A 72,089-nucleotide genomic window follows, 5' to 3' on the forward strand; every position below is an offset into this window, starting at 1 on the left:
CGGCCAGGGAGCAAACCCACATGGCGCAGCAGACCTCTCCTGTCTTGCCTGCTGCTCCCCTCAGCCGTGTACTTCAACCTGCCTGTTCTGTTCCCCACTCTGGTGAATCCTCTCAACTACCACACTTCTGGCCTGTACCCCAGTTCTTGTATGCATAAATAAGTAAACATAAATCTTTCAAAAAAATAATAATGCAATACTTTATTGTAAGCAATCACTTCTCCTGTGATTGCTTGTTGTATCTACTGGGATTCTGAGGCCTTCATAGCTTTTGCTAACTCTGTGGTCTGGTTATCTTGCACTGTCTCCTCATGTGACAAGTGTTCTACATTCATTATTTAATACATCAACCTCACAAGGTAGGTACTATCATTCCTATTTTAAAAAACAATCTAATTAAGGCACAGAGTTGACTTTCTCATGGCAACACAGCTAATAATTGGGCAGTGAACTTAGGTTGGTGGAGATTATCATTACAATTTAGTTAAAATGTACTGCAGAAGCAGCAGCCCTTTACGGCTCAATTACTGAAACATGCAGTTCTGCTGAGGAAGACTTTTATCCTTCCACTCAGATGGCCCACTGAGCACTGAAGACGTGACTGTTTAAGGAAAGCCTTTGAAAAAGATAAAGTTGGGGAGAATAAAGCTGGGGAAACGGTGGGAGACAGATGGGAGGATAAGCATTGTCACTCCAGGCCCTATTTAATTACACTCAGGCAACTGTTTTGAAAACCTGTGTAACATCCTGGCAATGCAGGAAACTGTCAACCAAAGAGGTGCAAAAGGGTTTCGCTAGAACATTCTCATAGCAGATGAGGGGGTCTACGGTTGGGCTGCCACTCTTTAAGGAATGTCTGTGATTTTTTTTGCTGAAGAAATATCTAATATTAGCATTTTAAAACTAGCATCTAGAAATTTTCTGCTGACCTTAATCTCATGCATTTATTTTCTTGGAAGGAAAAAAGTTCTCTACAAATCCTTCTTTGACCATGTCAATTCTGGTGAAGATGTTTATAGTGAATCATGGGAATTTCTTCTGTGGTCTCATGTTCTGCATAAAAACAGCCCAGTAGCTAAAAGCACTGATCCAATTTTTATGGGTCAGGCTCTACTTCTTCCTGGTTTCAACAAAGGTGAAGAAGTTGTACCAAAAGATTTTTTTCTGGGGTCTCCCTGGTGGCTCATGGGGTTAAGTCTCAGCACCATGAAGCTATCGGCAGTCACTGCAGCACGAGTTTGATCCCCAGCCAGGAAACTGACCCACATGGCACAGCAGACCTCTCCTGTCTTGCCCAAGCTCCCCTCAGCAGTGTATTTCAGTCAGTCTGCCTGTTCTGTTCCCCGCTCTGTCTCTGGTGAATCCTCTTATCCCCTCCCGCACCTCTGGTCTGCATCTCAGCTCTTGTATGCATAAATAAATAAAATACATCTTAAAAAAAAAAGATTTTCTCTGAATTTAAAAACCTTAAAACAGAATAAAACCTCATATTCAAATTCATCACATTTCCCCTCAGATATCAAAGTACAGACACCAAGCTAAATTTCTTTTAAATTATTTTATTTTTGTGTAAGCTAAAAGGAAATTTACACACTGAAATCTCAAAAGACCTTGGCATGCACATTAACCTTGTTAGAGGTTCTTCTACATGTCTCTCTTTTTTCCATAGGAATTTCCCCAAACATTTAAAACCCATAGTTTTTACTGTATATACAGCCTAAACCATAGCAATCTATGATTATGTCATTTTACACTGTGCAAAATCCTCAAAAACAGTGGTACAATAGAACAAAAAAATCAGTAACAAGTAAATTTCATTGTAAGACATTCATATAATTTGGTCCTTCTCCAAACCAAACTGATTAAAACAGACACAATCTCTTTAAACCCCTCCAATCAAGTTCCAACAATGATCATACCCTACACCAAAGAGCAATTGATGAAGTACCTTGCAAAAGGTCAAACAGCAATATGCCAGACTGAAAAGATTTAAAAAAGAGTGCAAAAACTGAAATAAACCCACCACACGAAAATTAAAAAAAAAAAAAAAATTAAATGGAGACTTTGGAATTTACTTATTATGATAGCAAAAGTATTTCAACATATGATATGAAAAATTAATAGCACAGTCAATGCAATCTGAAAAGACTGAAGGGGATTTCAGACAGTGGAGATTTGAGTTTTTAATTTTCTTTTTTTATTTCAAAAATTTTGTAAGAAGGACACCACCAGTGTATTTCACAAAGACATAAATGTATACACCCCAGCAACACAAAAAGAGTAAATCTTCAAAAATGTTCACCCCCAATTATTTACATTGTTTTCTAATATAAATTTAGGACTTCAGTATGTAAATAAATATACATTACTATGTATACCTTTCTAGTGAGGCTTACCAACAAATCAGCTCAACTTGAATTTTTTTAATTAGAGCAAGTATGCTTTTGATGGTAGGGAAGGGATGGAGGGAAGGAAAAGCAATTGAAACTGTCCAGTTCACATGGTATCAGTCTGCTTTCTCCTGGGAGCTCGTGGAAGGTGTCAATGTGGCGGGGAACATCAACACCTTGGCATGCATGAACGTTAAGTCGGGAAGGCTAGCAATCACCTTGATGGCTTCTTCACTCAGGTGCTCTTCTCTTTTCGGTTTCCTATTGACAAAAGGAAAAAGAGAAGTATGTTAATGTGACCTTACTGTTGGTGGAACAGGAGAAAATCTATTCTTAAAGGATACAGCCATCCATGGGGGCTTGAGTGTCTTTCTGTCTCCCGTTCCCAAACCTCACAATGCCTTTAAGCCTTTCTCCTGTGCCAGATGCCAAGTCTCCTATGACTATCATGCCCTATTTATGTATGTTCACATGGCTAGGGCACGCACGAACAAAGATTCATGGGAACCTGTATATTGTTCAGTTTTACACAAGGCAAAAAAAACATCTACATAGGCATACTTCAAAAATATTACCAAGTAAAAATACAATGCCATGGTCCTGATAACACTCCACCCAACTGGATTTCCCCCTGCCCCTCCTCTCCTCCCATGAAACTACCAAAAGTACCTCAACATAAAACAAAGTATGTTTGGCACAAGACCTTAATCATTTTAACCTCAGGCTTTCTTCATCCCCAATGGGGAATTCCAGGAGAGAAAGCCCTCAGTTCAAAAACACTGCACCTCAGTCCTGTGGGATACGGATGGTATGTCCAAAAGCAGCAGCACTAAGAGCAGCTGCTGATGTTAAGATGGACACAGGCAGGAAGAACTCGGGGAGAGGGGAAATCTTAGGGTCCTGTCAGGGCCCTGTGGATAAAGCGTATGTTACCACACTGGCCCCTGACATAAGAAGTGAGCAGTTTGGTGCCTGCCACAGATGGGCGGAATTCCTGGTGACCCAGGTCTTCCCAGCAGGTTAGCTACAGAAAATGCCAACTGAGCTTCAAATGTGGCTTAATCCAACCCTTTCCCCTTGTTAACTATATTGAAAGAAGAATTGGAGAATATAGATATTAATTGTAGATGAAAATTCATTTAAAATCGTCGACTGTAAAAAGTTCAATTATCTTTCATGGTAAAGGGTAGTTGGTACTTTACGAGGTGTGACACAAGTTCTTTCTTCCACCGAAATATTTACTTTGTCCTTGGAATGGGGAGCAGGAAGTCAGGAGATAAAGCGAGAAAGGAAAGTTAGATGTAGGCCTTTATTTTATACCTAGACTTTTCTGTTGTTACCATTTTTTATTTCAGGCTTAAATAAAAAGATTTCATAGAAGGACCAAAAAAATCAAACATCAGGTGTTTAGGATCAAAGTTCTTCAGCAGGAGGTCAATTTTAGGAACACTGAAATCATCAGCAGATCAACCAATGCTGAATTCAGTTCTTGGGGTTCTCAGAAGGATGAAATGTTAATATAAACTTTTGATTAAAATCTACAATTTGGATTGCATGCAAATGCTGGCAAAATGTGTAGGTGCATGTTTCATGGGGAGTTGGTTATTGGCATCATTCCAAAGTGAAACCAGATAGCTCACTTTTTAATCTAAAAGTGAAAAACTGGAAGAGTATAATGGAAAAAGGTCAACTTCTTCCCCAGGGTCAATCTCAGCATCATTAATGATGGCGTCGGCGTCCATCAGACATTACGTGGCTTTACGTGCAACATATGACATTACGTGCAACATATGATGCACTTTAGCCAAAATATTTTACCTGAGTCCATCAGACCCTTAGAATTTTCAGTATGCAGGAAGGAGAATATAAAAACATATTAAATATTGATTTCAAGGAAGCTACAGCTAAATCTACAGTTTGGGATAACTGGTAGTGACCAATTTATTTAAAAACATCTTTTAAACAAGCTAGCATTAGGTTGAAAAATCAAAAGGGATGGGGTAGATAACCTAGGTTATAGGAGACTTAAGAGTCTTAACAGTCAGGTACAGTAGTTGTAGAACGGATGTTGGTTTGGATAAAGCAGAAAGAACATTGTTGGGGAAAACTGAATACAGCCTGTGCATTAGATGAAATGAAACTTTACTGATATTAACAGATGGAGGTCACTGACTGAAAGAGTAGCTTGAATTCAATATGGTGTACAAAATCTCCTTTTTGGTAAAATACCACAAACATGTAGATTTGCATAGAAAAGGATCTGAAAGAATATGCACAAAGGAGCTATGGTGATCTGAGTGGTAAGAATATGATACTTTAACTTTTAATTTAACTTTCAACAATATATCTTACTGCTTCTGTAGTGATTAAAGATTATGTAAAACGTTGCAAATAAAACTGCACCCAAATGGATGCCCTCATTTGTTAAGTGCAGTCTGGAGTGTGCAAAAGGAGAGCTAGGAAGAAGCTTTCACCCAAGGAATGGTTGGTAAAGATTATTCTAAAGTTTCTAGCAATGGCCTTATTTCAGGGGAGGAAATATGAAGTTGTATTTTAAAATAAGAAAAAAATTTACACAGTTTGTGCATTTTTCTGTAGTCACAGCCAGTGATGTGATCTAGTTTTCTTAGAATATAAGAAAGAAGAAAATGCTGAGGATTATTTGACGAGATCGGGCGCGTTCAGGGTGGTATGGCCGTAGACATGCTGAGGATTATTTGAAAATAAAGTTATAGCATGACCTTTTCTCAAAGACAGGCAGTGACCTAATTTTAATTTATATTCTCTCTAGTTAATATCTGTCCCTTTTTTGAATAGAATGCAATCGTGAAACAGATGGAAACAACCTATTTATAGTTAATCAATTTTCAACTAGAGTGCCAAGACCATTCAATGGGGGAAGAAGAGTCTTTTCAACAATGTTGTTACAACTGTACATCCACATGCAAAAGAATGAAGTTGGGCTCCTATATCATATTTAAATACTAAATCAAAATGGGTCAAAGACCTAAAAGTAAGAGTTGAAGCTATACAATTCTTAGAAGAAAACCTACATGTAAATCTTCCCAACCTTGAAGTAGGCAATGGCTTCTTAGATACGACACTTAAAGCATAACAGCAACAAAAAGGTATATATAAAAATTGGATTTCCTCAAAATTAAAAAAAACTTTTGTATTTTTTATAGGACTTTATCATAAAAGTGAAAAATAAACCACAGATGAGAAAATGTTTGTAAATCATGTATGATAAAGGTCTAATATTCAAATGTGTAAAAAATTCCTAGAACAATTACCCAATGAAAATAGACAAAGAACACAAACAGATATTTCTCTGGAGAATATATACAAATGGTCAGTAAGCATCTGCAAAGATGCTCAACATCATTCACCATGAGGGAAATGCAAACCAATGAGATATTACTTCATAATCACTGGGATGGCTATAAAGAAAAAGTCAGACAAAGTTTTGGGGAGAATGTGGAAAAACTGGAATGCTCATACCTTTTGCACAGTTCCTCAAAGAGTGAAACAGAGAGAGTTACCATATGGCTAAGCAGTTTTACTTCCAAGAAAGCTGAAAACATTTGTCTATACGAAAACTTGTACTGAATGTTCATATCAACATAACTCATAATGATCAAAAAGTAGCAACAATCTACATATCCAGCACTGGATTAATAAACAAAATGTGAGATATCTATATAATGGAATATTACACAACCATAAATAGGAATGAAAAGTACTGATACATGTAACATGAAATTGAAAACATTATGCTAAGTTAAAGAAGCCACGAGGGGCTGAATATCACATGGTTCCATTTATGAAATAATCAGAATAGGCAAATCCACAGACACAAAGATTAGTGGTTGTCAGGGGCTGGAAAAAGTGACAGATAGGAAGCAAATGCTAGTGTGTATGGAGTTTTCTTTTGGGGTTGATAACATGTTTTGTAATCAGCGGTGAAGTTGTGCACCCTTATGAATATACTTTGGACTATACTGAAAATCATTATATTGTACATTGAGAAGAGTAAATTTTGCGGCACATCAACTATATCTCAATTAAAAGGTTAAAAAAAAACCTTTGCCTTGTATAAACTTCAGTTATACCTTTGTGGCAACTAGCTTGCTGGCCAACCGCCAATTAAGATTAGGAAGTAATTTCCCCCCTTTATTAAAAAAGACAAGCAAGAAGATAAAACTATTTTAAAACTAAGAATTTTGATTTCTTTGAAAAGTGAGAAGTCACTTTCACAACGGTCAAGTAAAGCATGAAAAGCACATGTAATTTCTTGACATATGCAACAGCACTTAGCAGTATGGGATGCTGTTTGTTACACGTCAAATTTTCTCTACCTAGATCACTGCTTCTTAACCTTTTCTTATTCAATAGTCCTTCAGTGTCTCCTCACTTGATCTTCTGTATATTGACAAGAGGCAAAGTTTTGCTAAGTTTTACTTTTTCATTTCATTCGAAATAAAAAAAGATGAAAGCAAAGACACTGACATTTTCTGACACTATGCCATTCCCCTTTCTCTTCCCTGCACAATTGAGAGTCACTCATGGTGACATTTTACAGCATTAACTAACTGTAAGACTTGTGAATGTTTTGTATTTCTCACGATTTTCAAATAATTCATCACACAAGAAAAAAAAATGTTGGCAACCAGTTTGTTTTCAATTTATTATGTTTTAAATCTGAAGCTGGAGAGCACTAGAGAGTAACTCAATGTAGGTACTACACAGACCCTGGGATACACACTGTAGTTTCAGTTCATTCCATTGCAGTAGAGATGAGGGGAAAAATGAAAATGACTTCTTAAAGTGATAGGAGTTGGCAAAGTTCCCTAGTTAGTGTACAGCACGTTTTTTAAGGATGAGCTAAAAAGTTAGGAGAACAAGCAAGTTAACAACGTGGTCTAGAGCTCCTCCTAATGGCACAAAGAATGAATTCTCAGCACTTAGACTTGAAAAGTATAGAGTGAGACTGCAGAGGGAAACAGGACTGTCCTTGGGGAAAAAAAATTTCTAAAAAATAACAAGGAAAGGCCAAACAATGAAAGCAATAGAGTTTTGGTTAACATATACAAAAAAAATGGATAAGAAACGTGTATGAGAATTTCAATTTGAAAATATGATTTGGCAAGAGAAAAAATTTAGAGAGCAAGGACAAAGCCCACAAAGGCTTCATTTACTAGTAGGTTCATCTAATAGAGGCTTTAGCGGTACCAGGTAGTGTCTCTACACAGAAAGCGGGCAATGAGAACAAAGGAGAGAATCTGTGGACAAACAAGAATGTACATGTTACAAATCCATTCCATGGAATAGTTAAGGGTAGCTGTAATTATAAAACAAATAATGCCTTTTCATAATTGTAAGTATTAATAGTACTACCTGTTGAATGAACACAAATGTAAATGTAGACATACAATACAATTTGAAAGGCAGTATGATAATTCAAGTTCAAGTTTGAAGTCAGGTAAGCACTTACTATTCACACACACACACACACACACACACACACACACACACACACACACACAAACTTTAAAAATGGATGTTCTCCTACAGAATTGATTTAAAAGAGAAATCTGAAGCTGACATGTGAGTGGAATGTATTTATTCAGGAGAAAGAGCTATAATACTTCTGCCAAAGTGGGCAATAGGTAAAAAATATTTCCACTTTGAAATGCTGATGAGTCATGAACTTGGGGCAGGAGAACTGGTATGCCAATCAAACAGTATTTGCTCTTACAACAGTGATTCCCTGGTTCATTATGATTACCTTATTAGGAAGGGGCTTAATCTCAGGGCTAAAATGACAAAGCCTAATTCCAGTGTCTAATTATGTAAAAACAAAGGTTTTCTGAATCTTCATAGCCCAAATCCTTGTGTCTGGTTCCAACACTGAAAAATGGAGATTTCTTCTAAAGGTTGTGCCTGTGAAGAAGCTCCCAGAAAGCCTGATAAAATAGGGCTTTACAAACCAATTCAGAGGGGCTGCACATTGGGGAAAATCCAGCAAATAAAATAATGGTCATCCCTACTGTAGCCTCAGTGACTCTGGGTGCGCGAAACTGTATTATCAGATAGTATCGGTAGTTATGAAGGGAAGGGGGTAGTTTCTACAACAGCTTTGTGCTATCAGTACTTATAACAGAATTTTTCTCCACAAAGTTGGGTGGGGGGAAGAAAAACCTATCTGTCAGTCTTCACTAGTCTTATGAAATAGCATTTCTCTAACAAAGTTCATAATGAAAAATAATTTGATACTGCTTTCTGGAATTAGTCATCCATTGGTTTTTACAAATATGAAGTGAATTTTCACAAATCTATTGAAACAGTGCCAACTCCTGTGCTTTACCATTTGGGTTATTTTAACACAGAATTCAAAATATGTGTGGAATGAGCACTAGGTGTTTACCTGGTAGATGTGCTTGTCTTCTCTACTGTGGACATGAGTCTTGCAAAAGCATCAGTTACTTTGAGGCTGGAGGTGGAGATTTCCATCTTAGAAGTAGTTAACTCATACAACTCTGGATCCACACCTTATAGTATAAAATGATAGTCAGTGATGGCAAAATGCAATGGGTTACTCAATTAGCCACAATCCAAGATGCAAAAGGCAATTATTCTGTAAACATCTGAGCCTTTTACAACACAACACATCTTTAGGTAACATTTTTTTTTTTTTAAATTATAACTTCCATTTTTCACAGTTCTCATAAAGTAGGAAATAACTTAAAAATTTTACTTTGGTATAAAAATTAATTAATTTAACATATATATTGCAATACCACCCAAATAATTCTAAAATTTCTATCTGCTGTAGAAAACTCCTGCAAATTTGGATTCGTTTGTTATATGAAAGTTACTGATGTTTTATAAATAGAATGCACATACCTTGTTATATAAATATGACATCTTAACTTTTAAATAGACTGATTAACCTTATTTTTGAATCTCCTTCTCTCCCTACCTCCCTGACCATTTTTTCTTCCATATCAAGGTTTAGAAGCTAAAATAAAGTCTCAAATATGGTATATGATTTGGTTTAACTATATTCTAATCATCTAAGCATGAAATATTATTCAAAGCACATTGTTGTTTCTTAAGGTAGTATGTGAGGAGGGTAAACTATTCTCAGAAAAAGTGAACAAAAACATTACTTTTGGACAAACTGAAAGTCATCTCAAGGGTTAACTATATTTCTATAGTCTCATATCTGAATCTAGTGGCTAATAGCTGAAATGTCTTATTAGAGGAACTAAAATGAAGTTGAGTTAGACTTATTGAAAAGTCTATAAAGTCCTTCCCCATCTGTCTTCACTAAAATATACATTTATGTTTCCATGAACATAGATTTATATTTATAACACTGATGACTAGAAAAGAACAATTAAATATTCTCAACTAAAGCAGAACTTGGGATAATAATCAGAAAAAAAGTGTAATCCTACACTTTTTTTGATAATAGGAAATTATGTGAGATAAAAAGTTTAATAGTTTTAGGGTATATAAGAGAAAAGCAGATTGTAATGAACAATGTCTTATGCTTTATCAATTTTTACTTATTATTTCTACAAAAGTTCTGAAGACCAGCAGATAAATGATATATAAATACATACATTGAAATTAACAAATTTCCTCCCCTTAAGATATTTCAAGGTTAAAGGGACAACCAGGAACTGTCTTCTATTAACCAACTTTGCAGATGACTAGCAGATGGAAACATAGATCTCAGATGTTTACAGAAATCAAACAAGCAAAAGCAGCTTCCACAGTTACCATGAAGGAAGGAAGGCTATAGAAAATGTCCGTTGACTTTCCCAAGTTCTCAGTATGTCATTAAGGTACAGTTTCAAAATACCTTTTTAAAAAACCTTTTCTTTGTATTTCTATAGTAATTACATAAGTAGCAATTAGAGTGTAAAAAAGTGTAGATATTGTAAAGGGACAAAATGAACCCAAAGTACCTCTTTCCTCCACTGTGAAAGGCTCAATTCCAAGTAAACACATTTAAAATGATGTCCAATGCATTGCATAGTACAGAATAAACTACTACATTCTAACTGGCAACAGGAAAGTACTAGTAAAAACTTAGTTGGATTTGTAAAATACTGGCCAGTGGACAGTCAAACAGTAAAGTGGGAGATTAAAAAAGACAACAAAAAACCCCAACAACCCCCTTGAGCCCAAACCAAACACCGTCAAACAAAAAAAGAAAAAAGTACTATGGCTAAATTTTATCTCTAACAAGAGAGCTACTTACTCTACACTAATAATTAAGGAGTGATTTTTTTGATGGAAGAGTTTTTCTTTTTCTTTTTTTTTAAACAGAACCTTAATGAGGCATAGTTTAGTTATATAACCAAAGCTAGCCAACCAAATTCTATGCCAACCTTAGGTCTCACACACAAAATAATTAAACAGCGAGCTAAGACAAAATGACTTTCCCAGAAACAAGTCAGAAAAAGTGCAAGCAAGTGGTGAAATGGAATACTAAGGAAGGTGCTGGTACCTAGAGTTTGATGTTGTTTTAACAAAACCCAATAGCAATAAAAAGAAGCCAAGCAAATTTGATCAAGTTTATAAAGCAGAGAGAGCATATTAGTAAAAATACAGAACAAAAATATTTAAAGGTTCCAAAGTAACAAGGACCACATTTGAGCATGCTAATTTAACTTCCATTACATTTCTAAGCTTCTGAAACCACCTGCTTTTCTCGAAGCTTTGTATACTGAGCCTGGTTATCAGGTAATTTCTGTACTTCTTTATATGGTCAGATTATTTGTGCTCCTATGCATAGTTTTTAACTGAGTTTGAAATGTAACCAAAAATTAAATTTAAATCAGATTTTAGGCATCCAAAAATAGTGTCCTCATTTAAACTGTAATACATGACAAAACAAAGCTGAGAGAAAATGAAAAATGGGAGCTTAGTAATTCATTCTTGGGAATACAGTGACAAGGAAACTGATACATAAGTTTGTGGTTGTTTTTCTTCCCTCCGACCCCCCATCATTAAATATTTAAAACAACTAATCAGTTCACCCAAGTCATTCCAAAGCCCACATTTAGAAAGAATTTAAGTAAATAGCAAATATTTTTGTAGTCAAAACCAGACACATTGGTTTTTTTCATATACTTGTAAAATCTTGGAAACAGTGAAAATAAAGAGGGGATTAGGTTTGGGGAATCCAGTCATTCTACCACGTGGCTTTGGAACTTCCTTATTGAGGTTCAGATTTCCACAACCAGGTCTTGGAAACGGGCATCGTGTTTCCCAGGCTCACCCTCAGCTGACTCTTTCGGTCTCCCCCCTTTCGCCATGGCTCCTAAACTACTGGAAGTGGGTGGTAAGATTATCTAATAGAGTACAACAAACCCAGCAAAAATTCAGGAACCAGGCTGGCTGTGTAAATGGCTCCAAGTGAAAATGGGGAGGGATCCTTGCTATGCAATCAGCGTCTGTATAGCACCCCAACAGCTGTCTGGTGACCAACAGTTGTGATTAACCAGATCACTAGTTGGGATGATAGGGACTCATTAAAATAATATCAAATAAAATATAAACATAAAAATGCCATTATATTTTAATCTTTTATTCAGTTAGAAAATGACAAATTACATTAGTTCTTTGGTCAATGAACTGAACTTTTGCAGGGCTAAACATTAACAGGCACTCCAGTAATTCTTAATTCCTGGCTTTTAGTATCTCATAGCAAAGGTTTTCTATCATTAACTTTTGTAACATTTCTTTCCTCCATGGAAAACAGAATACTTCTATATGAGAGCTACATTAAAAACAGTAATAGTTCTACTTGGGACTATGCAACTAAGTGCTAGATTCCAACATTTTGAAACCTAATTACACCTCTAGCAGCACTAATAAACAACTAATTAAATGCTAGGTTCTGTAAAGTTTCTACTATCACAGCACTACAATGTAAAGTCATCTGTGTGTACTAAAATATTCTTATATCTCTAAACTTTTTTTTCAAATGGCTTTATAGAATATGATTTTTAAAAAATAAGCATATAAAATATCACATTTTAAACACAGAAAAAAAAAAAAAACTCCTTTAACTGTCTAAGGACATTAGGGTTGTTTTATTCCAAGAAACTACTCTCAGCTCTGAATATCACACTCTGAGAAAACTTTCCTTAAAATACATTTCACATAAGTCATTTGTAATAGTCAGATACTAGAAAACAACAATAGATACATGAAAGAAAAGTATTAGAAAAGACATTATAAAGAATATAATCTACTTGTTTCCTTGTTTATAGGAAAGTCAAGTAATGTGGTCATGCTTTTAGTAAATAAACTAGAATTGTGGTTTTAACACTCTGCTGACCTGGGATTGTGGTGCTGCTGCTAGAGCTACTGTCATCCACGGGCCCAAAGAAATCAAGGTTCAGAAGAGTGGAACCTCCACTAGCTTGAAATTCAGTGACCGTGTTGGTAGGCAGCCACACAGAAGGTAAGCCAAGGGAGGAGGGGTTATGTGTAAAAAGGGGTAAGACACACACTTGAACATGCAGGTTATAATTAGTAGTCATTACACATTTTAAAATCAACATTAAAACAATGTGTACAGTATTAGTTTTTCATTACTAAGGACATTTCTAAAGTAACAATTTAATTCAATGTACATTTTCTCATGTACAATGTAAATAATTAACACTTAGTAAGGTTTTAGTTAGGAATTCAGTTCTTTCAATCAAAACTCAAGCCATACCAGAAAGATCAAGGGGAAGGTATACCCGTTAAAGGGAAACAATACTTTAATCTTAACTCAACATCAAATCACACAGTACATGCCCAAATCAATCTTTCATGTTAGTAGTGCTGGTTTCTAATTAATGACTTTTCAAGAGTGACAAAGTCGTCAGTTTCAGGACACGCACCAATACATTAACTTAGTTTAAAATAATATAATAAGGAATGTCATAACTGCCCTACCCTGATGTGCAACCTCAAGCTGTACTGTTCCCCTTTAACTCTGAAACAGTAATCAGAAATAGTATACATTTTTATAGAAGTAGTCTGTTAATAAAAAGCATAATGATTTGACTGAATAAAGACACCAGACAACAGTAAAATGTGCATCCAGGCTTTCCTTCAGCACTGTTATTCAATTGGATGCTTTCCAGATAGTCTAGGCCTCCCACTATAAGGAAAAGTCAAAAAACTGACAGGTGTTTTAGACATTGACTCAAACTGAGGAAGTATAAGGACTAAGAGTAATTTTATCTAAAGGTCCAATTAAAACTTGTGGTGTCAACTTACTGGAAAAGTAGCATTTTGTGTTATTTATTTTCAAGATCCCACATTACTGGAATAGTTATTCCTTTTTCAGTCATTCCTTTTTAAGTCATAAATGAAATCCACTATTTCTGGAACTACCTTCTAGCATTTTGAGATGTTTTAGAAAAAGGATCATGAAAATTATTCACTTCCATTTGCATATAAGTATTCTATAAAATATTATTAAATCTCAAAACTACTTTGACTCAATAAATATGATCTATTTGCACATTGTTTTTGGTTAAATAATTGTGCTTTGTGCTTTAAAGCCATCTCTAGTCACAATACTTTGCATCCAAGAAAATTCCATAAAACTACAGAAAAAAATTTCAAGTAAATTGGTCCTACCTATCATTTAGACTACCTAGATATTTCTAAAAAATAAATAAAAGCTTATTTTGACTTAAGATAAAGAAACGAAATTTTATCAAGCTACTACTACCTATATTTGGACATTAATACTGTTAATAATAGGAATGGCTGGTTTCTTGAGCAATTACTATTCAGAAAGAAAGCCTGAATTTCCAAAGATAAGAAGTTATGTTCAAACAAAAATGAAAATCAGCAGAGAGAAGTCTGTCTGAACTTTGTAGCTTTCTTAACTCTAGCTCTGGTGCTAGAGGCTCTACGGAGAGACGTACCATCTAAAGGGTTAGTAAGGCCACTGCTACTCCAGTCAAACTGGACGGGTGGTAGAGACTCCTAGAGTTGAAAACCAAAAAATCAAAAATTAATCAATACAGGTTGTAGCAACATAAAGAATCCTTAAAAAAAAAAAAAAAACTATAGCAAGATCATTTGGCAATAAAATACCTAAACTCAATAAAATACCTAAGGACAAATTGGGATAATTTATAATTTCAGAAGGTTACCTGAAAATATTAACACAAATCTGAAATTCTAAAATTTGTAAACAGTATACCTTATTGACATTAAAACAGATGTATCTGAGAAATGGAATAAATTTATATTTTCAAACAGAAACTGATATACCAATTCTATGTCAGGATTTAAATCTAATCTCAAATCATGACTTAAACTATGGCTTGTTAAAAATTGGCTTGATTATAATAAAAATATTTAAATATTTAGAAAACTTCAGACATTTTTTGCTAAAGAGTGATCTACTTTAAATGACAATCATTTAAAATTTCTCAATAAGGGCCTCCCCGGTGGCGCAGCGGTTGAGTTCTGGGTTGCGAAGCTGCCCGCAGCCTCTGCAGCGCCGGTTCGATCCCCAGCTGCTCCCCGGCCACCAGAGGAGGGTCCCACATGGCCCGCAGACCTCTCCTGCCGCCCGCTGCTCCCCTCAGCAGTGTACTTCAGTACTTCTGCCTGCTCTGCTCCCCGCTCTGGCTCTGGTGAATTCTCTCACCCTCCCGTGCTTCTGACTGTACCCAGTGCTTGGATGGATAAATAAATAACAAATAAATAAATAAATAAAAAGGGGAAATCCTATTTAAAAAAAAATAAATAAAATTTCTCAATAAATTATATATAGCAACAGAGAAGATATGTACTGAAAAGTGAGGAGATTTGGGTTCAGATCAAGTTACTACTAACACAACTAGTTGTTGGATTTTATAAGGTTTGGTTTCCTTACAAGTAAATGAGAAGATTCAAAGGCCAAGATCTCTGGCTCTTTATAACCTTCCAAAGTATGAAGGAAATTATGGGTTAGTAGATGAGAACCGAATGTTCAAGAAGTTAAAATATTTTAATCAACTTCTCTAATTTAAAATTAGTTATAGCCAGTATCAGAATTTAATTTTTAAAATAATGTATTAAAATGTATATTCAAAACTCTTTTGAATAGCCTGGGTCTTAAAATTTTGTTAATTGTTAAAAACAAAGATAAGACGAGCAAGTAGTACATATAAGATGAAAGGTAGTACAAAAACATATTAAAGTGAGCACTGCTTTACTTTAAAATATATTCTAAACATTAACATTTTGGTTTTGTTTTCTTTCTTTTATTTTGGTGGTGGTAATGACGACACAAATTGAAATAACCTGCTTCATTAGAATCATAATATCAAGATTGTCATTTATTTTTATTGCTTGCCACTATGTTTTACTGTAAGGTAGGCACAATTAAAATTTTATACTCATTTTTTTTCTGTGTAGATAGACATTGTTCCAGTAAGGAAGGAGCATGAATCAGCTATTTTTTACAAGGTGAATCCATCTTATGATATCATAATATAATTGTCTTGATATCTGGGATAACAAGATAGGCATGTTATGATAAGCATTCAGTCTTCTAAAAATCAGATCAGGTCTGTAGGTTGAGTAGGAAGGTATAAACAAAGTAAAATGCTATTATTAGTGGGTGCCAAGTGTTAAGGATGATTGTGGGAGGTATGGGGAGGAGATGTTAAGGGAATTCTTTGTGATGAGGGAAGAGTGCTATATCTTAATTATGATGATGGTTACATGACTATCCACATAAGATGACATTCCTGGTTTTGATACTGTGTTAGAATTATGTAAGATATATTAATGGGGGAAAATGGTGACGAGCATAAGGTATCCCTTCTATATATTTTTGCAACTTTTGGAATCTATAATTATTTCAAATAAAATAAAAAAATAATGATGGTGAAAATCTATAAACTACCTGCAAGACTTAAAAACAACATTTAGAAAAGATCTTCTTTAGCTGATCTAAAACACTAACAAAAAGCTCTATATGTTCTAAGAGACTCAACTTATATTATTGTAGTTCTAGAGTAATGATATTTTTAGTCACATTCAACATCAACTTCATGGGCAAAACCCAGGTTTATGCAATAACAAAATTTCTGTATTAACAGAGCAAGGTTCTTTCATTAATATGTTTTGCCTAAATGATACCAAACAACTGGATGCTTAGAAATATTTCAGCGATTTGCTGGAATTTTGGCTTCTCATACTGGTATATGACATTTTGAATACATAGTCAATACTATAAATAACAAGGGGCAAAAACATGAATCAACATTTGAAATGAGAGATAAAAAACAGGATACATAAGCAATTAGAGGCTAACTAGTGGCACTGATAAGTAAAACAACTTAAGGAGAAAATATCAGGATACAGCTTTTTAGAACAACTTGAAGCAAACTGGTATGACTGATTATTTCAGAGACATATAAGCACTAAGGAAACAAGATCACAATAAAAGGCAAAAAAAAAAAATTAAAAAAAGGAGAAAAAGACACAGACTTGGATTCTAGTTCCAGCTGTACCACTGATGTATGACTTTGGCTGTATCACTGAGCCTTTCCAAATCTGTTTTTATTATAAAAACAGCACAATTTGCTAGATATCTTTTCTTTGTTCTAATTATAAAATTCTGATTCACAATTCAAATAGCCACATCAAATCATTTGAGATGAACTTTGCTAGTGATGACTAGTTGGATAACTGCTAACCAGAGATTTAATTCTACTTAGCAGTCAATAAAAAAAGCATTGATCTTACTTAAGAGAGGACTTAGTGATGACATTGTGAATGACGTGACCTTGAAATTTAGATAAAGATAAAATAACAAGACAGTATCACTACTTCTTTTTACCCATAAGCTATCTTTTCAGGTACAAGATATTTGAAAAAACACCACCAGCAGTTTGTTAATAAGTTATTAAAAACAAGCACTGTAAATGCTTATAAGATTAATGGGTACAAACTAATTTAGAAAAATAAAAATTCAATGGGTTCCAAAATTGAGATAGAATACAGATCAAAAAGCATGCAACCATAATGAGAACTATATAACTATGTTAAGTTTGAAAGTCACTGTTTAGTGATATCAAAAACAAACACATAAGGAAGATTCAGTACGTTTCTCCAAAACAAACAGTCAGGCGTGAGCAGGTCTTTCTTGACACATTTTACTAAGCTCCTAGCACTAAAAGGTATGGTGGTTTCATTTGAAAATCATGACTTCAGGGGAAATGTACAGTATTACCACATGGCCAAAATGTAAAGTAAAAATAATATATATAGTGCTTGTCAGAGAATAGTGGTAAATAGTATTACCTTACATAGATTCTTTACAATGCATTTCAGATGTCTGCTAAATATTTTAACCTGAATCAGAAGTATGGAGCTCAAACAATAATCCCACAATTTAGTGATAAAGCACAGACATCTCTGCACAAAATTCTGATATGCATACTTAAATTTTGAGCTTGAATATGTATATGCTAGAATGAAGACCTAAATAGTCAATTCTGAAAAAAGTCTGAAGAAGTTCACTGGGAAGCTTAAAATCTAAAGCTCATGAGGAACATCAGATAGCAAAAATAAATAAAAATTAACATTTAAAAAATTAAATTTGCAACTTATTAACTCAATATTTATACATGTATTTTTAAAAAGAGAAGTGTGTTCACTAAGCAGAAAAAGAGAGTATGTACGTTTGATTAGCAAGAGCTTATTTTTCATAAGCAGCAAGATACCAAGTTCCATTAACTAGCAGAACAGTTAAATATGATTAAATGCTACTGAAAATGTCTATAGTAGCCTCTAAATCGGGAGACAGCAACAATTACAAGCGCTGAGGGGAATCTGTATATGTACAGAGATGGCAGCAGTTGAACACATATCGTGGAGTTGTAATTAACCTCCATTAAATTAATATACATTTGTTTCCATTAAAAGTCTTTCATTAAATTAACACACATGATTTTTTTATTAGGTCATCTAAACTAGTTTTAGTCAAGCCTATAACTAAATTATAAAAGAAAGACGATTAAGTATGAGGTATGACTAGGATGACACACATAGGATGATAAAATCAGCTAGGAGCAAATGAAAGGAAACAGTTAACACTCATAAAATAAGCAATTATTTACAGGGCTATAAGATGTGGAAGTGAAAGGATGGAGGAGGAAGAGGCAAGTAAAAGTAGCACAAGTGATCGCAAATAAGAACAGCCCTATTTTAAATAAATGAACCAGATAAATTATTCAATTTCCTTTCCTAATACCTAGCACTGCAGGAATAAGAATGTTGATGGAGACAGATGTGGGGTGTGCTAAGGGACAAGTAATTTTGAGATCTGCATAGATAGGACAAGCCTCAGTGAGTAGCTGATAGCCAGAGGGTAACAAGATAACAAAGAACTGATTCTACTTTACCCAAGTTACTTTGTCTGCTGTCAAACCATCATTAAGGCCAGGGATTTTATGCATCAGGTGTCCTTGTCCACAATTCAGTGCCAATAATAAACTGGCTTCTAAGGGATGTTGAAGTTATGTCCAAGGATAAACCACAGTGGTATAATAGAGCAGTAATATTAGATGTTTCTTGAAATACAGCTAAAAGGGGAAGGCCCTGACTTTACATCATTAATTTCTAAGTATGTTCTTCAAAACACTAATTCTACAGGTATTATGACTCTTCCTATAGTCCCTGCAGAAAAGAGTTCTATGGCTAAGTAAATTTGAGAAATGAATTAAAATTAAATAGGGCTATTTGCTGTAGGATTTTTCACTATTGTAATGGGTGTGTGTAGTGAATCTTCCAGGGTGGTTAGGGGGTAGACTATAAAGTATTTACCAAACTTGATTCACCTCCATTAATGAAGCATCTCTGAGGATTAGTGTTCAAGGGAACACACATTTTGGACAAGAATGTCAAACACATTTCTGTGTTGGATATAATTGGAGCTATTTAAGGTTAAGAAATAATAAATACAGCAAGAACATGTTTTAGGAATGGTAATGTTCAGTTAAAATATTAATCTTCTGAAAATAATATTTAGTTAGCACTGAGTCAGTTTTTAATTTGATATGGGGAGAGAAAGCAAACCAAAATAGATATTTTCTTACAGATAAAAAGTGAGATGGAAGACTTTACTATTAAACATATTAGACAGAAATACAATTTGTGCTTACATGTGTCAAGAGAGTAAAGGATAAGAAAGGTAAGAGAATTCTCATTTTCACTGATTCACAGGATGTTTTGTTAAAGGTCACACATCATTTTAACATATTTTCCATTTTTTAAAAACCTAGCACTTACCAAATTTGTATATCAATAACTATGATCATATGAATGTTTAAACTGTAAGGAATTTTAGAGATATCTGTTTCAAGGTTTTTACTTTATTGGTAAAGAGACTATGACCTGGAATAGGTTTAAAGGACTTACCCATAACCAGTCAGTTCTCAAACTGTGCCCTTCTGTTTTAAAAAATTAAAGATAATTTGTTCATTGTATTCCAATACTTATGTCAATAAATAAAATCATATTCATGATGAAATTAAATTTTAAAAATGTTTTAAAAACTTGAAGTTACATATGGATGGAAACAAAAGTGCATGTAGATATATGTGGACATATATGCATTAACCTATCTATACACATGTTTTTACCTGGAATTGGTCAGATGCACATGTGTTCATTTCTGGTGACATGGTGGTTGTCTGACCAATGGAAGCAATTTTTTCTGCAGCAGATAGTGGTTTCAATGGTTCCTTGGTGGGCTCTAACATACCCTGAAAGAGTCACATGAGGCATTAACTGGGGTGGGGGATGAGGGGTGGGAGAGATCAATCCATAAACTTTACAGGAGAGTTAATCTAACAGAAAGCAGAAAGAAAAAAAACAGGTCATCTGGAAAGTACTAAAGACACAAAGGAAATACTCTTAAATTTTGTATGGAGAAAATCTTCTAGTACTACAATGGGAAATGCTTCACACTATTATCTTTGGAATCAAATTGTTTTGAAGTAAAACCTTGTATTTTAAGTCAGATTCATTTTAAAGAGCCTAGTTATCACTGAAAAAATGTGATGGGAGGGCAAGGATAGAAGGATGGGGAAGAGGACAGCATAGTAGTTTATTACATCCAGGCCCTAAGAATCCAACATTTTTGTGTTTCAGACACAGAAACTACAGTGATGAGCACCCTTCATACACATTACATTGTGCTGGTATTCAGAAAAGTGAGAACTGATTCTAAAACACACCATGTAATGTGATGATGTCTACATGCTTCCTTTAGTATGTAATTCCTGGAACTGGTGAAGCAGAAACAGGGGGAAATATCTTACATTTTATAGGGGGAAACAGCTTACATTTCCACTTGGTATGTTATAAATCTAACAAACTTTTTTGAGTAAAAAAGGAAGACATTCAGAATGGGAATAGAAACAAAAAGAAAAAAAGCATTTTGCATCAAAATTCTGTAAAACACTAATAATAATGGGTAATAATACAGTTGTTAAAGGCCTTAAAAGCCAAGTGTATATAGACTTTAAAATATTTGATAAACTCTTGAGTATTTATCAACCAGATGAACAAGTCTCTCTCTCTCTTTTTTTTTTAAAGATTTATTTATACAAGAACCGGGGTGCAGGCCAGAATTGCGGGAGGGTGAGAGAATTCACCATTGACAAAGCAGGGAACAGAACAGGCAGACTGATGAAATACACTGCTGACAGGAGCAGCGGGCGTGACAGGAGAGGTCTGTGCACCATGTGGGACCCTTGCCTGCCAGCTGGGATCGAACCAGCGCTGCAGAGGCTGTGGACAGCTTCACAGCACTGCGCTCAACTGCCTGTGCCATCAGAGGAGGCCCGGAACAAGTCTCTCTTAACTGGGGGTGGGTGGAGCGGGAGGCAGGAATCAAAGTTGCTAAGTCAGTAATGTTAGAATCTATAAATTTCTAAAAATTGAATTTTCAGAATTCCCCCTAACAAAAAACTAAAATTAGAACTACTGTATGACAGAATGCTCGCACTTCTGGGTATCTCTCTGAAGAATACAAAATTACTGACTCAAAAAGATAAATGCATCTCTATGTTTACTACAACACTATCTACAACAGCTAAGATAGGACAACAACCTCAATGCACATTGACAGATTGCTGGATAAAGGTGATGGGGTGTGTGTGTGTGTGTATTTTTTTAATGGAATACTACTCAGTTATAAGAAAAGATAAACTTTGGCCATTTGCCAAAGAAGGAATTGGAGGGGATTATACTAAGTGAAGGAAGTTAGAAGGAAAAAGAAAAACATTGGATGAGCCATGTATATTTGGACTACAAGGAAACAAAGCAACTGAACAGGTAAAACAAAATAATAATATATGGTTATAACCATATATATTATACAGACTCTCTAGTGTATGCTTATGCAAGGACAATGCATGTGGTGAACAATTACTGTTTTTATCTAACTTTTCTAATGTGAACTAGCACCAAAAATCAGTGGTTCTCAAAATGTGATGCCCAATAAATAGTTTTTACATCATGTGGGAACTTGTCAGATGTGTAAACTCTTGAGCCCTAACCCAGACCTACTAAATAAGTAATTTGGGGGCAGTGCACAACATTCTGTGTTTTAACAAATCTGCCAAGCAATTCTGATACACATGAAAATCTGAGAAAAAGTGACTTAAAATTATTACTTCATGTATTATTCCTCTAGCTGAGATAAAAAGATAACAAACACTTCACATATATAAAGCACCATGGGAAAATTTAAGTATAGCTAAGATTTGAAATCAGATATGAAGAAGACTGTTTCCTAATATAAGGCATCACAATGATGGAGAATAGATATATCACTGAATCAACTTTAGTATCAAAAACTTATAAAAGTGGTAAAATTATTACTAATAAAGATTACAATTAAGGTAAAAAAATAAAGGACAAATATTAGTCTATAACTCCTCCAAAATCTTGTAGAATTGCCTAATGTGGTAGCCTACACATAATCATTAAGGTTACAACTTCCGGGCCTCCCTGGTGGCACAAGTGTTAAGACTCAACCTATGAAGCTTCGCAGTCACTGTAGCATGAGTTCGATTCCCGGCCAGCCAGGGAGCAACACACATGGCGCAGTAGACCTCTTCTAACTCACCTTGCTGCTTCCCTCGGCAGTGTACTTCAGTCAATCTGCCTGTTCTGTTTCCCCCGCCACTCTGTCTCCGGTGACTCCTCTCACCCCCCACCCCCACCTCTGGCCTGTACCCCAGCTCTTGTATGCATAAATAAATCTTTAAAAAAAAAAAAAGGTTACAACTTCCAACTCAATGAATGAAAGTTCCTACAAAATTTAATTCTTACTTCCTACACACAGTGTAACGTATACACACTCCTTGAGAAGAAAAAAAAAAAAAATCCAAATATCCAAAAAGTTAAAAACAAGTTCTAGATTATATTTACCTATAACAGAGTGCAGGAATGATCAACGTGTTTTGAATAGAAGACAGTTAATTAATTAAAAAGGAACAGAAACTGATAAAAAAGTTGACGCACAGGAATTTTTTTTTTTAATTCCATGAAACAGAGAAAGCTATAAAAACAAAACAGTACAATTCAATATCAATAATTAGTTCTAATACATGGAAAAAGTTGGAGTTGGGGGGGGGCGGAGAGGTCAAGTTCCACAGCAAATTCATTTTCACATGCACATAAATGGTTATATAATTTAAATTCCATACTAAGGGTTTCTTATTTTTTTCTTTCTTAAAAATAGTATTTCTTCCTTATTTAAGTTATTGGTGAAAGAATTAAAAAATATTTTAATTTAATAGATAGGCCATTTTTATTCACCAATAACTCCAAAACACACCAAAAAAACACAAACACATCAAACTTTAAAAGTATGACTGAATCTTGACAAGGTACACAATGAAAATTCCTCAGATATTCTGACCTGGTATATCTGAAAAAAGAAAATTCAACACATTTAAAAACATTGATGGAAAAAGTGACGACATCTATCCCGGCTCATTTTCATTTACTATAATTTGCATTTCCAAGCTTTTATATCTATCCATAGCCTCAACATTACATTATTTAACACTGACTATAGCTGGATTAAAACAAATGCTATGTAGATTTTCAGATACTTGAGGTTCTTCTTTTTAAAAAGAAAATGAAAAGGAAAAAGAGTAACCTGAAAGTGCATTTTGTAAAGAGTTAAGTGCACTAAAATTACTAAGATAAAAGTAATTTCTCTTTAAAACAGCAGTGTCTATAATTAATGGAATATAAAAAATGTCCTCAGATCAAGATTTGAAGGGAGTTATGAGATCAAAGAGGATACTGTATTTATCCTTCAATGTTCCCACACTAAATGGCCCCTAAAATATACTTTCCACATCATGCTAGGTAAGATGATTTCACAGAATAAATGCAGCATCGATAAATACATGGAGAAATATTTTGTACTTACCAACCCTGCTGCATACATGGGCACTATAACAGGCTGCTTCTTATTGCCCGTGAAGAGCTATACATGTTAGAGAAAAAGAACAGATATTCAGTGAATGATCTGTCATACAATGAAAGTTTCCAAAATATACTTGTAATACTTTACTACATGCATGTAAGTGATAAACTGAAGAAAGTGTCAAATTTCCCTTACAGAGTTATATTTTTGATTTCCTAATCCAATTCCTTTAACCTGGACTTCACTAATTCTTTCAATAAAGAAAACACTAAATGTTTTCTAAAAATAAGAAATAGTGGGCCTCCCTGGTGGCAGAGGGGTTTAAGTATCAGCACTATCTAGCTATCGCCAGCCAGGGCCGTCTGAGTTCAATCCCCAGTAAGGAAGCTAACCTACTTGGCCTTTCCTGTCTTGCCTACTGCTCCCCTCAGCCGTGTATTTCAGTAGTTCTGCCTCTTCTGCTCCCCATTCTATCTCTGGGTGAATCCTCTTAGCCCTGCACCTCTGGCCTATACCCCAGTTCCTGTATGCATAAATAAAAAAATAAATAAAAATAAGAAATGTCCATGAGAGAAATAGTTGGATATTATTTAAAAGCTAGCATATTCAAAATATGCCAACATTTAAACCAACTAATATTTATCTGAGGAATAAGCTTATCAAGTTTTAACAGAAGTGTAACAGAATTTAAAAAATACCCAGAGACTGATTAAAGAATTTTCCAAGGTACTAACAAACTCACAATGTTTCGGGTGTCTATTCCCAGGGAGCACAAAAGCTTCTTGTTGCTATGGGAGCCACCCCACTGATACTGCAAACCATGTGCATCATGGATATCCTGTAGCTCGGTCCATACATCCAGCAGTTCCCTGCAAAGACCACAATGAAGCCACCAATAACATTTCTCAATAATTTTTACCATGAATTCTACTTTTATTTTTTATTTATTTATGTTTGAATTCTACTTTTAATACAACTGTGAAATACACATGTTCATCATCTTATGTCAAACTATTACCTGAATGAAACCAATAGTCTATACTTATCATTAGAAAAGTAATTAAGTTAAACAATTTGGAACAGTATTGCCAATAATCAAGCAAAAATTTAGCCTGTGTATTATTCTTTTTATTGTAAAACAAAAACATTTAAAAGGTGGAAAGTAATCACTCCGCATTCTACCATCTTACTACAACTAATCAGTATTTATGTTTTTTCCTTGAGTCTTAATCCACAGAAAATTGGGATTAGAGCATATATATAATTTTGTATGCTTTTTTTCAGATTTTAAACATTTCCTCATCTACGGATGTACCCTTTTCCATAGCTGTGTTATATTCTACTATACTGCTATATTCTACTATACTACTATTCTACTATACTTGGCCACAACCCTATAGATTTAAATAGTTTTTACTATTTGGATCCTACTTGTTAGTAAGGCAATGAATATGTTGCTGTATTTATGGTTTGTTTTGCTATGGAGTAGTATTATTTCCATAGAATGAATCTTTTGGAGAGAGATTACTGGATCTAAGAGTATGAACTATCTGTATAACTACCATATATTTTAAAAATGGCTTTAAGACAGTGAAAAATAAACATTTTTGTCTCCTCTTTTCAGAAATTATCCCAAAATAAAAATAGGACGCTAAAACAATCTCAATCTTTAAGATCTTTAATGAAATTAGGAGGTAGTTAAAACCCTATACCAGTTTTAACAGAAGTATAACAGAATTTAACAAATATTAGGATAAAGGACATGAGCTGACTTAGGTGAATGGAAGAAGGGATCTGCAGAGGAAAACGCCTGTAGAGATGGAGTGGAATGAAATGCAAGAAAGTAGTCCAGGAACGATAATATTTTTGAAATTATAATTAGAAAATCAATCAATATCCTCTAACATCCAATAATTAGTTGGTGTTTAAGAAAAAAAGACAATGGAGGGAAGATTACTGCCAATACAAGAAAAGTTGCCAGATTAAAAGGTCCAGCCCTAGTGCTCAGTTCAATGAATGAAAAAAGAATCATACACAAGATACTTCATTTTAAAATTTCAGAACATCAGCAAGAAAAGATCATAAATATAAATGTTAATGTGAGGGTAAAATAAAAGTTTACTTCCAATGCTCTTTTTCTCTCAGGAGGCTATTAAAGGATTGTTCCTCCAAAATGGGATCTAAGTGAAGGGAAGTCTTAACACACACAATACATGTGTAAGAAGCCTAGAATGAATTCATTCCAAGTTAGAATAGGAAGACAAAGGCTCTGGGGTAAAAATGTAATGGCCAGTCTTATATTTTCCATTGCAAGAAAAATTCTATTAACAGGCTGTTGGGAAGAAGAGGGTAGGGAAAGACTTAGTAAAGACAAAGGCAATTTTTACGTCCAAGGAAAAGCTGAAAAACGGAGTTTGTAACGTCTTTTAGCACATGATTCTTTAAAACTTAATACAATGTTTTAGAAATTAATGTGTCTGGATAACTTTATAAATTAGAACAGTTGACACAAACAACAATACATATCATTTAAAAACTGTCCACTACTTACCCACTTTCAGCTAAGGCCTCTTTTGTTTTTATTTGCAAGGTGCTTGTTTCCAGCAAGTGCTTTAGGGAAGTAACTTCTTCTTCAGTATCAGGGACAAATATGGAAGGAAAACATGCTTCGAAAATTCTCTCCAGGCGGTTTAATAAAGCTGTCTGTATCAAAACCCCCCCCAACAAAAATTTATTTTCATTTATCTAATTTTAGTAATGTGATAGCTTTATCATCAATACTATCATAACCCCCTTGACTACTTAAGAGAGAAACAGCTGTTATAAACGATAATCATGGTAGTAACTCTATACGTGGTACTTTACAAATATAACTTGTAGAATTGTACAGTAAAAAAGCAACCTCAAAATTTGAATAATCTTCCCAAAGCAAAACCAGATACAAACAAAAAGCCAGAGCACATTCATATTCTTCCCACCATAGTGGGATGTTTCTTACTACGAATCATGTACTCTAGAGTTAGGACCAGTAAGACTGAATGCTTATGAAAATTACGCTATTACAGTTGAAGAGAATCTTTTTCTTTTCCTGACATGAACATTTAAATTTTGAAAACCTCTTTGAAATATCTTTGCTGGTAACAGATCAAACCAAAGAAAGAAATAATGTCTCAATTTTCACTAAGAAATTCAATGGTTTATTTACATTTTGATGATTTGTGTTATTGTTTAAAAATTTCATTTCTCTACTCTTCAATGGTGTTTGTGTGTGTATGTATTTTTTAATAGAATACTGCATTTTCTCCATGCATATTCCTATAGTATTTTCACCAAGAACACTGGCATTTTAGAGTATTCTAATTAAAACTTGTTGGGTTTAAGTTAATTTACATCTTTGGGGAAACTAGGTTTATTCCACATTTACAACCTATAGTGATATTTATTCTCACTTTTATATTTCAGATAAATGTAAAAACTATCAATAAATTAAGGCTTGTTGGAAAGTTGTGTACTACTGAAATGATACCCTATGTATAAGAAAATTCCCATCATGACAACAATTCCTGCCAAATGACAAAAAAAGCTATGCTTATTGTTTAGTATAGTCAGAAGCCAGGAAAATAAAAAACAAGAAAAAATTTCACAAATGTATTTTCCAAACTCAAATCTCTCTTTTAGAAGCAGTATCATGCAAAAAAGCTCAATAGTGCCTAATTAGTCTCAAGGTACTCTTCTGTTATCTCTACAAAAGTTACTCTAACACTGTCATTATTTTCATATGTAATATGGGAAAAGCTCCTCAGTATCAATTATGAACCTACAGTAAAGAGTAGACTCGAGATCCCAAGGCTTGTGAAACTTGAGTGCATCAAGGGGACCTGCACTTAACTCACTTCAACAGAGGGAATGGACAGACATTACTTTGAAAAGGATCAGATAACCATCTAATTGGAAACCTGATGAGCACTGGCTCCTCTTGGGCAGAGAAGGTAAACAAAAACTCACATATCACTACATTTTGTTTCTCTGTAAATTAAGTCTTTCTTATATCCTCTTTATTATTCTGTTAATGGGATAGGAAAAAAAGTACTCATCAAAAGAAGAAAGAAATGACCCGAAACACATCCAATCATTTGGGCAATATGACACATAACTACCGGGGGGCCTTAGGCTCACCAGAGAGCAAATTCTCAAATTAGTGTAACATACTCAAGGAAACATTGTATTAACCTAATGACCCCATTTTTTAACTTCTTCTCCAACCTTTTCTCATAAAGGATATATATTAGGTGGAAATTAGAAAGTTCCATGCCTTTAGGATTATGTATTATATTTGATTCCTTCAAATCTTTTGTTGAATGAAGTACAGCAGGGTTTGGTAATTTTTTCTATACAGGGTCAGATAATAATTTTGGCTTTGCTGGCTATCCATAAGCAAGTAAGTATGGGTGTGTTTCAACGAACCTTTATTTACAAAAATAGGTGGCAGGATGCACTTGTCTCACAGGTCATAGAGTTCACTGACCCCTGAGGTAGAGCAATAAAAAAATAACAAATAACGATTCAATAACCAGAACCTGTTAATGAAAGAGCACCACTTACCATAAGGAGGAATGCCTCAAAAATTCAACATGAAAGCAGCTAAGAGTTAACAAAGATTTTGATTACAATTAGATTTTCTCTGATATATTACTCTTAAAAGTCTATCAATTTCCAACCATTAGAAGACCAGTTTGATGGTAAAATAGTCTCTTAAAAAAAGCTCTTACTACTATCTTGTTCATGGTAATAAGCAATGCCAAATTTCATGTACTATTAGTTAATTTCAGTAATGATGTCTGATGTAATTATAATACCTCAACAGAGAACTGTGGATGCAAGGGTTGAGACTCAGTTTCTGGATTTATAAATTGGAGATAGATGGACAAAGAAATAGAGAATTAAACATTTGGCACCCAGTGTGTGTTCATGAAGTGGCAGCTTTTATCATCACTGTTGTCATTATGCAGAGATACATACAGACACAGTGGCCTGCTGGGAAATAAATGTCTACACTAGGCTCAAAGCTCACTAAGGATATTTTCTACCACTATTTAGGCAATCTAAATCATTATGAGAAAGTTGTTTCAATGTATACATTTCTACCATATTATTGTAACAAAAAAGTAAGTAATCCATGTATTTTATATCCTCCCCAAGATTCTTCAATAGAGGTAGAAAAAAATGTACCTAATGTTAAAATGTCTATTTTTAAGAGTTGCTTATATAAATAGAACCTGTAACTGCTGTTCCTTGTGGACTTTAAACTCTGGAAATTGATGAACATTTTAGTTGATCTGTTGGCATTTGTGACTTAAATCTTGATCACATTATGAAGTACAAAGGATGTAAAGGACACACTGCTGTGTTTAAGAGTGCTTTACTTCCCTGGAAGCATGATAAAGTTGAAAGTTCAAACATGTGATGGAACACAGTCCAAGTAGTTTGGTACAAGATCACAGTCCAAGAACAGGGTCAAGAGTGTAACAGAATGTTCAGAAGAAGAGAAACTAAAGGACCTATCACAAGAAGTTTCTCATGTGACCAGGAATACAGGTTTCTTTTAAGAAACAGATTTTCCAGGGGCCTCCTTTTGTGGCGCAAGGGGTTAAGATGCAACTATGAAGCTGTCCTCCACAGCCTCTGCAGCATGAGTTCCATCCCTGGCAGGCAGGGAAAACCCACATGGCACAGCAGACCTCTCCTGACTCGCCTGCTGCTCCCCTCAGCAGCGTACTTCAGTCAATCTGCCTGTTCTGCTCCCCACTGTGTCTCTGGTGAATCCTCTTACCCCCCATACCTCTGGCCTGTACCCCAGCTCTTGTATGCATAAATAAATAAATCTTTAAAAAAATTAATGTTATAGTACATGTGGACTTAGATGTTAAATTCCTTAGGTTATACTTTATTTTTTTAAAGATTTATTTATTTATGCATAGAATAACTGGGGCAAAGGCCAGAGATGTGGGCTGGGGGAGAGGATTCACCAGAGACAGAGTGGGGAGCAGAACAGGTGGATTTTACTAAAATACACTGTTGAAAGGAGCTGCGATGAGAAAGGAGAGGTCTACTGTGCCATATGTGGGTTAGCTCCCTGGTTGGGGATCAAACCCAGGCTATGGTGGTGAAAGCGCTGACACTTAACCTCTAGGTCAGCAGGGAGGAACTAGTGTTACACTTTATTAACTGGAATTAGTGATAAAGTCAGACTGGCTGAGCTGTAGCTTCCTTTGGTAGATAAAGCTGCACAGCAGCCTATGCAAAACAATCTCAGTAATATCCAGTCCAGGAAAGTGAGGGCTTAAATTCATCAAGAGATGAAAAGATGCTCTTTGAAACATAGAAATTGCAAAAATCTGACATGGTACATTGTAATTTTTATTTAACAGTTACACTGTGCTGATCATGTGCTAGGCATTATTCTAATGTAGTTCATTTAAGTTCTTAAGAAGCATGAGGAAGATAATAGGAATATGATTCCCATTTTTTAGAGAAAAATGGAGAAACACAGAGATTAATTTGCCCAGTCACATGTGGGGAGGCCAAATCCTAACTGAGGAAGTATAGCTTCAGAGTCTGTATTCTTAATCATTATATAATGTTGTTATCAAAGCAGTTCTAAATTCAAATTAAAAATTACAGGAGTTTTGAGGGCAGGGACTATGTCCTATCTTGATTCTGCAGTACCTATGCTTCTGCAGTATCTAGGTTCCCGTGGTACCTAGGAATGTTAGCTAAATCAATGTGCACTAGATTAAAAAAGAAAACAACAACCAAGTACTAACTAATTTAACTTGAGTCGGCAGGGGGCATATTTGTCCAACTTATGAAAATGTATTTTATTGTATGTCATCTAATTATTTTTGTACAAAGGTTGGACATGACATATATTACATGTACAATACAATACAACATTAACTTACATAAATAATAATGGCTGAAAGTCTTTATGTGATTGATGAATCTTTTAAAAGAAACCCTTCAAGATGTATTACTGGTTCCACCTTACACATAAATAAACTAAAGTACAGGGAGATTAAGATAATAAACTACATTCTCATGCTGGTATGATGCACAGCCAGGATATAATCTGAAGTTCAATTCCAAAACTTGCTTACTTTTAACCAAATCATGCTTTTACTCACTTTTTGTGGTCTTTCAAACATTTCTAGCCATTAGATAAGGAATTCAACTTAACTACTGAGGTGATCTACACTTAAACCAAATTATTTTACTGAACATTACAAAGAATGTTTGTTTTCAACAAAGAAAATTAAAATTTTTACTAAAGCATGAATGCTACACTTGAAATTAATGTGAATGTAACAAAACTAAGTGCAGACATTTAGCATACTACTTAGCTGAGGTTACCACAGCAACTAAACAACAAATAAAGTAACATTCACACAAATTACTTGAATTTAAAATGCCTTCAACTCTGAAGTCAAAGAGGAAAATTAGTTATCAGTTGTCTCTTAGATATGGAATTAGGAAACTTATGACTGGTTAACTGAGTATCAGTTTATGTAATTCAGTCCTTTCATTCATACAGGTACCAAATTCTAACCCTGCCAAACAGCAGCACACCTGGCTAATGAACATTTTAAGAACTCGAGGCTCTGATAAATGTAGGGTTGAGAGTCAAATGCTCTTCAAGGCAGGTGTCAGACTACTTTTCTCTATTTGTGTCCAGCGCTAGGAAGCCAAAGGAGGATTTCTGCTACTTGCACAGAAGTGCACGTGTGCTCACGAGAGACCCTACCTGTCAAAACTATTCTGAGAACAGAAACAGGCCAAAGCAGCAGCTTTGCTCTCAAAACAGTTCCACAGTTTATACCCGTACACACATACATGACACACACACACACACACACAAGCCAGAAGCAGGGGTACTCCCAAACAAACCCTCATTTGCCTTCTTGTTACCTTCCACTAGTTGGCATCCTTGAAGGCCATTTTGAACCCAGTAAGTTCATTTCTGAGGTTATTCAGTAGCAGCTAAAAGTTTACATGAGCACTTAAAATTTTCAAGACACTGTGCTAAGCACATTTACATGCATACTATCACTTTATCTTCATAATGAGAGTTCTGAAGCAAATACTATTACTATTCTCCAAATCTAAGTTTCAAATGCAAGTTAGCGCTAAACCTAAATTAGAATCCAGTAACGTGACCCTGCAGTCTTGCTTTTAGCACTATATTATATCCAGAGTTGACTTATGCAGAGACATAGGGCCTAGGGCCCACAGTAATTTTAGAGGTTCATGAAAATGTTTTAATATCTAATTTAATGTTCTCAAGATCATACAATTAGAATTTTAGAAATCTTTTACAGGGAAGGGGCTCACAAAAAATATACTACATGTTCACTCACTTTCTCTTTCCAATATTCTCCTTGCTTGTCTACGTGTTTTCCTATGGGGTCCTTTATTAGCTTGAATGTCCTATAATTGTTTTTACATTTTTCAAACCAGATAGAATTTTGGAAAGCAAAAATGCCTAACTACCCTAATTTGTCAATAGGTGCATGGCATCATATATGAATTCATCTGTATTCATCACCAGTTCTGTCATATCTCCACATCTGGGGTTGAGGGAAGAAAGTCCTGGAGTATATAAGCAACTATTTCAGTTTACCTCCCAGTGCAAATAAGTCACATTATTCAGGGTAGAGCTTTCCAACTGTTAATGCCTCTGGCACACACAGGTTACAAGTTATAAAAGTTATCTATACTGTTCCCTCTTGTGAAAGTTAATTTTATGGGTTATCTTGTGCCATAAGGTGCCCAGACATTTGGTCAAATATTATTCTCTTGTGACTGTGACAGTGTTTCTGGATGAGATTAACATCTGAATATGTAGACTGAATAAAACAGACTGTCTTCTCTAATATGAGTAGGCTTCATCCAAGCAATGAAGAAATCTTTTGGAATGTAGATCTTGGGACTTCTCAACTTAATTGTGTAAGCCAGTTTCCTACAATAAATCAATCCTATCCCCCTACCCCCACCCCCCTTTCCTCCTATTCATCCATTCATGCTCCTATTTGTTGGTTCTCTGGAGATCCCTAACACACCTCTATTTTATAAATGACTATACTGGAGTATGAAAAAAATCAAGAGTATTGTAAGGTTCATTCAGTTTTCCTAAAGGTACCTAAGACCAGTACCTATGATCTTACACTCTAGTTCTTATTGTCAATCAAATGCAATATCTCCTTTAAAGTATCTTGTATTTAAGGCAATAACTAAAATTTCTTCAACATTTCTAGTTAGTTTTCTTCCTTGGGAACAGATATTGATTAATGGCAATAGTTTTAATATTTATAGCATCAGGTCTAGCTCTTAAGTGGAAGTTTAGAAGAAACAAACAAAAAAAAAATCCACTGGGTAATTTAATCTTCCATTTAAGAGGATACCTTATGCCTCACCACTATTAAATATTAAGTAAGATATCAAGTACAATATACAATTGTATACTTATAAATCTCAATTTTAAGACATAAAACAAGAGTGACCACCTGTAATATTCATCATGCTATAAAAGATGGTTTGCCACCATCTGCACAATTTCTGGATAAATTTAATAAGTTTTTTTAATCTATTTTGACATTAAAGTCCCAAATTTCAAATTTTCTAAGGGAAAAGTAACAAAAGGAATAGCTATCCAAATACTTCAGTAAGCAAAGAGCGATAAGGCCAAAATCTTAAGTCTTAATTTCTTTTTAAAATTCAAATACAATTGACATCTAACATTATATTACTTTCAGGTGTGCACCGTAATATAACTCTATATATGTATACAGGTGACCCTTGAACAACCAGCATGATTTGAACTGCCCGGGTCCACATGCACAAATGTAGCCAACTGTGTACGTTGGTGAATTTGCCAGGGAGTCCTGAAACCAATCCTTGTGAACACCAAGGGACAACTGGTAGGTAAGTTTGGAGGAGTCAAAAATTATACTCAGATTTTCTACTTACAAGGGGAGAAGTATTGATGCCCATAATCCCGAGCTCACTGTTACAGGATCAACCTATACTGACCACCATGTCTACTAACATTCTTCACCATCCATAGCTATAACTATTTTGTGTGTGATGAGGACTTTTAAGATGTACTTTTCTTAGCAAATTGCAAATATATATGATAATATTAATACAGTAACTCTGTTATATGTTACATCCACAGGACTTATTTATAATTGGAAGTCATAAAATTTTGTTGCTTTTTTTTTTTTTCAGTCATAGGCAGATGATTATATAAATGAAGGTGAAAATGTAGAATTAGTTACATGTAGAATTAGTTACACTCATTTGAGAATGCTGACTTTTTGGTGAAGTAATCAGTAATTTTAGTCTCAAAATAACATAAGCCTAAGTATTAGTCTCTTTCTTTTTGCGACACTCTTATTTAAAGCTCTCAAAACAAATCTTCATCTAATAACATTTTCCCAGTAGCATTATCAATTAGATGGCTAATAAGAAAAAATGACTCATAGCTTCTTTTTCTATAGCCAATTAATATAAAGAGATTATTTACCAATTACCTAACTTCTCAAGTAACATCCAGAACAATATTTAAACAGTTTAACAAATGCTAAATGCAGTGCTTGTGATATTATTTCTCTGCCATACAGCAAAGAAAAATGCTTTGGCGGGCCTCCCTGGTGATGCAAGGGGTTGAGCGCAGGCAGCGCTGTGAAGCTGGCTACAGCCAGCAGCAGCATGGGTTCGATCCCCCTCTGACCAGGAAGCTACCCACATGGTGCGGCAGACCCTTCCTGCCTTGCCCACTGCTCCTCTCAGCAGTGTATTTTGGTCCTTCTGCCTGTTGTGCTCCCTGCTCTATCTCTGGTGAATTCTCTCACCCTCCTGCACCTCTGGCCTGCACCCCAGCACTTGTATAAATAAATAAAAAATCTTAAAAAAAAGAAAAAGAAAAAGAAAAATGTGTTGGCTATTTCAAGCAGGATTTCTCTCTAGAAAATTGGTTTCTTGCTAGAAAATTAACAGGTTAAAAAAGAAAACTTATATAATAGCCTTTTGGAAAAAAGGACTACTTTGAAAGTAAGGAGGGTTTTTTTGCGGGGAGGAGGGAGCATTTTGTTTAGCTATAAATCTCAGCCTAAAAAGTGAAGAACAGTTTGGCATAATTTGTACAATATTTGTCCCCATCCCATTTGTATAATACAAATACCACTACTTGCCTTTCTCTATAACTTACAAGAATGTTAACAAGAGAGTAAAATACATTAAACTCTGGCTTCTCAGGGAAAAAAACTCACTGAAGGGATTATAATATTTCTTAATAAATGTTCATGTGTGGCTTTTATATGAAGGCTTGATCCCCCACCCCAGGCTTACTGGACCCACATTTGAGAACTACTTTGACTAAGAACATTTTATAAAAGTTTGAAAAGTTCTTTTTTTTTTTTAAAGATTTATTTATTTGTACAAGAGCTGGGATACAGGCCAGAAGCGTGGGAGGGTGAGAGGATTCACCAGAGACAAAGCAGGGAGCAGAACAGGCAGACGGACTGAAGGCACTGCTGAGGGGAGCAGCAGGAGAGACAGGAGAGGTCTGCCGTGCCATGTGGGTATCTCCCTGGCCAGTTGGGAATCGAACCCATGATGCAGAGGCTGAGGACAGCTTCACAGTACTGCGCTCAACCCGCTGTGCCACTGGGGAGGCCCAAAAGATTTCTTCACTGATTCTTTTCCATCTAAGTTACAACTATAATAAAGCTGCAATAATTGATTGTTCTCATGCAAGAAAGATATATATATATATATATACACATATTTTTAAAGATTTATTTATTTATTTATACAAGCATTGGGTATAGTCAGAAGCGCGGGAGGGTGAGAGAATTCATCAGAGCCAGAGCGGGGAGCAGAGCAGGCAGAAGGACTGAAGTACACTGCTGAGGGGAGCAGTGGGCGGCAGGAGAGGTCTGCACGTCATGTGGGACCCTCGCTGGTGGCCGGGGATCGAACTGGCGCTGCACAGGCTTCGCAGCCCAGCGCTCAACCGCTGCGCCACTGGGGAGGCCCAAGGAAGATATATTATTAAAATGTTGAGATTTTTTGTTTTGGAGACTGCAAGAAGGAAAGTACTGAGAAAGAGAGACCTATACAATGTCATATATAGGGAAAAGTAGAAAAAAAATTTGAAATGACAATTATACCATTTGTCTGAATTCATAATATAAAAAAAAACTGTTCCCATGCTTGTTAATTGATCTAACTGAGCTCTGATTTAAAGGCTCTCACAACATCCTGTTAAAGCAGAATCTGGACAAAATCACTTGATGATGCTCTGCTCAGGGTGAATTATTGCATTCAAGTAAGATGTGACAGGAAAATAAATAATCTTTAAGTTTTATCATTAAAAACATAATGTGTAATGCCATGAATATGTGAGAACTTCTGTGATGTTCCCAACAACGTACTGACTATGAGAAACATTTTGAGACAAATATTAATGAATCTAATTCTCTCCTAGAGTTCTAGATTAATGTACTTTCCAGCAGAATCTGAAATATGAAGAAACTGCAGGCCAAGAGACTCCTTCACAACAGGATAAAAATGGATATTATTTCTAACTCAGTCACTTACTCAGCAGGGCTTGTCTATTTCCCTACTCAGCTTCCTTCCAAACTTCTCTTTCAGCCCCTTCTAGCAGTTCCTCCTTTCCAATATCCATCTCTTAAATTATACTCATTTTGCATAACCCATTCAGGAAAAATAAAATGCCGGAGGACTGGGCCAAACAAATATTAGGAAATCTTGCCACATCTAAACATTTGTTTTAAATGAAATAGAATCATATTACAAATTTCTTATTTTTCAGTATTTTTTTCACGCATTAAAAATTTATCATCATTTATCTTTATAAAAGTCCTCTGAGGTAGGGCCTCCCCGGTGGCGCAGCGGTTGAGCGCTGGGTTGCGAAGCTGCCCGCAGCCCTCTCCTGCCGCCCGCTGCTCCCCTCAGCAGTGTACTTCAGTCCTTCTGCCTGTTCTGTTTCCCGCTCTGGCTCTGGTGAATTCTCTCACCCTCCCGCGCTTAATAGAAGCTTCAGAAGCTTGTATTAATAAATAAATACATCTTGAAAAAAAAAAAGTCCTCTGAGGTAGATATTTTCTCCTTTTTACAGACTACTGAGTTCAGAAGCAACTTGTCCAAAATCATGAAGCTTACAAGAGGCTGAGTCAGGATTCAAATTTAGATCTGGAATACACTATAAAGCCCATCTGCTTTATGATCTCCTATATCCAGTTATCAAAATAATACATAAATAATTTCTATTAACTTGTGTAATGCAAAATATTTTTGAAGTGGCTATTGTTTTAAAAATTCATTATCCGATAATATTAAAAGTTCAAATGCTATAAAATGAACATCATCCAAAACCAATGTCATCTTATACTCTAGTAAGATAAAACTAAATTGGGAGAGGATTAGGTCAAAACCATCAGTCTTCGCTTTGCATTGCATAATTAGTTCACACATTTAAAACTGCAAGCTTCTGCCTTAACAATAAATTACTTAATAGGAATAATACACATTAGCCAAACCATGTAATAATTAAATTAGCAAATTAAACTTCAGATACTCAAAGTCAAATGAAAAGTGAGTAGCTATGCACACTGTCTGGTAGTACCATAATTTCTACAGTACCTTAATGTATCAAAGGTTTCAAAGCAATAATGTACAACCATTTCAATTTACACTCAGACTCTGGAATTATTTTCAATTGAAAATGGTTTGCTTAGCAAAAGGTAACTGAAGAAGAAGTTTGTAGATTCTGATTTCATTCTCAGTATCTTTAAAATAAGCCTGTGGAGCAAGTGATACAGTTATAAACTGTCAATAAAATGCAGTGATTTTTAAGGGAATATTTTCTTCCACACTCCTGGGGTCCAGGTTGAGGAAAGATGACTTGCGCTGGGTATAACTAAGGACTGGGTATCATTAGGGGCTACTGCAGGTTAAAATAAATCCTAATATTTTCTTCTCTGAAGGAATTTGGACCAGAAAAGGATCAAGTATATGGCTTGTGGGCAAAGATACTCTCCGTGACATACTTACTTCCAAGAAGTAAATATAAATTTACATTTGCTAGATATTTTAAGCAAGTAAATACAACCATAGTAAGTTAATTTATGACTGTTTCAAACATTAAATCCATTTCACTCACACCTTTACCATCCCAGATTTTCTAGTAGCTGATATTTATGAGGTCCAAGTCTGTCTTTTTCAAATTATTTATCTTTCAGTTCCCTATAGTCTTTAGTACAGGTTGAGGTTTCAAATTCTGCTTGGTTTCTTCTGTAATCAAAACTATATTGAAGGGCCTCCCCGGTGGCACAGCGGTTGAGCGCTGGGTTGCGAGGCTGCCGGCGACCTCTGCGGTGCCGGTTCGATCCCCAGCTGCTCCCCGGCCACCGGAGGAGGGTTCCACATGGCGCGCAGACCTCTCCTGCCACCCGCTGCTCCCCTCAGCAGTGTACTTTGGTCCTTCTGCCTGCTCTGGCTCTGGTGAATTCTCTTGCCCTCCCGCGCTCCTGACTGTACCCAGTGCATGTATAAACAAAGAAACAAACAAACAAATAAATAAATAAATAAATGCCTCTATTAAAAAAAAAAAAAACTATATTGAAGTCTCTTAGGTCTTTCATAGACAAAATTAAGAGACATTGTTTTCTGGAGCTTTAAAACATCTTTGAAAGCTCAGTTTAGCTAATTCTTTTAAAAATCATTGTAAAGGTAAAAAGTGAAGGATTCAATGGGACAGTTGATTAATTAATGAATTTTTACACAAGTGGCATTTATAGACATCAACAAAATCAGGCTGGTGAATTTCTGTAAATATTAAAAAGAAACTCACTGAGACTGAGCATTGACACAGAGCTATATACAAAATGTAGTCTAAAAATCAGGCAAACTATATAAAACAGTTAGCCGGCACCCAATTTACAAATACTTTTTGAAAAGCTGAATAAGAAGTCTCCGTAACAATCAATATATTATACAAAATAGATAAATTTGGTAAATACCTGAACTGAAGTGGCTGATTCTTGTAAATGGTCACCAACAACTGCTCCTTTGGGAGTTGTCAGAGGGACATGGTGCATTGTGGGGGTTCCTGGAGTATCAATCTTTTCATCTGTCCTATGTGACTGCCAGGCCTCCTTTCGATGGTAAGATTCAGTAGCCTGCTGGTCTCCAAAGGCAGCCCAAGAACAACTATCTTTCTGCCCATCTTCAAAAGCATTCCAATCTACAACTTGGCTAGGACCAGCTGAACTGAACTCCGCAAAATCATCAGAATCTTGGAAAGTACTACAGTCATCTTGAATATTTGGCACGGAATCAAAATCTCCAAACTCACCTTCTTGCCCAATCTTCAGTTTTGATACAGGTTCAGTGCCTATCCCAGTAGACTTTCTTGCCAATTTACATCCTTCTGATAAACTATCAGAAGTCTGTTTTAGATCTGACTCAGTAAATATAATTTCCTCTTGACAAGAAACAGCATTTGTATCCCCAAATTCTCCAAAGTCATCACCTGGTTCACCAAAATGTGGAAAGTGCTCTGAGGATTCTTCAAAAGTGACATCGCTCATTGAATCTTGAGTACCACTAACAAAAGGTGGAGTTGTGCCACTTGCTGTGCCAAAGTCACCAAAATCATCTTCATTGGTATCGTTGCAAGTCACAAAGTCATTACTACTATCATCATTTTTCACACTTATAGAATCATCCAAAACACTTTCTTCTGTGGGATCAATGCCGGGGTTTTGGGAATTAATAAAATTTCTACTTTCTTCTTTGGAAGAATCAACTTCATCAGAAGTTTTAACTGAATTCATGCGTAAGTCAGAACATTTAGGAGTAAATAAGTCAAGTTTTGCCTCAGTTTTACACTGTTCTCTCTTACTGGTTTCTGAATTATCAACCGAGTCCACCGAACTCCAACTCTTTGATTGGATGCTTGAATTTAGAAATTCATCCTGTTGCGATGTTGGAAGGCCTTGTTTTTCAGTACTGAAACCTCTGTTACTCACGTTTATTTCTGAAACACAAGGCTGCTCCTCTCCATCAATGTCTCCTTCATTATCAAAGCTTTTACCCAAAGATACTTCTTTTACAGAATTCAGTTCACTGACTCTATTAATTTTATCGTTTTCCTGAATGGTTAGGGCATCTCTGTCATTTAAAACTGCACATCCTACTTCTTCTAGTTGTATTCTCTCATTTTTTGAAAATGTGGCAAAATCTGCAAATTCCTCAGCAGGACTAGGTAATTCAGTACTATGAGTGCTAAGAGGTTTTTGTCCTTTTGAATCAGCTACATTGTCTAGATCATCTGTTCCCTGAGGATTTACAGTTTCCAATACTGCAAACCCATTTGTTAGAATCTCCAGACAAGGAGGCTTTTCACCATTGCAGCTCTCTAACCGCTTGGTTTGATGAACAACATTCATATCAGTTCTAAAATCTCCTGGAGAGAAACTTTCAGGTGTTTCAACATTCTGTCTCTGCTCCACCACTTTATTTAAATCTACTGAACTTTCCATGCCATCAACAGAAGTAGCTAAAGTTTTAGATATTATTTCTTTGCTGGTGGTAGAAAGTAAAACATCAGACTGTTCTTTCACAGAAGTTAGTTCAGCAGTGATGTCCTTATCATTACCATTTTTAACGGATTTAAAGCTTGTAAGGCTATCTACATTTTCCGAGAAATCATGAATTGGCATAAAATGGTTTGAAGGTACAAATTCTTCCTTGGGACGAGTATAATCTGGTGTATCAAAATCAACAAACCCTACACCAGAAGGGCTAACTTCTGAAAATCCACCAAATTCCCCAAATTCATCGTCATCATCATCCTCAGCTCCATTGTCTAGTGGTGGCGGGGATGAAGAGTACATTCGAATGATGTCTGGCTCCATCGTTCAGTTGCTTTCAGATAATTAATTTACACCTGTTTAAAGAAAAAATCACATGTAACAGGTCTTTCAAAATTCTCTCAAAGCTACTTCAAAACAATGCAAATTTACAGTGCTCTGTATCTGTCAAACTATTTTTCTCTTAATACTACTTTGCACAGCTATAATATACTGGCAAAAAGAAAAGTAGCACATTACTGAATCCGGGGATTCCAGAAATTTCTACAAATGTGAATGTACAAAAGCACATTTACAATATTCTCTCTTGGGACACTTCCTTGTTCTCTTAAGCTCTCTATCAAGTTCACTGAGAACTTAGGGTTTGCCATATGAATCTTCATTTAAAATGACATGAAAATTTTATCTCTAATATTTTTCTTACTTTGCTATATGATGTTTATTTCTGATCCAAGTAAATTTGTTACAATGATAAACTTCTATTGACACATCATTATTACTCAAAGTCCATAGTTTTTCAGGATTTGCTCCTGGTAGTACACATTCTGTGGGTTTGGACAAACGTATAAAGACATGTATGTACTATCACATGGAGTATTTCCAACTGCCCTAAAAATCCTCTGTGCTTCACCAGTTAATTCCTCCCTATCTCCAGTCCCCGGCAACTACTGATCTTTTTACTGTCTCCATATTTTTGCCTTTTCCAGAATGTCATATAGTCAGAATCATACAGTATGCAGCAGGTATATACTGTGACTTGCTTCTTTTACTTAATAATTTAGATTCACATAACCATCTCTTCAGTTGGGGTAACTGTTTTATCAATATTAATAAACACCCCCATGTTGGGCCTCCCTGGTGGCGCAGCGGTTGAATGCTGGGTTGCGAAGTTGCCGCAACCTCTGCAGCGCCGGTTCGATCCTCAGCTGCCGGGCGAGGGTCCCACATGGCACGCAGACCTCCCCTGCCGCCCACTGCTCCCCTCCCGCCCGCTGCTCCCCTCAGCAGCGTACTTCAGTCCTTCTGCCTGTTCTGTTCCCTGCTCTGTCTCTGGTGAATTCTCTCACCCTCCCGTGCTTCTGACTGTACCCAGTGCTTGTATTAATAAATAAATCTTTTTTTTTTTTAAAAAAAGAAACACCCCCATGTCACCATAGTCACAGCATTATCAAATGCTTCCCTAAATCCTAGCTCTTGACAACCAATGACTTATCCTCCATCATAGGTCTATGTAAATGAATCATATAAAATATAACTCTTTGAAGATTTTTTCCACTCAGTACAATGCCTTCATGGTCTATCTATGTATAAATAGTTCATTCCCTTTTATTGCTAAATGGTAATCCACTGTATAGAGGTACTAGTTTGTTTTTCCATTTACTCCATGTAGAATGTTTGGGTTGTTTTCTGTATTTTACAATTATGAATAGAGCTGCTAAAAACATTTGTGTACCAATTGTTACATGAACATGAGTTTTCATTTCTCTAAGATAAAAATAACCAGTGTGTGAATGCTGGGTTGCCTAGGAAATATGTGCTTAATGTTAAAAAAAACCTGCCAAACTATTTTCCCAAGTTAGTTTTTAAAGAGTCAAAACAATTGATATTTTCATTTATAACTTTATTTTTCTATCATACAAGGTTAAGATTTAATAAATATTCACTTTTATTTTTTTCTCCTTTTAGAGGCTTTAAAAAAAAAACATTTTTAGTACACCTAGAACTTATTTTGGCATATGGCCTAAAGTAAAGGTCTATGTGATTTTTTTTTTCTAAACAACCAAGCAGTTATAAAACCATTTATTGAATAATCCTCTCTAACCCACTAATTTATAGTATCTTCTTTTTTTAATATTTAGTTTTTAAATGGAATGTATGGCTGGGTTGTTGTTCCTCTGTACTAAACAGTCAAAAGTGCCATAAGACAGACCTAAGATTAAAAGTAAAGGAAGGAGGAAAAAGAATAACTATAATAAAGAAAAAATCAAAATCAACAAGCAACGATAAACCAGAGACACACTATGCGGGTGGGGTGGGGAGAGTAGGGATTGGGGTCAAAATAAGGGGGGTGCAATTGTATGGGGAATAAAAAAAAATAAAAAAAAAGTAAAGGAAGGATTAACAACCAAATCTAGCTCATAAGCAATGAATACTTCCTAAAATTCATAGTTGCTAAGTTACATACATGAGGAAAATGTTTACTACAAAATCCAACAGATTTTTGCAAGCTATAAAAAAATTCATAATTTTATCCACATATAGATCCATGTAACTATGAATGTACATAACTGCTATGAATGTGCATAACTGTCCCCACTCTTTACCCATCCCTGTCTGTGGGCATCTCTAACCTATTGTCCATCTCTACAGTTTTGTCAATGCAAGTGTTATGTAAATGAAATCAAACAGCATATAACCTTTGAGACTGACTTTGTAAACTCAGTATAATGTCCTTAAGTTCCAGCTGGTTGTTGCAGGTTAATCAAATTTATAATTTTATTTTTCTATCATATAAGGTTAAGATTTAATAAATATTCACTTTTATTTTTTCTACTTTTAGAGGCTAAAAAAACCATTTTTAGTACACCTAGAACTTATTTTGGCAATGCTGAGTAATATTCTAATGCTGAGTAATATTCCTTTGATGATATTGATATACCAGTTTAACCATTCACCAAAGGAAGGATGTTTAGGTTGCTTATAGTATTTTAATATTATAAATAATTTATATACAACACATTAACAGGACATATAATAACAGCATGTATAATAAAGAACATTTGTGTATAGGTTTTTGTGTGAACAGAAATTCTCATTTATCTGGGATAAATGGCCAAGAGTGTAATTATTGGGCCCTATGGTAAGTACATGTGTAGTCTGTGAAAAACTGTCAAACTATCTTTTAGAATACAATACTATTCCCATAATATTTTGTTTTAAAGAACTATCTGTAATGTTTCTTTCTACTAGAATCTGTTGTGGTTAACACTGCTTTTTTCTAAAACTTTTCATTGTTTGAAAAAAGGAGTATTTTACTGGTTCAAGGACTGTTTGAAACTCCACATTAAGGCAAATACAAAGATCTGAATCAGGAACTTTGTAACCAAACCAACAACACAAAAGTAGTTTCTTTTCTTTCTGTCATACTTTGGCAAGATACTCTTTCTCCTAGGTGTTAAGGCTCTACTATAGTCTCAGGCTACAGATATTTCCATTTTTCTAAAACTGTTACCTATTAATGGGAAGAACCTGGGTTGTACATTGTCCTCTTGTAGGTCTTGGTGTTGGCCCAAGTCACCCTTGGGGAACTTAAGACAATGCTCCTGCTCCCAAGCTGCAGTCAAAAATGCCAACCTGTGTGAAGGGGGCCCAAAGTTTTCTAGAAAATTCCTGTGCCCAGGCCAACTCAGTGAAATGTGTTAAGTGTTATATATGTATTTTTAAAGATTATTTATTTATGCATATAAAAACTGGGGTGTAGGCCAGAGGTGCAAAGTGGGAGGTGGGGGGGAACGAATTCACCAGAGACAGTGGGGAGCAGAACAGGTGTATCTACTGAAATACACTGCTAAGTGGAGCAGCTGGTGAGAGAGGAGAGGTCTGCTGTGCTGTGTAGTTAATTCCCTGGCTGGGGATAGAACTCAGGCCACAGCAGTGATAGTGTGATGGACCTGAGACTTGACCCCTATGCTAGGAGGGAGGTCCCCCTGTTAAATGTTATTTGTTAACTCAAATATTATTTGATAATGAATTTACATATTAAGTCTGACTTACACAAATTTAAATAACTATTCCTACTTAACAGAAAAAAGAAATTGGTATACAAGAGCTGCTTTAATACTGTGCCTGGCACATGGCAACCTCGATAAATGTTTCTTGATCCTTCTTTTTTTTTTAAAGACTTATTTATTTATTTAATTTTAAAGATTTATTTATTTATTTATACAAGCACTGGGTACAGTCAGAAGCGCAGGAGGGTAAGAGAATTCACCAGAGCCAGAGCGGGGAGCAGAGCAGGCAGAATGACCGAGGTATACTGCTGAGGGGAGCAGCGGGCAGCAAGAGAGGTCTGCGAGCCATGTGGGACCCTCCTCCGGTGGCCGGGAGCAGCCAGGGATCAAACTGGTGCTGCAAAGGCTGCGGGCAGCTTCGCAACCCCGCACTCAACCACTGCGCCACCGGGGAGGCCCTTTTGATCCTTCTTAATAAACTACTTACTCCACACCACAAGGAGTCTCAATCAATCCAAGTTCTTTATAACCTGAACAAGCGCGCGTGCGCGTTAAACTTGCCAGTTTTATAACTGCTTCTTCCAAGACCTGTCAAGAGAGCAGTAAACATGTAATGGGGGGGTATATAGGAAAGATTCACGCCATAGTATACACAAATAGACACGAGGCTTTCATGATTGAATGTAGTAAATGGGGTATCCTAAAAATACTGAGAGCAAAAGAGATAAGAGAATTTGGGAAGGCATCCTTCCCTTGCAGATTTGTCTAGCTGATGTCATGCTATTGACTTAAATAGTACAAGCTACACCAGGCAAAGTTAGGTAATGAATCACACGCGTAAAGATTGCTAACTTTTACCCAATATGTCAGAGATTAGAATTAGTCTCACTAGTTAAGTCATTAGGGCAAGCAATGGAAAAATTGTGTATTTTCTTTAGAAAAATGAATAAAAATGTTACATAAACAATTAACAACATCAATTTGCATCACAAACTTTGCTGATCTTATAATAGATTGAATTATTCAAGTCTTTACCGTAATAGCCTCATGGGAGTTTTAAAATACTATCAAAATGTACTGTCATGAATCTGTCAAGCTTACATTACTGCTAAAGAATGATCATGCCATTTAAAAAACAGAAGAGCCCTTCTTTTTAGTCCTATCAAGATTTGGATTTCAGTCAGCTTTTTGTTTTTGAATACATGTACAGATGATAGGGCTGTGAGGTCACAAAAGTTTTCATGCCTCCAACATTTTAAATCTACAAAATGATCATTTTATTTTCTTTTTTTGAGTGCTCTGTACTCAGCATATTAGCTCAGTAGGGGCTATAAACTTTAAGTCCACTTAATCAAACTTCCATGAATCTGTACAACTTGTCAATTCAAAACAAAAACCTAAGTCATAGACATCAATGGTGTAATATGTGAATATATTATCAACATATAATAATATACAGTGTTACTTAAAACATTTGTCAAAAAAATAGTATATCCCATGTGCTTTCAAACTCTGCTTGCATCAATATCAACATTTAGTATTTATTCAGTGCTTACTGTGTGTTGATACTCTGAGAAAAGCATTCTTGAATTATCTCACACTATTTAATCTTCACAATATGCTATGAGGTAGGAATTACCATCCTTATTTTACAGATGAAAAATAAAAGCTTAAATGGGCTAAATAATCCCTTATAGCAGTATAACTATTGATAGGTCCATCAGTCCAAAACTAAATGTTTGAAAAATGGCGCAAGAATAACTGGCAGCAAATATTAGAATTATAAAAATTCCCCCTTCATGTTTCTGAGTTGTTCAGAAAAAGATTTCTAAAACTTCCACAGTAATTTGGAAGGAGAAAAAAGGATGCTTACCAGCTAAAATGAAGAAAGTAAAACCAATGCCAAGAAGTGAATCTCTTTTTTCAATATAAATGTACATAGTACTAAATGTAGTAAACAATGAAAACAAGCAGCAACATATCTTTATACCTAAGTAAATCACAATCAAAAGGCCAGCCTGCCAGAAATGACAACCATATTTTCTGTCTTCCTGTCAATAAGGATGATTTCACAAAAGTACAAATATCATATACATTAATATAAATGTTGCTAAACAGCAACAAGAGTTATAGAAGTTGGTTTTCTCAAATTCTATGAAAGAACCTTTCTTTTACGGTATCTTTTAACCTTCTGTGCAGATCCATGAGGCATTTTACTTGTGATGTATAGTTTCGCAGTAAAAATTAAACAAGGTAAACAAAAACAGAAATTGTTTTACTTTTAACTCATTATATCAACTGATAATATTTGAGAGTTTATTAGTTATTTTTCCCAAAAGATATTTCAATCTGAAATTGAATAAATGACATGTATGCGCCTTGATAACAAAGGTGACAAAAGAGAAGTGGCAGGGAGGATAAATGGATTAGCTTACTGAAAATATTTCCCTCCCCCTGTAACTCTCTGCTCTTATTATATGGTGGCAGAATTAATTAGCCACTCTAATTTCCCACCCCAATATCCTCAAAATTTTACAATGAAAATAGAATCTAATAATAGGATCTTTATGGCCCTGTACTGAAATCTTGCTTACCTCCACAATATTATCTAAAGATAACCTGAGCCTCTGTTTTCTTCTTGGTCAAGGGGTTGGGTCTTCAATTTTCTCCATTAGTATGGATGCTTTCTCTTCAGCCTGTAGGTTCAAGACTCTTCCCTCTTTAGAGCAAAACAAAACAATTCCCTTCCGTGTTGTGCAGCGCTCCTCCTCCTCACTATCAAACTTCTTGAAGGGGCCTGGTATATTCACTATCTCTACTTCCAAAACCCCCACTCACACCTCAAGTCAACACAATTTGATTTCCATCCTATCATTCTATCTGTCTTGCAAAAGTTACTTTACTTAAGCTTAAAAGACAAAGTGCACAAGCTAAGGCCTCTGTTGCTGATCATGTATCCTTGAGGCCTGGCTCACAGTAGGAACTGAATACATTATTCCTACTGACCACTCTTTCCCCCCCAATTTAATTTTATTTAAAATTTAAAAATGTGTATTTTTATTCTTAAAATAGGTAACACAATTCTCTAGCTAAAAATTCAAAAGAAACAGAAAGGTAAATAACAAAAATTAATTTCCCTTTAACTCCTGACCCCCTGCCACCAGGAATCCCCAGAGGCAACCACCTTTGTAAGTACACACTGTCCACTGACCATTCTTGAAATGCTGCCTCCTACACCCTCATCTCTGGTATCTTAGTGCTCTACCAAATAAGTTAGAAACCACCTATGTTCAACCAAGGTAACTGTGATATGAAAGAGGCTGGTCTGAAATGATACACATGAAAGAAAAAAAAATCTAATCATTTATGCCAAGCAGTCTGAAGAATATATTGAGAGGGGTAGCACTTATATAAGGCAGACTAGGAAACAGAAACATCTAAAGGAAAAAAAAAAAAATCTGTGCTTTTAACTGAACAGCTAAGATGAAGATCTTCTTCAATTTGGGGCAGTTTCTCAGTAAAAGTGGAGATATCAACTGGTGTCCCTGGAGTTTAATGCTACTCTGGATAGTGCAACTAATTTCCCTTGCTCCTGTTCTCTGCTCTCAGCAACTTTCTTTGGTACTTCATGTAAACTTTTCCCACAGATTTTGCAATCAACTGACATGAATAGCTGACATGCTTTGAAAGAAATTTCTTGCTGCAAAGTTTTAAATTAGCATGCTGGTCAAGACTGATGGATTAAATCTCAAAAGCTAGAGTATTCTAGGGGGAAAAAAAAATCTAATTTGTGGACTTCCAAAATTAAAGACAATACTCTAGTCTGTAACAAATGTATGTGTACCTTGGTAGGCCCTCGGCAGCTGTCCTTCCTCTGTCCCTGCTACTGTTTATATTACAAAACACTACCTATGAAAGCTTACCTTTTAGAGAAAAAAGCATCTAGTAAAGGTTACAAAGCTGCAACCACATGCAGTTAGAATTCAGCTATGTGAATTAATGAAAAAGGAAGCAGACATGTCCTAGATAATCTTAAACTCCTAAGTCTGTACTTAATATATGACTTATATAATGATTTATCCCACAGATTTATCCTACAAATTATGTCTTTTGCTAAATGCTATTAATTTTACTTAAATTTGTTACCTAGCCATCCATCAGCTGATAAAAAGATATCGTAGAGATACAAAGTGACAGAAGGCAAACAGAAAACAATCTAGGCTTTAGAACAGGCAAAAATTACCCATGATTACATTAAATGACATTCTTGGGGAGGAATTATCATAAAATAAAAGCTGTGTATATCTGAAGAGTCAATTATAAACACATACCAAAAGAGTGTTCATGAGGCTGAGTGTCAGGGGGTAAGGATATATACAAATAATGCCACAGCAGGTGTACCTGTACTGATAACTTCATGGAAACTATGGAAGGAATTCTCATGGCAAACAGAATTCTAGTTGGTTGTCCTTTTAATAGTGGTGGTGTTGGTTTAAAGTTTTACTTTCTCCTAAGAGGTAGAAAGGCTAAAGGAAAGAAGGGAAAAAAAAGAAAACTATAAGATTTATTATTTGCAATGTACTATATATCTTTGGTTAGAAATTTGCTAGATTGCCATATAAAACAGACGTTTTCAAACCTTCCCCCTCTGTAATCCACAGAAAAAATACATTTTGCAAAATGACCCAATGTATGCATTGTTTAAATGTACACTATTTCCTTACTTTCTGTGTACTCTTGGTATTATTAGTTCTGTTTCATTTTTTCTTATAAACTGGTCATGACTTCCTAGATTGATTTTACGAACCAGAAATTGATCATAATCCAGAATACAAAAAAATACGAGAAAAGGGCTACTGAAAAATTTAGAGACAATGACTGAAACTAAAAATTTCCCCCCAGTATCACCAAAAGAGATAGTGACTGCTACATTTATATACTGTGAACAGCATTAGTTAATTTAAGGGAAAAAAAAACCCAAGCTGTGAAATTTGTTCATATTTTTAAATTTTTAAATTATGTAAGAAGTGCAACTTAAAGCTTCTGCAATATTTCTGCTTTGGATATTTTCTAAAACAACTCTTCAACAATGTTTTACAAGAATAACTCATTTTATAGTAATGGAGTCATAGCTTAAAGTTTGCTACAAGAAGCAAAATTTTTTTTCAAAATATTTCTGTACAAAGTCTTAGCACAGAATTTGTGTTGGTAATGTCAGTACATCAACAACAATTCAAGAACTGTTTGCAGGTGCCAGTTCTGTTCAAGGTTTAATCTACCTCACAATACTACTATCATTCTCTTTCCTTCAGAGCTACTTTCTCTAAACCAGATTATTGCTTCCAGCATTTATAAAAGGGAACAGGGAATTTTTTTTTTAATCAAAGATTCCTCCTTGATTTGGCGTTAACAAGGACAAAATGCATTCTTAAATTACATTATTGAATGAACCAAGTAATCTGATAAAAATGAAAGCATTCCCTTTCTCTTTAACTTTTTTTTTAAATTTTATTTATTTATTTTTTATAGAGGCATGTTTTATTTATTTATTTGTTTGTTTCTTTGTTTATACATGCACTGGGTTTAACTTTTCATAAAATAAATTTTAAAATACTATTTTTCAAATTCCTACGACTCTCAACCTAGGAAGCAAGCCCTTTAAGAATAAATTTTAAGGGCCTCCTCGGTGGTGCAGCAGGTTGAGTGCTGCGCTGTGAGGCTGCCCGCAACCTTGGCAGCGCTGGTTCGATTCCCAGCTGGCCAGGGAGAATCCCACATGGCGAGGCAGACCTCTCCTGTCTTGCCCACTGCTTCGGTCCGTCTGCCTGTTCTGCGCCCCGCTCTGTCTCTGGTGAATCCTCTCACCCTCTCATGACTCCTGCCTGTACCCCAGCTCTTGTACAAATAAAAATAAATTTTTAAAAAAAATTAAAAAAAAAAGAATAAATTTTAAGCTACTACTGGTGGGAGTGTATATTAGCACATATACCCCAGACAATCTAGTAATATATGAAAATTTTAATGCATATTCTTTTGACTACGCAAATCCATTTGTAAGAATGTAGTCTACAGATGCATTCATAACAGTATGCAAACATAATTCCACAAAAAAATATTAACCCTGGGGCCTCCTGGTGGTGCAAGGGTTAAAGTTATGGCCAGCCACTGTGGCCAACGTTTGATCCCCTCCCTTCTCCCCCGCCCCCATCAATAAGCAAACCCATTTGGGGCAGCAGACCTCTCTTGTTTCACCCACTACTCCCCTCAGCAGTGTTTTTCAGTAGGTCTGCCTGTTCTGTTCTCCACTCTGTCTCTGGTGAATCCTCTCACCCCCCCACCCCCTCTCCACACACACCTCTGGCCTACACCCCAGTTCTTGCTTGTATAAATAAATCTTAAAAAATTATTAACCCTGCGTTTTTTTTTTAAAGCAGCTAAAACACTTAAATATATACCAATAAGGAATAGTACACCCACTAAAAAAAGACAAAGTCTTATTACTAATAGGGAAAAGTGTCTAAAATACATTTGCATGTGAGAAAACATTTCTGAAAGATGGTTTTCTTGATTTTCTCCTGATATTGTCATTTCTTTCTCTTCCTTCAATAGATCTGTTTCTTCTGCTTGCTTCATGAGTGCCTGTTTTCCTTAGGCCTTGGCCCCCCTTATATTATCTCTGAGAGATTTCATCCACCTTCCAACTCTAAATCCAAAAATCTGATTGTTATCCCTAATTGTTCCTCCAATGCCACTCCCTCCCCACAAATTAAATCCTTAACATTTATTACTATATTTGTTTTAACATTCCACAACTAATACCATATTTCAGGGCCTAATTTTTGGCCAGGATTACTGCAGTGTACCTGAAAATTCTTATCTTGGCTGACAAGGCTAAAGATAATCCCTTTGCTCCAGTCAGACAAACTCCCCCCTGATTCCTCCATTGGTACCCTTAAATTACCAGAGGTACCACTAATTCCGTTACCTCTAAATTGTGTTATGTATGCCCTATTTTCTTTTTTTTTTTTATAGAGGCATGTTTTATTTATTTATTTGTTTGTTTGTTTGTTTTTGTTTATACATGCACTGGGTACAGTTAGAAGTGCGGGTGGGTGAGAGAATTCACCAGAGCCATAGCGGGGAGCAGAGCAGGCAGAAGGACTGAAGTACACTGCTGAGGGGAGCAGTGGGCGACAGGAGAGGTCTGTGGGCCATGTGGGACCCTCCTCTGGTGGCCAGGGAGCAGCCGGGGATCAAACCGGCGTCGCAGAGGCTGCGGGCAGCTTCGCAACCCAGCGCTCAACCGCTGAGCCACCAGGGAGGCCCTGTATACCCTATTTTCTAATTTCCTATTCTTATGAGGTTTTCTGAGAAGTCTGATTACCAATATTTCTCAAGTTACTATTTAATAGGTACTATGTAAAGTGCTTATTCACATATTACTTAATTTCAAACACCCACTTTATAGATGAAGGAACAGATGCAGAAAGGTGAAATATGCACAAGGTCCCACAAAATATGCAAAGTAGAACTCTAACATTAAAGCCAATATTCTTTTCGTTGTCAGTTTGCTGCCTAACTGAATTAATCATTCTTTATATCTACCTCCTTTACCACATTTAGCAAAGTAAATCAAATGTTTGTTTTCCTCCTCAAGTAGACTATAAACTGATGTTTTCTTGTTAAGCTTTATATTTCTCTTAATATATTTTTTAAATAAATGAATCTAAATATCTGCATTTAAAAAAATATTAAAAAAATGAATCTGACGGTTAACTAAAGTTGAAAAGCAGTGTTAAGCTCTAGAGGATAAGAATATTATTGGTCTTTATAACTCTGGGGATGACACAGTGTCTCTAAACTTCACTGCTACACACAGTGATATAGGCAAATCAGTGAAACAGTATAAAATCTGAATTACTGTAATAATCCTTGAAGCAGATTAAGTAATAACTATTTCAGCAGTTTTAGATTTGGGGAATTCCCTTTCAGAAATATTTAATTACTACTTCTAACAAGACAGTTCATGAAACAATCTTTTTATCCCTTTTTGAAGCTTCAGTTATACTAATGTAGTAAAGTATATTATAGAATTCTTGGGGAAAATGTATAAAAGTTAATCAGTTTCCATTGTAGTTGAACATTAAGAAATAAATATATAAGCAGCATCAACAATACATATTTTTCTCTACTTCTAGAAACCAAAGTCACTGGTAAACTGATTATATTCTGAACTTTTCAGTTACATGTAACATTTGCATTGCACTTCAAATAAACTTCTGAAACCCAGTGAGCCTAGATTTCATCTGCTGGCTCATTATAACATAGAGGAATGAGTCTGAAACAAGGAAGGCGTAAGAGGTGATTTTTTATTATAAGCAAAAAGTAATGAATATTCAAACATTGTTTGAGTTCAGGTACGAGAAAATTTCAATCTGATACCTGCATTCTTGTTATGGTTTTTTCTTTAGGAATAAAGATGCTATTAAAAATACTTAGGGGATGGGCCTCCCTGGTGGCACAGTGGTTGAGGGCTGGGTTGCGAAGCTGCCCGCAGCTTCTGCAGCGCCGGTTCGATCCCTGGCTGCTCCCCGGCCACCAGAGGAGGGTCCTGTGCACAGACTTCTCCTGCCGCCCGCTGCTCCCCTCAGCAGTGTACTTTGGTCCTTCTGCCTGCTCTGCTCCCCGCTCTGGCTCTGGTGAATTCTCTCACCCTCCCACGCTTCTGACTGTACCCAGTGTTTGTATGTATAAATAAATAAATCTTTAAAAAAGAAACTTGGGGGCCTCCTTGGTGGCCTCGGGGTTAATTCTCAGCGTTATCACTGCTATAGTCAGGGAGCTTACCCACATTGTGCAGCAGACCTCTCCTGTCTCACCCAATGCTTCCTTCAACAGTGTACTTCAGCAAATCTGCCTGCTCTGCTTCCCACTGTCTCTGGTAAATCCTCCCACCTGGCAAAACCTCTGGCATACACCCTAGTTCTTCTATACCAAAACAAAAAATTAGTATAAAAAAGAGTTAAACTATCTCTTACTGACAGGTTCATTACTTAAAAGAAAAAAAGCTACTAAGCAAAAGCCTTAAGAAAATTAATGCTTCAAAATCCAAGTGTCACTGTAGCAGAAATATGTATTATGTCTCAAATACTCTAGGTTACTATTTTCACATCCACAAAATTAAAAGAAATGGCTAAGAAGAAAGCAACAACAACAAAACACCCAATTGGGAGGGTGGGTGAGGCAGAAACTCTCACATCCATTTAAAAAACTGTTGCTTCATTAAGATGAACGCAAATATTAAAGATCCTACTCTTGAAAGTCTTGCTTCGAAAAGTATCATTTAAATTAACATTTAAAGAATAAGAAGATGTGGCTAAGGAGTGATCTGTTATCTAAAACCAGAACTGTTATTTTTATTCAAGAAAAAAATCAAATCTGTCAGCAATACAAGGATTTCATACTTGTTGAGTTTATTGTTAAGCATTTTACTTTTTTTGAGTATGTAAATGAGGTCATCACTTCATTTTCTAAATGGTGAGCACTGTTATTATAAATGAAAGTTTTTGGTCCTTGTATAGTACACAATCACATGATAAACAAATTGGGGTGGTCTGACCTGTTCCTCTCCAATTCTACATCTTACTGTGCTAGCTAATGCCTCCAAATACCAAGTCTATTAGTAGTGACAGTATGGATCTAGTATTCCCCTTAAGATACTGATTTTTGGTATGAAGTATATGTTTTATCATACTGCAGAAGTTACCCAGTTTTTATTTTAAGTTACTTTGTTAAAAAAAATCAGAAATGGGTTTTAAAATACCATTTCAATATTGTGAAACTCATTTACATAGTTTATCCATCCTTTAATTGATGTAGCAAAAATACCAATACCTGTTCATAACTGTTTTCAGCTCATTTGAGAACTAGAGAAACCCAGTTTTCTGCTGCAGGAAAAAATGTTTGCAAGTGATCACATAAACATTGTGTAAGATTATCTACTCAATTATACATATGTCAAAAAGAAGTGACTTATTTGATTTAACTCCTTTCACTTCATATAGGCTTCAAAACATACTAAAATTTTCTCGCTGCTGATAGCTTCATAGTGCTGAGTCTTAACCTCTTGCGCCACCAGGGATTATTAAAAGAGCATGATATTAAGCAATTTTAACTTCCTATCAGATAAAGATACTTCTCATTTTTATTAAAGTCTTCAAAAAAACCTGTAAACTATGCAAACATTCCATACTGCTGAAAAGTCTAAATCCAAAATAAAAAAATAAACGATTTAAAATTTACATATTTACTAATCATCTGAGGAGATTACAGGAAGATGAGCACTCTCAATCATTTATGGTAGGAGTGATCTTATTATAATCTCTTAGAGAGCAATTGACCTTCCACTTGATTTAGTAACCCCCTTCTAAGACTCAGTCTGATGGAAATAACCAAAGTCAAAGATTTAAGTACAAACTAGTTTACCAAGTTGCCTTTTTATGATAAGTGAAAACCCAAGCAATCTAAGGTAAATAGCAGAAATAACCTGAAACTGATGGGAGGGCATTCTACACAGTCATTAAAAATCATATTTTAAAGAACATTCAATAACATGAGAAAATACAATAGTAAGCAAAGTGGTTCTCTCACATATGTGGGGCAGGAAATGGGGGGGCCATGAGGGAACTGAAGGAAAACCAAAATGTTAACAGTTATCTCGTTGTGATGTAATGGACAGTGATATATATTTTTCTTGTATTATTTTTAATAAACATTTATTGAGTGCTACTCTGTGTCAGGCATTAAAACAGATGGGCTCCTGCCATCAAGGGGTATGTATACCAGTTCTCTTTACACTTTCCCACATCTTCCAATCTCTCTACAGTAAGTATCCTTTCATGAGTTCAGCTAGAATGTAACATGGGGTGGAGGCTGACTTGGGCAAATCAGCTGTAAAAGTATATATCTGGGATAATGGGGGAAGAATTTGAATATGGCCTTGAATATAAGTTTAGATGAAAATTTTCTGAAATGGTAATGTGGTTGACTAAAACAAAGTAGCCTACACAAGTCTGTAATAAAAGACTTTTTAAAAATTAAAAAATAAAAACACTTCTTATTGAGCATCTACTACATATAAAACTGTGCTAGGGTCTATATAACTGGCAGAAGTGAGAAAAGAGAGTCATAGCCTTAAAGAAACTCACAATTAGGGAATCAAAACAAGAAAATAGTAAAAGTAATTATTGCAAGATAGATTATAAACATCAAATGAAGTAAAACACGACTATTAAGAAAAAGATCCCAATTGAGGATCTATAAGACTGTAAGACTACTAAGGATCTATAAGACTATACGTAAAAGATCCCAATTAGGAACAGAAAGAATGGTAAAAATGAGGAAAAGCCTTCAGAAGGAGAAAGAATTTGAAATGGGAAGCATCTAGTTGATACAGAATATGACAGGCATTGAAGACAAAGCATGGGGTAACTGTCAAGGAGAAGTAAGTCATATAACACAGTTTGGTTAAAATGTAGGACGTATATTTATATATATTTATGTTGGTTCAAAGTCACTGCTTTCTCTTAGCTATATCACTGTAACTACCCCCTAATGGATTCTTCCTATTTCCACCCTTGTACTTCTGCAGTTCTCTTTTCTGTATAGCAGCCAGCCAGATCCTTTAAAGCTCAAATTATGTCACATTTCTACTCAAAACCCTAGAATGGCCTCCTATCTCACACAGTAAAAAGCCAAAGTCATTAGAATTTCTACAAAGCTCTACAACACAGCCCTTGCTCTCTAACTCTGACCATACCTACTATCTTCCTAGTAGAGTGTGGGCATACTTTTGCTTCCACCTTTCTTCCCCTCACTTTTTTCACCTTCTTCAGGTTCTAAAACCATCTCTGAGCCCATCCTATATAAAACACCAACCTCCCACTCCAGGATCAAACTAAAAATGTCCATATTCCTAATCCCCAAAACTGACTTTATTTTTCCTCTATGAAACTGAATATCATCTGCCATCTTTATATTTGACTAACACGCATGCAAATGCACATACACATCCATGAAACTAAAGCTCTATGAGGGCCAATTTGGCTTGTTCATTTCAGTATCTCCAACACTTAGAACAGGGCCTGACATATAGTAAGTATCGATAAATAGTTGCTGTATAAATGAAAGGAAGTGAATACCATGGTGTCAGCAGATATTTAGACGAAATCATTTATGACATATTGCAAGTATTTATATAAATAATTTGATTTACTACTTAATTTTCCTCTGGAAACTATTAACCAAAATAGTGTTTGTAAATTAAGCTTTGAGCACACTGACAAGTTTTAATTTATTGGCAATTTATCTTTACAAGGTTTACTTTAGTTATTTGGAATCAGGGTGGTCATGACTGAGGAATGATAGGATGGAGTGTGAAATTTCTTCTTCTTGTCTTTTGATTTCCTCCCATCTAATAAGCAATGACTTCCACCTCGCTGCTTCCTTTCCACTGTGTAATTTTGGACCTTTCACTTTCCCAGGGAGTAGGCAAAATTCAAACCCATGAGTCCCTATCCTAGCATAAGGCCAGAAATAGATTTTATGAGTATGATACAAGGGTACTGAGATGGTTGGCAGCAATTAGTTGGGAAGGACAAGAATTCTTACATATTTCATTTTATTTTTTTATTTTTTATTTTTTTGTGGGACCCTTGCCGGCGGCTGGGGAACAAACTGGCGCTGCAGAGGCTACGGGCAGCCTCGCAGCCCAGCGCTCAACCGCTGTGCCACCAGGGGAGGCCCCTAAGAATTCTTACATATTTTAAAGTTAGAACCTCCTTGTATTTTAAAAGGAAAGCAACACAAAACAACACTAACTCCTCCCCTGTCCTCATTTTTTTTTAAAGATTTATTTATTTATTTATACAAGCAGTGGGTACAGTCAGAAGCACGGAAGGAGGGTGAGAGAATTCACCAGAGCCAGAGCAGGGAGCAGAACAAGCAGACTGACGAAATACACTGTTGAGGGGAGCAGCGGGCGCGGCAGGAGAGGTCTGCGCACCATGTGGGACCCTCGCCAGCGGCAGGGGATGGAACCGGCGGCGCTGCAGAGGCTGCGGGCAGCTTCGCAGCCCAGCACTCAACTGCTGCGCCACCAGGGGAGGCCCTGTCCTCATTTTAAACACATAATGCTGAAAGAGTGATACTTTAGATGTGCTTTCACATGGGAAAAACCTAACCTTTTTATTTTAATATGATTTCAAGCACAGAATAAAATTTAGGGGCAGGGCCTCCCCGGTGGCGCAGCGGTTGAGCGCTGGGTTGTGAAGCTGCCTGCAGCCTCTGCAGCGCCGGTTCCATCCCCGGCCGCTGGGCGAGGGTCCCACATGGCGCGCAGACCTCTCCTGCCGCCTGCTGCTCCCCTCAGCAGTGTATTTCGTCAGTCTGTCTGTTCTGTTCTCCACTCTGGCTCTGGTGAATTTTCTTACCCTCCCATGCTTTTGACTGTACCCAGTGCTTGTATAAATAAATAAATAAATCTTGAAAAAAAAATTAGGGGGCAAATGTAACATATGATCAAATACCCAATACCTAGCTGTGCTGAATCTTAATTTGTACCAAATCTGCTTCAGATTTATTTCAATGACAGTAAAGTTATAATTGGAAATCTCCAGGTCCTGCTAGTTCTCCAGGGGTGACTTTTATTCTGATTTGGTGTTCACCATTCCCATGCATGTTTCCACACTTTTGCTACATATTCTATGATTTCCAGAAAATATATAGTTTTTCATGTTTTAAAGCTGTATAAATAGTATATTATATTCTATCACTTACCAGCTGTTTCACCTTAGGAAAGTTATTAACATCTCTGTGCCTCAGCTTCCTCTCTGAAAACTGTGGCTAATAGTTTACAGGAATGCTGTGAGGATTCAATGAGCTAATATATACTGTATATAAATCATTCAGTAAAGTATGTCACTCACAGGAAGTACTTTGTATCAGTGTTAATAATTATCATATAAAGTTGTAAAAGAACCTGAGAGTGGGTGTGTGTGTATATGATCATAGAAGAGAGTACATAATGATGTATATAATCTACACAGTAACAGATATTTTCAAAACTGTGTAAAAACTAGACATACTCATGAAGTTCAGGCTGGGAAGTTTCACCATGCTACTTATAGAGGAATTGAAAGTGCTAGAGAGGAGGAAAAAAGTCTTTATTTTCAGTTTACAAATTGTAGGGATCATTAAATGAGACTATAAACATTTGATTTAGATAATTTATGACTGCTTAAAATGCCCCAATACTTAACTGGTATCCTTTAATGAATTTTGGGGGACAGAGTTGGGAGAAAGGAGATCATCCCTCAATGAGCTGCTATTCAAAGATTTCTCAGACTGTTAAGGGAGGCACTGCAGATTTCACACAATAGAAAGCATTATTTGATACTCAAATTTCACTAGTTTTTTAAACTAGCTTTTCGCTAACTCTAAGTAGAACAATTAAAATTCAAAATATTTTATAATAGAATTCACACAGATTACAAGATAAAGACAACTGGCTTCTGAAAAATTTATCAATGCAAATATGGACACTATCTCTGCTTGGCTATGGGATCATTTTAATAAGTCTCTAGGTCAACTGATCAAAAACCAGAAATTTAAATGTTCTATGTTTTATGTGAATTCTACTGAATTTCTTTCAAGAGCTTTTAAAGATTTAAATGTATACCTATGTTCTGAAGATCAATTAATATATCTAATACATAAGCAGGAATTAGATATAACGAGTACTTGGGATAGATGTTTTACATAGGATGTATCTTTTATTTCATGTGAAATATCTCCATGGACAATATTTAGAAGACTACCATACTTTGTTTAAATACATATACCTCTCAAAGAGTTAAAAATGACTACTACAAAAGTCAACATTTAAGTCAGCAAAGCATGTAACATGTAGTAAACTGTGCAAATTATATCAACATAATATTGTTTCCCCTAGAGTTTAACATACATTTTTATGCCTAAAAGGTTAATTTAAAAGCAACAACTAAATAACATCAAGGATTAAACTGTATACCCACCACCAAAAAAAAAAAAAGAAAAGAAAAAAGAAACCCCATAAAAACCACACCCCAAATTGGAAGTACAGGAATGTTGCCAGTGAAAGGGAAGATAAGGAAAAGTCGAAAAGTAAAGTTCTACTTTTCTTATTTTAAAGTGAGAACTCTGAAACGGAACCACTGCTTTTTTTCATTGCCTCCCCTTGCACCCCCAGTAAAATAAATTTAGACATGCGTTAGTCCTTCCTTCTGCCCCAATTCAGTGGGAAATCAAGCCATAAATTGCATTATCCAGCAAGAGAAAAACCTAGCCATTCTCACTACTTTCCTAATGGAAAAAAGGAACCTACCACCAACCACTCTACACTCTGTCCTCTGCCAAGCAAGACGCTGCACCTGCCAAAACCGGCGTTTAAAGAATAATGGTCCAACTTTTCGAACCTAATCTGGGGAGGAGACGCAGATTATTTCTTGTGGAGTGCAAGAAGAGAGCCGAAAAGGTCCTCGCAGGAAGGGATGCCAAGAGCTTTGGGGCCGTCTCCTCTGCCTGTTGGAGGGTTCAAAATCCGCTTGCTTCAGAGACCCTTGAAGCAGCCCACTCCGAACGTGGCCGGCCTCCGGCCTGGGCGAAGCAGGCAGTGTTTACACCTGTCACGAGGGAGGGGGAAGGGAGAAAGAGGAAGCCCGAGCAAAGCCTTAGCAAAGCCCCAAACTTCTCAACAGCTCCCGAAGGGAGCGGCGGCGCCGAGTCTGGGCAGGTGGAGCCGACGGGCCGGGCAGGCGGGCGGCGGCCGGGGACGCGGCGATGGGACACACGTCCCCGGCCGGTGCCCGGGCTGGCGAGGAGGGGGCCGTGCGCCTCGGGCGCCGCCGGCGTCCCCGCACCCGCCGCGGAAGAGGGCAGAGCCCGAGCCGGAGCCCGCAGGCCCGCACAGCCGGCGGCGTCCCCGCAGCCCTGCGCTCCGCGGCTGGCAGGTGTCCCCGGGCAGGCGAGGCTCCCGCCGGCGCCGGCCGGGTCCCCGGACCCTTCCCCCGGCGGCTGGGGGAGCGCAGCGGCGGCGCTTACCTGGCTCGTCCGGGGCGGCCGCGATGGGCATGGCTCAGGGGCCGGGGAGGAACTGGCTCCCCGGGGAAGGACCGGCTATTCCGACGCGGAGCTGGTGCGAGCGGAAGGCAGGCTGCTCACGGTCCTGTCAGCGAAGCAGCGCCATGGACGCCCACCCGGACTTTCAGCGCTGCCGCGGGACCCCCATTCCACTACCCTCCGCCCTCTTCCGCCGCCGCCTCCACCTCCTCCGCGGAGACCCCCCGCCCACTCCACACACTCTCCCATCATGCAGCGGGAGAACCGCTGTCACGAAACGTCACTTCCGGGCGCAGGTGGCTAGGTCGGGGCCGGGTTTTGGTGGGTGCTGGAGGCTGGGGGCGGGGGGGGGGAAGGACACTCCAGGGGAGTCAGTGTCACAGAATGCTAACCCTGCGCAGGCGCCGACGCGCAGCGCGCCGGCCGCCATTTTGGACGCGGGCAAGCTACCCTTTTCTTTTACTTCCCTGCGAGTCCAGGAACTAGGGGGAGGGGAAAGAGGGTTCCTCCCGCACTCCGCCGCCTGCTGAGCCAGCGCTCCGGGCTGGGGACAGGCGCTTCTAGGTCAGTTAACATTAACGTTTAACTGAAGCCCGCTCTGGGTCTCTCTCCAAATAAAATCGCAAAGGTTTGCAAATACAGAATCTATCTTCACCAAAAACCTACTGGGTAGCACTTAATTAGCTTGTCCTTTGGCCCCCAAAACGACTTTTTCATTCACAGTCTGTCTCTCTCTTTTTAATTTAAACTGACAGACGGGAAAGATGATATTTAACAAATAATAAAGAGATTGTCATGGATCTAACTTAAGATGGGAAGTAAGAGAGAGAGCAGTCGCCAAACTGACAAGTCGTCTTGGAGACCAACAACAAAAAATTGGGGATTTTGCTAACGAATGGAGACGGTGTTTGATTCCCCCCCCCCCCCAGACAGTAGGCGAGCATTCGGTGAGACTGAAGGAATCAAATCAATTTCTGCATTTCTTAGAATTTTTTTTCTATCAGCCCTGAGCAGTTGATTAATTTGCGTTTTATAACCTTTCCCCCTCCTTTGTTATGCATATCTGTTAGAGCACCAGCCACTGTAAAAATCAGACTACACAGATACGAGGATTATTACATTCCGGGATGATGAACCCGGGGGTCGTACCCTGCAAATGATGAGTCCTGCTAGGTAGTCTTTCGGCTCACATTTCCCCAACCTGCACAGGTAATTTGAGTAATAGTTCCAAAACAGAGCAGCCTCGCAAAGACACCAAAATTGAAGACAGCCTGTCAGTCACAGAGAAGTGTCCATCCCTTTGAGTGGAGGAATTATGCAAATCAGGGGAAAGATAGGGACAAAAGCAGTTCATCACGGTTTATCCCTCCTCTGCAATGTCCTAGACAAATTAACTTGGAGAGCTAAAATAGATCCGCATTTGTTTCGTTACAACTCAATTGCTGTAAGATGTAGGGAGACTGCATCACTTTAAATTGGAGTACGGATTGCTTTGTGGTACTGTTTTGTTGTTGTCATTGCTCAGTCACTAAAGGAAGGAAAATCTATATACAGCTTGTCAAATGTATTCCTATTGTGTTTCGCCCCCTGCTGGTTCAGCTCGCGTGCCAACTTGAATATAAATGTCACCATAAATGTTTATTGGCCAAGAAGGAAAGAAGCAAAAATATATTTTGCGTGCAGAGAAACGGGAAATGAACTGATTTTAGACGAACATATGCTTGTTTTAATTTGATGGCTCTACTAGACAGAAATATCAAAATTAGAAGGACATATGACAAAGCCATAAAGCGGACCCTACACCAAAAAATTGTTTATACTGAAATAATGTAAACATCAAAACATTAAAAAGAAAAGCCTTCTTTTGGGAAAACACCTCTCTGATTTCATACATAACACGGTTACAAAATGATTTTGTCAGGAAAATGCAGAAGCTAATTCTATTCACTTAAGAAAAATTTAGAAATTTGCATCCAAGTTTGTATATGGAATTTGAGTAGCTGTTTGGCCTCAGTGGTCTTGTGGATGCAATTAACCAACCTGTGATTGGTAGGTAATCTTACACATAATTCTGAAGATAATATTCCAATGCTTAGAAAATTATATTTCAAAAGAAAAATCTTTATCTTTGAAATATTTTAAGATGATAACGTATTAAGTTGGATACTTATTAAAATTGACTGCGTATGAATGAATTGCAAAACTGTACTGTTTTTATTTATTTTTGTAAAATTTATGACCATAACTGCATTACCTAGGATTTGGTTTCAAAAAGAGAAAAAAGAAATTATCAGTTATCTAGTTTTTTTTTTTCCTGTGTAGACTTTTTTATGAAGTTGTAATCATAAGTAGAACTTGTAGTTGTAGCCCATTTGCAACTAATATTGTGTTGTTAGCATTTCCTCCTATCACTTAACATTTTATAAAACTTTAATTTTTTACATGGTAGTCAAGACGTGGCCATACCATGATTTAACAATTATTAGTGAATATTTTCCACTACTTGTCCTTTGGAGAATATCTTGTGCATGTTGTGCTGTCCAGTTTTAGAAATTGTTTCTCACTGTAAAAAATTACATACCAGAGGCTATCAATGTTTTATTGGCACTTCATTATTTCATATTATTTTCCACAGCAATCATGTCATATTATTTTCCACAGCAATCATGTCATATTATTTTCCACAGCAATTAAAATGTACCAATCTTGTTAACTCCTTAGCAGCAACTGTACTTTATACACTGAAAGTTGAAAGAAATTTAACTCATATGTATAAAAATCAAACAAGCAAGCACAAAACCCCAATTATGTGGTATTCTGATAAAGCAATATACATAGACCTAGATCTGTAAATGGCTCTATTATCACTATGATTTTGTATAAATTAGTGAAGCTCTCCACCCCAGTTTTATATGTCAAATGAGAGCACTAGACCACAGTTCTCCTCTCTCTTAGGATAGGTAACTATTTAGCACATATACCTCTTTGAGAATATGGTCAAAGCTTTGATCCTTGTAATGGAAAATGCTCATCCCACAGATGCACAAATTTTTTAGACCTCCTAAAACTCATTTCTGGAAGAGGGCCCATGAATTACAGCTTAAGAAGTCCTATATCACTGGGCCTCCCCTGATGGCGCAGCGGTTGAGCGCTGGGCTGCGAAGCTGCCCTCAGCCTCTGCAGCACCCATTGGATCCCCGGCAGCGAAGGTCCCACATGGCGCACAGACCTCTCCTGCTGCCCGCTGCTCCCCTCAGCAATGTATTTCGTCAGTCTGTCTGTTCTGTTCCCTGCTCTGGCTCTGGTGAATTCTCTCACCCTCCAGCGCTTCTGACTGTACCCAGTGCTTATATAAATAAATAAATAAATCTTAAAAAAAAAAAAAAAGAAGTCCTATATCAGGTGATTTTTTTTCCATATCTAAATATTTTCCTATGATTTAGTGGATAGATTGTGATATATTCGTAGCTGGATTACTACTTAGCACTTATATAAAATAGACCTATAGGTATAAAAACAATGAAAAGTGAAGAGTTTCAGAATGCGAAAAATACAATATGAATCTTACAATGTATATGATTTAAAAAATAAATCAATACTTCATTATTTATGGATATATATTTTCTTAGTAAAGTGTAAAAATGTGGACTGGATTGATGTGCAACAAATTAATTAGGAGCTGGATATGGAATGGGTCAGAGAATACCTGACACCAGGTGCAATGCTTTATATCTTTAAAAAAATGAACCAAATATAACTGTTTACATTTTTCTTCATCTTTATTGAATTATAATTGACAAATCAAAATTATATATATTTAAGTATATAACTTGAGATTTTGATCAAACCATTTACATTTAACTCTAGGTAGAGCATTCGTGGATATTTGTTATATAATTCTCTGATATGTACTGTATTTTTTTATGCTTAAATAATTATTTTTCCATGTTCAAAATCATGAATTATGAACAGCATCCTAGAGATTGTTCTTGATGTATTATGCCAATGCTAATATCCTCTTAAATTTTCACTATGCTTCAAAGTGCTTTAAATATCTTATTCCTACTGATTTTCTCACAGTCCTCCTTAGAACTAATTAATGCTATATTATAGAAGATGTGACCATAGATTTTGAGATTTGCATAAGATTAAAAAGTTAGAGATGGAATTAGAAGCATGGCCTCCTAATTCACATTCTTTCCCCCGCATCATTTAGTAGTCTTACTATAGAAACAGTAATATTATAGTCTTTCAGTTTTCACATAGGTAAAGACAACTTTCCTCATTTTATCATTTAATACCCTTTCCCCATTTTCTTCATGTTTGAATTATTTTCTAGTGGAGTTTCTGCCCTCCTCACAATAAGCATGGTTGATAAGTGTGGCAAGTCTTTACTATGATCTAAATTATTGGGTTTATGGGTTTTGAGCTGCTGAAAATTTTCTGAAAAAGTTTCAGCAACTTTAGAAACCATCTAGTCCTAAAGCAGTCTTTCCCTCACCTCCCCCTCCAATTTAACATTTAAGATTAATGATGTCCTAATATTAAGGGATAACATGCCCTCAGTAATCCAGTTACTTTGTAGAGAACTAGGTACTAGGAGTCAAGTTTCATGTTTCTTGGAATAACTTCCATTTTAATGCATGTAATTTTTGTTTGTTAGAATCTACTTTTTTTCACCAATACACATAAGAATCCAAAATTATTTGGGACCCAAATGCATTTGTTTTCTGTATGTCTGGCTGTACTAAAGATAAACATTCATGTGAGATATAAATTGTTATACACATTATTATATAATTATATAAATTATGTTAATCATATGGAATACAAGTATACAAAGAAAATTGTTTTATAAAGGAATACAATTACATTTTTGTGTGTCTAATGTTTTTGTGGCTATTTTGTGGGGTGCTTCACCATGTCACACTTGGTGAAAGTGCAATAAGTAACGGAGATTTTGATTCCTAATCATTCCTGTAGATCTTTCTTGGACTTGCTTATCAAGTGTATTGCCTAAATAATGAAAATTACAATTTAGTGTTATTGTGTTTTCTGTGCTACTAGTACATTCTGGACAAATATTTAATATGTCAGGGTATTATAGACCTCTTCAACTACAAATTTTGAAAGATAGGCTCTTGAGGGTTGGAATTCACACAAACATAACATTTAAGTTGAAGACCTCAGAAACATTTCCAAGATGAAGGAGAAGAGATTATGCCTAAATTTGACCCCTCTTTAGTTGGCTTTATTAATATGTTAAAATGACCATCACAGGGTCACCCTGGTGACGCAAGTGGTTAGGCACAGCATTATGAAGATATCCGCAGCTGGGGACCTCCCTGGTGGCACAAGGGGTTAAACACACAACCCATGAAGCTGTCCGTAGCCACTGCAGCAAGAGTTCAATCCTTGGCCAGGGAGTTACCCACATGGCGCAGCAGACTTACCAGCTGCTCCCCTCAGCAGTGTATTTCAGTCACTCTGCCTGTTCTGCTCCCCACTCTGTCTCTGGTGAATCCTCTCACCACCCCCCACACCTCTGGCCTGTACCCCAGTTCTTGTATGCATTAATAAATAAATCTTTATTAAAAAAAAACCATCACAGCAATGATTGACGAATGAAATGTGCCTATTAAAAATAACCAGGGCTGCATTATCCAATATGGAAGCCACTACCTGCCTGTGGTTGTTGAGCATTCAGAATGTATATAGTTTGTATTGAGATGTGCTATAAGCATGAAATGTGGGATTTTGAAGACCTATTACAAAAAAAAAAATACAAATATTTCATTAATAATTTAAGGCTATTGGTTGCATGTTAAAATAACATTTTAGATGTGTTAAAGCCTATTATTTAAATCAATTTCATTTGTTTCCTTTGACTTCTTAAAAAATGTAGCTACTAGGATATTTTATATTATGTATGTAATTCCAATTATGTTTGTTTTGAATAATCCTGAACTAGAGTATTACTGTGAAAAATTACATGTGTTTTCAACTATTTGTGGTAGTAGGGTCCAAGGAAATGTAACCGAGGTGGTTTAATGCAACTTATACTTGCACAAGGGTAGAGATTTCTGTCTCTTATTCACTTCTATATTCCCATCTTCAAGGACATTGCCTGATACATGGTTGAGCATTTCCAGAAAAAAAGTTTAAAATATGTTTAATCATTACTAGTTTTCTTGAGACTTTGCTATTTACTATCTTCATCAATGGTTTTATAATTATCCTTTCCTTGATTATTTTTTAGAATTGTCTCTTAAAATTAAAACACAATTAATTGACAATTTCCTGAACACCTTTATGTACTCAGTATTGTGTTCTTTTCCATAAGCAAAGGACTTTACAGTCTAGTGAAGGAGACAAGACCAATGTATATGAGACAACTGGAACCTTGAAACTTTTGATTTCATAAAATGGAGAATAAACACTGAGCTGCATAGGATTGACAATGAAAGTAACTAGAGTTCAGAGATGAACAGATCTTCTGGAATCCTTGGGAAATACTTCAGTTATGTGTTTGTTTCAGTGTATCTGATTGGTTCTACCAAAGGGAACTTCTCCAGGCACTTGTGTGCCCAGTTAACCAGGCCTTGCCCCTCCTCAATACCAACCCTGCATTACAAGGGTGTTCAGTGAGCTGCTCTCAACTCTGTGCTATTTCAATGAGGTATGGTTTATACAAGCACTGTTCTCATGCCCTGAAAGCTGAAAAATTTCAGGTTCCTTTGGAGCCTAGGATCTTATAAAGAATTTTTTTTAGAGATTTATTCATTTATGCATACAAGAACTGGGGTATAGGCCAGAGGTGTGGGGGGTGGAGGATTCACCAGAGACAGAGTGGGGACAGAACAGGCAGACTGACTGAAATACATGCTGAAGGGAGCAGCAGGTGAGACAGGAGATGTCTACTGTGCCATGTCGGTATCTCCCTGACCGGGGATTGAACTTGTGCTACAGTGGCTGTGGATAGCTTCATAGGTTGTATCTTAACCCCTTGCGCCTCTGGGGACACCCTATCTTATAAAGAATTTAAGGAGAATTCTCCCACTGTTATTTTTCAGTGACTCATGACTTCTTTCCTTATTTTTTTTAATAAATTCTTTTTTTTTAAGATTTATTTTTATTTATTTATATAAACACTGGGTACAGTCAGAAGCGCGGGAGAGTGAGAGAATTCACCAGAGCCAGAGCAGGGAGCAGAGCAGGCAGAAGGACCAAAGTACACTGCTGAGGAGAGCAGGCAGGAGAGGTCTGCGCGCCATATGGGACCCTCCTCCGTAGCCGGGGAACAGCCAGGGATGGAACCGGGGCCGCAGAACCGGGGCCGCAGAGGCTGTGGGCAGCTTCTCAACCCAGCGTTCAACCGCTGCGCCCCCGGGGAGGCCCTATTTCCTTATGTTTTTAACATGTTTCATATTACGTCCCTGTGGCGCTCATGGCTAGCCCTTCTTTATGTCTTTGTTCAGGTCACTTAGTAACCAGTAGAAGAGGACCAATGGAAACTTCCCTGTGGCCCCTGAAAACTCCAACCAAATCAATACTGCTGAGCCAGGAGCTGCTCCCTGTTCAGCAGTGATCCTTGGGGGCATTTGACAATGTCTGGAAGAAATTTTGGTTGTTACAACTGGAGAAGGAGTCAACAGGCATCTAGTGGGGGAAGGACAGGGGTGCCTGCACACCCTGCAATGCAAAGGATGGTCCTCATGGAAAAATTATTCAACCCAAAATGTCAGTAGTGCTGAGGTTGAAGAAGTCTGATCCAGACCACCTGAATCTGTCAGCTGCTACTGTACAACCTCTGCTAATTTTGTCCTCTGTGTTCTTCAAAAGTCTGCTTCCCCAAAACTAAAATCACTCCAGGAGCCACACAGGCTTTCTGGAAAGCCTCAATATGGAACTCCTTGCTCCTATTTTGGGTCTCTGTTATTGTGTTAGGCTGAAGAAACAATTCTGATGCTCTGGCTCATATTAAGTACACCAGACCCTAAATTCTTAGAGCTCTGTGAAGTAGATGTTGCTGTACTGATTTCCCTATTAGGAAATTAGGACAGAATTTTCCCAGAACAGGGCAGGAGTGAAATGTGAAGGAGCTATGTTGGAACCTTCCTCCTTTCTGAGGAGAGCAAGACCTATCCTCACACCTTAGCCAGGGTCTTTTCTTCCCTTTGTTAATACCATCAAGCATATAGCATCCCTGGGGACTGTCGATCACTTCTTTCCTCACCTTTGTCCTGAGGTGACCTCAGGACAAAATAAGACTATTTTGCCTCATCCAAGTGTTATATATTATTTTCACTCTCCCCCACCTCCACCAAACTGAAAAACAAAGGCAATTGGACACAGTAAGCCTTCTAATGTGGTGCAATGTGAAGCACACAGGTCACAGATGCGGGACACAGATCACAGAAGTACACAGTATTCTTGCCAAATATATTTAACCTGAATCTAAATAGGCCTCTAAATATACCTTCCGGTTTACAGGAAATACTGGAGGAACAAGCTAAACAGGGCTACACAGAAACAATCTCACCAACATTGTGCATGACATTGACAAATAGCTACAAGACAAGTAACTTGTCTCCTCACAAAGGGTATTCTAGATTAAAAGAGATTTAAGAGAGATAAAGCCAAGTGTAATACAGAGTTCTTGATATAATAAAGCCAAGTGTAATACAGAGATAAAGCCAAGTGTAATACAGAGTTCCTTATTTGAATAAACCAGTTATAAAGACATTTGGGGAGTAATTGAGGAGATCTGAATATGGACTGGCTTTAAATGCTCTTCAGGAATTATTGTTAATTTTTAAAGACATAATAATAAAAGTATGGATACATATGAGAATGTCCTAGCTTTTTGGAGATGACTGAAATGTCAGGAAGTATGTAATTTATTTTTAAATGGTTCAGGAAAAAAATACATACAGGGATAAAGCAAGTATGGTGAAATGCTAGCAATTATTGGATTTAATCCAAGTTTTGGATATCCTACTGTTTATTGCACTATTTTTTCTCCTTTTTGCTATTTTGAATATTTTCATATTAGGAAGCTAAAGAAAAGATAATTAAAAGCTACCTGAATTCATTGATGAGGTCTTGATTTATTTTACATTTATTTTCAAATTATTGTATTCCCTAGGCATGCATTGTCAAATACACAGTTCTGATGGTGGAGCAGATGTTGTAAACAGTGATCTTGTAAGGGGCTTTTAAGAGGTGGAAAGGAGAAAACAAGAAAAGACTGCAACTTCCAAATCAATTGTAATTAGTTTAAACCCACTAATATGCACAAATACAGAAGAATTACAACTCTACTCGACAAGGAGCAGTTCTAATGCAGTGTTAGGCAGAGCACAGCAGGAACTATATAATCAGGAGTAGTGCACTATTTAACTGGCAGTATCCCCTGAAGCCCTCCTGTGACTTCTAATCTTCTGTGCTCGGAATGCCCTTCTTCTTTCTTTTTATGGTGGACAACTATTACTTTGGGGAAGCATGCAGAGTCTGAACTCCTTTCCTATGTTTGGGAAAACCTTTAACTTATGAGTCTCGGTGGGCAGCAAAATCTTCCTCTCAGTATACAAGCTGGAAGTGCCACTATGAGGAGTTAAAGAGAGTTGCAGATGTTTTGCTTCTCTGCATTAAAAAAAAAGATTTATTTATTCATACAAGAGCTGGGGTACAGGTCAGAGATGTGGGGGATGAGAGGATTCACCAGAGATGAAGTAGGGAACAGACCAGGCAGATGTATTGAAATACACTGCTGAGGGGAGTGGCGGGAGAGACAGGAGAGGTTGCTGTGCCATGTGGGTCACCTCCCTGGCCAGGGATCGAATTGGTGCCGCAGTGGCTGCGGATAGCTTCATAGTGCTGAGTCTTAACCCCCTGTGCCACCAGGGAGGCCCCCTTCTCTACACTTTTAACTGTTAATTTCACTGTGAGCCTGCGATTTGATTTGATCAACAGAATGTGTGGAAGTAATGCTGTGTAACCTTTTCAGGATGATCCTTAAGAGATCTGAAGCTCCTGACTTTGCTGCTTGGGATGCCCCCTCTTGGAAAAGAGACACTATAGAAAATGGACCACTCCCTTGAAAGCACCAGGTAGGGAAGCCCAGTCTGTGTGAAAAGGTCCCATGGAGGAGAACTGACCTCCCCTCGCTGAACTCCCAGCCAACAGCCAGCCCCATGAGTGAATCATTTTGGATATTCCAGGCAGGTAAGTCTTCAGATTTTCTACCCTGCAGACACCACTTAACTTGACCCCAAGTCAACCTACAGAAACTTGAGGTATAATAATGGTTGTTGATATTTTTAACCACCACTAGGTCTGGGGGTGGTTTGTTATGCAGCAATGGATAGCAAAAACAGGAAGATATTTACTTTGCTAGATTCTTTCTGCAATTAGGTATAGCATGTGACCTAGGCTCTGCTGCTCCGTGCCTCTCTGCAGATTTTGAATTAATGGCACATAGAAGCAAGAACATAGAGAACTTTTTGGCAAATGAAGATAGTAGTTGTAGCAAAACTGAACTTTTGAGGCACCATCAGAGACACTGGCAATACCAGCATCCTCAGCGGCATCCTCATTGGACTGGGTCTCTTGCATGATTTTTGCAGAAGTTTATGGTTCTGTGGATTCTGAGCCTGGTTTTTGAGTCATTAAGAAAAGTCTGTGAACTATCTAATATCATTTAAATAATTTTCCCTTCTTAATCAATCTTGATTCTGTTGCTATGACTAAGAACCCTGACAGATGCTCCTCTTAAAGTAGTTGTCTCTTATTTTTTCTTTACTCTAAATTCAAAATCCAAGAGTTACTCCTCTTAGAAGCCTTTACTGACAACTTCTTTCTACTTACCCCTATTTCTTTTTTGCTTGCCTTCTAAGTCTCTGGAGTTCCCTGTGTGTATCTATACTATAGCTCTTTTTATATCCATTTAATTCCCAGTTTCTTAAATTATCTACCCCACTGAACTGTAATGTTAAAGGAAAGAACCGTATTTTTCATCTCTGCATCTCTAGTGCCCAGCAGAGTGCTCAATTAACATTTGTTGGAAGAATGAGTAACTGTACAAATGAAAAGAATGATGTTGAAATTTAGTATAATAGTCCTAGACATAAATAGGCATTGTTTCAAAGTGTTTTCTTTTTACTATTTGTATTCTTATTGCATAGAATATAGACAAGGTTCTGCTGACAGTGAAAATATAGTAAATTTGAGAGTATTGTAGAATTCTGTAAGTTCTGTGAATGTAATTGATATCCATAATCTTAATGGATTCGTTGTCAACCTAGTAACTATTATCCCTTTATGCACTGTGAGAGAAATTTACTGTTCCTCTAATGATAAG

The 72,089-nt window shown here is 36.5% G+C and overlaps 1 protein-coding gene across 7 annotated transcripts; it reads right to left on the minus strand.

Moving 5' to 3' along the window:
- Positions 1–2,506: 2,506 nt before the first annotated feature.
- On the minus strand, positions 2,507–40,886 carry AFTPH (aftiphilin; the record flags this gene model as incomplete). Of its 7 annotated transcripts, none has more annotated exons than XM_084235940.1 (9): positions 2,507–2,651; positions 8,818–8,941; positions 12,754–12,837; positions 14,348–14,408; positions 20,072–20,194; positions 23,887–23,943; positions 24,626–24,752; positions 26,435–26,586; positions 38,988–40,886. In XM_084235940.1, the coding sequence occupies 9 exons, from the start codon at positions 40,884–40,886 to the stop codon at positions 2,507–2,509; spliced, it is 2,772 nt and encodes a 923-aa protein (XP_084092066.1). The 7 variants fall into 7 exon arrangements, with proteins under 7 accessions (XP_084092066.1, XP_084092065.1, XP_084092068.1 ...); XM_084235939.1 differs by having other exon boundaries at positions 12,754–12,927; XM_084235942.1 differs by lacking the exon at positions 20,072–20,194.
- Positions 40,887–72,089: the final 31,203 nt, after the last annotated feature.

This window comes from Talpa europaea (assembly GCF_964194135.1).
Source record: "Talpa europaea genome assembly, chromosome: 6".
NCBI classification, from domain to species: Eukaryota; Metazoa; Chordata; class Mammalia; order Eulipotyphla; family Talpidae; genus Talpa; species Talpa europaea.